This window comes from Eulemur rufifrons, chromosome 12, assembly GCF_041146395.1.
Source record: "Eulemur rufifrons isolate Redbay chromosome 12, OSU_ERuf_1, whole genome shotgun sequence".
NCBI lineage: Eukaryota > Metazoa > Chordata > Mammalia > Primates > Lemuridae > Eulemur > Eulemur rufifrons.
Window position 1 is genome coordinate 5,288,202 of NC_090994.1, and position 68,854 is coordinate 5,357,055.

General features: G+C 53.5%; 3 protein-coding genes across 6 annotated transcripts in view; 1 reads left to right on the forward strand and 2 right to left on the reverse strand.

Moving 5' to 3' along the window:
• Positions 1-216: 216 nt before the first annotated feature.
• On the reverse strand, positions 217-27,241 carry SCARA3 (scavenger receptor class A member 3). 2 transcript variants are annotated; one of them, XM_069485101.1, is made up of 6 exons: positions 27,029-27,241; positions 11,881-11,979; positions 10,574-10,693; positions 8,716-8,814; positions 6,744-7,787; positions 217-946 (listed from the first exon to the last, which is right to left on the reverse strand). In XM_069485101.1, exons 1-6 carry the CDS (start codon positions 27,033-27,035, stop codon positions 900-902), a joined length of 1,416 nt encoding a protein of 471 aa, XP_069341202.1. In that variant the 5' UTR covers positions 27,036-27,241; the 3' UTR covers positions 217-899. The 2 variants fall into 2 exon arrangements, with proteins under 2 accessions (XP_069341202.1, XP_069341201.1); XM_069485100.1 differs by having other exon boundaries at positions 217-2,085.
• Positions 27,242-39,276: 12,035 nt separating this feature from the next.
• CLU (clusterin) lies at positions 39,277-53,618 on the forward strand. 3 transcript variants are annotated; one of them, XM_069484825.1, is made up of 9 exons: positions 39,277-39,357; positions 43,388-43,523; positions 44,700-44,848; positions 46,505-46,675; positions 47,670-48,081; positions 49,100-49,207; positions 51,883-52,115; positions 52,967-53,142; positions 53,399-53,618. In XM_069484825.1, exons 2-9 carry the CDS (start codon positions 43,430-43,432, stop codon positions 53,406-53,408), a joined length of 1,353 nt encoding a protein of 450 aa, XP_069340926.1. In that variant the 5' UTR covers positions 39,277-39,357; positions 43,388-43,429; the 3' UTR covers positions 53,409-53,618. The 3 variants fall into 3 exon arrangements, with proteins under 3 accessions (XP_069340926.1, XP_069340927.1, XP_069340928.1); XM_069484826.1 differs by lacking the exon at positions 53,399-53,618 and having other exon boundaries at positions 39,314-39,353; positions 52,967-53,146; XM_069484827.1 differs by lacking the exons at positions 39,277-39,357; positions 53,399-53,618 and adding an exon at positions 42,255-42,398 and having other exon boundaries at positions 43,392-43,523; positions 52,967-53,146.
• Positions 53,619-57,916: 4,298 nt separating this feature from the next.
• The window catches only part of LOC138393592 (L-gulonolactone oxidase), a 19,621-nt gene continuing 8,683 nt past the window's right edge, over positions 57,917-68,854 (reverse strand). Inside the window, exons 8-12 of the mRNA XM_069484828.1 lie at positions 67,915-67,991; positions 64,054-64,203; positions 63,174-63,338; positions 61,733-61,823; positions 57,917-59,069 (exon numbers count right to left, since the gene is read on the reverse strand). Coding sequence (XP_069340929.1) covers positions 58,941-59,069; positions 61,733-61,823; positions 63,174-63,338; positions 64,054-64,203; positions 67,915-67,991 — 612 coding nt within the window. The 3' untranslated portion in view covers positions 57,917-58,940. The remainder of the gene's footprint in view (positions 59,070-61,732; positions 61,824-63,173; positions 63,339-64,053; positions 64,204-67,914; positions 67,992-68,854) is intronic.

Sequence of the window (68,854 nt, forward strand, 5' to 3'; positions counted from 1 at the left end):
GTGGTTCCTGCAGACACTCTTGGTCCCTGGCCCCGCAGGCCACTGTGAGCTTCCAGCGGAGCTCAGTGTTTCTGGAATGAGAGGCCAGGGTGTGAGACCCGACTCTACAGTGGGACTGAATTTCTAGGGGACCCTTGTCACTGGTTTCCCTTCAGAGGCCAACGTGAAGTGGAGCCCAGGTCAGACAGAAAGGACTAGAAGACACTCTGTCCTGGAAACAGCTCTTTACTGAGTCAGTAATACTATGTCGCGTGATATTATCGCATGTAGACAGGAGTTACACGGCCGTGGGGCGGGCGGGCAGTGCAAACCAGTTGCACATCCAGGACAGTAAGGAAGGGGACAGAAAGGCTCTGAGCGGGGAAGGGCTGAGTCTGTGTGGGGGAGGAGACAGCTCCAGGCCCCCAACCCAGGGCTGGTGTGAATCTGTTTGAACATAAAGGCAGGTGGGTGACAGCAAGTGTAGCCAGTGGGCGACCTCCAGCCTGCAGGGCAACTTCCCAGTGCCCCTTTCTGCCAGTGTGCACAGGAAGTTGGCCAGGGCCCAGGGGTGACGGCAGAGGGGCCTCTCGTGGGTGTCCAGGCCCTCCCACTCCTAGTCCAGCTGGCTGCTCACGCACAGACGGTTCGGGCCACTCTGGGTCCTGGTGGGACGAGGTCAGCATGTGGCCCTGGGCAGGAGGAGAGTCACCTTGTTCCGAGGGGTCAGCCCTCCTGCAGCCTGGTCTTCCTCGGCCACCCCAGAGGAGCCCCCTCGGGGAACGGGGCAGGCCAGCCTGGGGTAGGGCAGCAAGGGAGGCAGCTGTACAGAGAGAACCTTCTTGCCCGCCTCTGCGTCCCGCCTGGGGCTTCCTGCATGCTGGGGACCACAAGGCAGAATGTTCCGGGGCCTGCAAGGTCTACCCGTGCAGATGAAACTCCTGCATGGCTTCTGTCCAGGCCATTCCTGAGAGGCAGAGGCGAGGATGAAAAGAGGAAATTTCTGGACATGTGAAAAGAACACGTTGCCCTTCTCAGGCACACAGTGTGCAGAGCCTGAGGATGCCGGCCCTGGCGGCCCCCCGTCCTGTGGGAGGCGGGGGCAGCTCCCCGAGGACTCTGTCTCCACGGTTATGGGGAGGGTCATGAGGTCGCCAGATCCACCCTGTCTCTGGAGTTTTGACCACGACACCCTGCAAAGGTCTTCTTGGGTCTTTTCAACCACGGGAAGCCCCAGGACGCTGCTGGCCAGCATGGGTGTGACAATGCTGGAAGACCAGATTTGGTCACTGTTCAGAGACAGACCCACGACATTCCTCCCGAGGTAGCCACCTTCCCAGCAGGCTCAGTCACAGGAGAGGGGGGCCTTCTGCCTTCTCCTCCTGCTCAGCCAGGGGAGCCCAGTCCCCCCCAGCCAGCAAGGCAGTGTTCGTGTGCGTGTGCGTGTGCGTGTGTGCGTGTGGGTGGAGGGGGCTGCTTTCCTATGGTACAGTCACTACAGGGGAGCCCACAGCTGCAGGGTCAGCCCTGGGGGACCCCCCTCCTCAGAATCAAAGGATCACAACTGTCTGTAGGAGAGGCTTTCTGGGGGGCTCCAGCTGCTCTGAGCCCCCTTTGGCATTCTGTGTGGCAATGTCCGGGCCGGGAACCCTCCTCAGTAGGAGCTCTGGCTTCCTGGTGGGCCTGGGGGCCCAGGGAGGCCAGGGGGCCCCTGGATCCCTGGTTCACCCTTAGGGCCTGTGGCCCCCCGCTGGCCTGGAGACCCTGTCTTCCCTGCGATCCCTGGTTTTCCCTGAGGCCCTTCTGGCCCTGGAGACCCTGGGGGCCCCTCCGGCCCTGGGGGCCCCACATCCCCTTTGGGGCCTGGCTGTCCCTTTGGCCCTCCATTTCCAAAGCTGCCCTTTAAGCCTTTGAGGCCTGGGAACCCTCGAGGGCCAACCGGCCCCCTTTCTCCCACAGGTCCAGCCTCTCCGGGATGCCCCTGAGGACCCTGAGGTCCCGGGGGGCCCAAGCTGCCTGGGTCTCCTTTGGGTCCTCGGCTGCCAGCAGGCCCTTTCACGCCCACATCTCCTTTGACTCCTCTTGGTCCTGGAGGGCCGGGGACACCTGGGATTGGAGACAAGAGGGAAGAGGGGAGAGGTCAGTCTGGGAGGGGCTGGGCGCCCAAGGCTCACCCCCGGACAGAGGGTCAGGTGGAAGACAAGCCCAGGTGCATGCCTCTGGGCTAGGGGAGTGTAGGCGACCGCTGGGTTTCCTGAGTCTGCTTCACCATTTGGGGATAAGAGCAGCAGGCCTTGCGCGATACCACGTGTCCGCATCCAGCATGAGGCTTGTGCCTGGCAGACCCACATCATTCTGCCTTCGAGAATCGTCCATAGCTCCAGACATGCCCTCAAGTTGGGGACCGAGAGAGCCGGACCCTTCCAGGAAAAGGCCAAGGTTGTCCAGGATTGTCTGTCCTGCTCTGGAGGCCGGCCTCCTACACCTCCTCATGGCCTCTGACGGCTGTACTCATCCGCAGCCCACCCCTGTGACCTCCTGGGCATCTGGGAACAGGGGTGGAGTCAGGGGGCATGGAGGAGTAAGCCAAAAAGCAAGGCACGAGAAGCAGGCACCTCCCTGTGTGAGCAGTCGGCACAGTGACCCCCCAGAGAAAGGGGATCCCCCAGGAACCCTCCCCGACCACTCCAGCCTCTTCTCGGAGCTCTTAAGGCTACTATAATAATTTCTTAGTTGACACATAGAAAGAGAAGTCACAGCACAGTGAAAGCAAACAGTAGGTGCCTATCTAGCAGACAGGGGAGCCCCAGGAAGATGGTGAGGGCACAGAGCTGGCACACAGTTGGGGAGCTCAGCATGTGCTTGAAGAGGGTGATCACCAAGCAGTGTCACCCGCGATGGGCCCGGCTCCAGACAAGCACCTGGGGGAGATGCCGAGATGAAGATATGGCCCTTCCTTGAGGAGCCCTGTCCAGTGCCCATGCCAGAGGCAGATGCCCTCATGTCCTCTGGCTGCGTAGGTCTGAGGGTCTCCACCTCTCAGAGCTGTGCCAACCCCGAGGACACAGCGGAAAGTGGCCGTCGCTGCCCAGGCATGTCAGAACACCTCAGGACCACACAGGAAAGAGAATTGGCCGGCCCCATGGGGACAGCAGTGGTGGAAAACAACCGCTTTAGCCATCACGGGGACAAGGCACAGGGTGGACCTGGCTTTCTTCGGTGGCCTGGGCAAGGGATCTGTGGGTGGGGCGGGCAGGAGCCGAGCGTGCCAGGGCTGGCCTGGAAGATGAATTCTAGTGCCCAGGCCCAGGCCTCCCTGAGAACTCTGTTGTTTAATCAGCCCCTTTGCAATCGAATCCTAGAGTTTTTGAGCTCAGTGGGATCTAGTCCAATTCTTTCATTTCACAGAGGAGGTCGCTAAAGCTGAAGTGATAGCTTCATGCCTTCCTGGGCGGAAATCGGAACCCAGGTGGGCCCTGGGGTCAAGGGGTTCTGCGTGCTGGGAGCCAGGAGCCCTCTGAGCTGCCATAACTCAGTTCTGTGACACTGGGCCCCTTCACCCTGGCTGATGCAACCTGAGCCCTCCCTGCCCTGTGCCGCCCACCCTCTGCTGTCCTCTCTCTGTCTCCTCCTGGAGTGTTTCTAAGTGGAACAGTGTCAGCAAATACCGTCGTCTATTATGACCTAAACCGGAAAGCAGAGCCCAGACAGAGCCAGCCCCACCAGAGCCAATAAAAATCTTCCAGGCAGTTCCCAGCCACCGCTTGCCCATGCCCACCTCCCCCTCATGGGGCAGTGGCCCTGCATGGGCTCATGTGGTGTGCCAGCAGCAGGGGCTCAGATTCTGTCGGTGGGTTGGCTGTGGTGAGGGGTGGCCAGCGGCAATGGCCTCAGAGAGATCCGGGAAGCGGGAGCTGCCCTCTGGTCCGCAGCAAGCCCCAGAGCTCGGCAGGCAGAGCAACGCGGCGCAGGCTTATGCCCACGCAGGAGCCGCCTCCCCCGCCTGGCAAGACCTGCTGGAACTGGCAGAGCTGCAGCGTCTGCCTTCACCCTACCTCTGCTCCTGGCCCCTGGGCCAGCCGAGGTTTGGAAAAGCAGAGCGCAGAGGTGGAGAGGCCCCGCGAGGCTGTGTGGCACTGCTGGGCAAGCCCTTCTCCCCGTCCCAGAACTCAGTTCTCTCAGTAGGGAGAGCAGCACTTGGTTTCCAAGGGCCCCTGCAGCTCTGAGACCTTGGCTCCGTTTGTGTTTTTTAGCCAGATGTTCCTGGGGCACGCCCCCAGCTCCCTGGTCCTTCACTCTCCCCGCTCTCACCTCTGTGTGGAAGAGCACACAGTCCCCACCTCCAGCCTCCACTCAGGGAAAGCCTGGCAGGTCTCGTCTGGACAAAGATGCCGCCCTGCCTCCAGGCCCAGTTGAAGCCCCTTCACTTTCTCCCTGGGACCCCCAGGGTGACCTCTCTTCCCAGCCCTGAGGAGCACAGCAGCCGCTATGGGGATTTCTAAGGGTTTCTGTGCCAACAGCCAAGGAGAAAGGCAGAGATACAGGACCCCTCTTTTGGGGGAATCTCTGGGCATCTTTCTCTGGATGGGGAACCCAGTGCCCACATGTTCCTGGTGGACGCTGGTGCAGAAGCCTCGATCACAGCGTCCACTTCATTGCTTAGGGGCCGCAGCCCTGAGAGAGGAGGGGGAGGATGAAAGGAGAAGGGCTCCCTCCCTCTCCACGTCCACTCCCCCCTTCCGACTCCTGGCCATGGCTGCCACTGCTGATCCCATCTCTGAGAACCCAGCCGGGGGCAGCAGTGGTGGAGACGTGTGTCCCAGGCAGCAGCCATTAGATCAGGTGGGTGACGCCATCGGGCCTGTCTGCATTTCAGGGGCCTCCGTATGGGCTAGTGATGGGGGCTTGTGCTGCAGACAGACCCTCCACCACTGCCCATGTCACAGGCCAGCTGATGGAGCCCGCACCACGCTGGGTGTCTGGGTGGCCCACAGTAGACAGGTCTGGCCCACTCGCTAACTGCTGTGGCCTGCGTCCTCCAGTCTCCCATGGGGGTGGGGGAGGAAGGAGGGACCATGAGAGCATTTGTCAACATTTACCCACTGAGTGTCTGCTATGTCCCTGGCAGGAGGTTGTGCCTCACTTCACAGATGAGAATCGTGGTGCAGAGGGTGGCGACTTGCTTGGTCAGGGGTCAGGGTCCCAAACTAGGCCAAGAGGCTCTGAGACCCATGCTCCTGTCCCCACGCCACTGCCTCTGCTCCCAGTCACACCACGGTGGGGCTCCTGGGCCTCTCCCAGCGTCCCATGGTCAAGCCTCTGGTCCTGGTGCCTCCTGGAGGCGGGGAGGCCCCGGAGCCCTCTCTGAAGAGCACTGAGGCCCCCTCCGGAGCAGAAGGGGACTCGGGCAGACTGTCTTCCTCAGGTGAGCAAGGCCCCCTGCCCCTGGGGCCAGCCGTGAGTCATGAGGTCGGCAGGAGAACTGGGCATGGCCTGGTCTGGCCAGGGAGGACGTCAACAACCGTACTTTAGTGGTCAGCGTCGGGGGAAGGAATGTGGGTGGGGATGACCAAGGCTCTCTCCAGGACAGTGTGCCCCGACCTGGCCAGGAACATCAGCAGAAGTGAAGGGCAGAGGAGGGAGGGCTGGCGGCCACTCTGGGCAGAGCGGAGATGCCTCGGGCCAAGGAGGACTCGCGAGCGGCAGGGCTGGGAGAGGGCCCAGTGCACCCTGGAGTCCAGGGAACCCGTGATTACTCAGGAAGCCACAGGCTGTAATCAGGCTCTCCAGGCCCATTAGTGTCCAGCCACAGCTGACTACATGTCTGGGACCCGTGGGGTGGCCTCCTCTGTCGTCTGCACTCGGGCAGGGAGGGGACGTGGGGAGGGCAGAGTACCCAAGGTCTCAGGCACCAGCACCACCAACTCATGGGCTGGGTGGTGCGTGGTGGGAGAAGCCTGCACATCTCATGGCCAGCTTATAAGGCAGAAGGAAATAAACCAGAAGGGACACCTCTTGGGGGACTGGCCTGGTGCCACGGAAGGCATGCTGGCCTGGACATTGGGCACCGCAGGTTTGAGTCCAGACCTGGTAGTAGCAAATTGAGTGGCTGGGCCTCAGGCTCCCTCTGCTCAGTGAGAATACTGGCCTGGGACTAGTTTATAAAAGACCAAACCTCCCACCAAGAATAAACAGAAGTGTGGAAGAAAAGACCAAAACCTCTTTCTGGGCCAGATGTGGTGGCTCACGCCTGTAATCCTAGCACTCTGGGAGGCTGAGTGGGAGGATTGTTTGAGGCCAGGAGTTTGAGACCAGCCTGAGCAAGAGGGAGACCCCATCTCAACTAAAAAATATAGAAAAAAATTAGCCGGATAACTAAAAATAGAGAAAATTAGCCAGGCATGGTGGTGCACACCTGTAGTTCCAGCTACTTGGGAGGCTGAGGCAGAAGGATTGCTTGAGCCCGGGCAACAGAGTGAGACTCTGACTCAAAAAAAAAAAAAGGACCAGGCACGGTGGCTCACACCTATAATCCTAGCACTCTGGGAGGCTGAGGCAGGAGGATCGCTTGAGGTCAGGAGTTCAAGACAAAAAAGGTTTGCAAGGACATTTCTTAAAGCTACCTGTTGCTCTAGGCATTTGCTAGAGGATTGCATTGGCCCACTAGCATTTTGTCTAAAACCGGGTACTTCTGTGTCTGGGAAGATCGCCAAGGCCCACCCCATGGCAGCTCCGTGGCAGCCCTCCCTGAATCTGGCTCTTACCTCGGAGGATGGTGACATTGCGGAGAATTTCTCCGTGCTGTGTGTCCACAGCCTTCATCTCCTCCACGATCATGGAGAGGTTCCGGACGTTGAAGTCCAGCCGGGCGCTGAGCAGGCCGAAGCGCTCCCGGAGCAGGTCCGTGGTACCCAGCATGAGGGAGACTGACTTGTTCAGGTAATAGAGCTCCTCAGCGTGGCTGTGGAAGCCCAGTGTGCACGAGAGCCGCACGTCGTCCAGGTACTTGAGCATGCTGTGCACGTGGTTGTCAGTGGCATTGATGTTCGTGAAGATGGTGCCGATTTCGATCTCGTGAGACGCCATGCGTCCTTCCAGCGACTCGAACCTCTCCACGGTGCGGTTCTGGGCATAGCGGGTATGGTACTGGAGATCATGCATGTTCTCCTCGTGGTCATCCAGGAAGGATGAGATGTTATCTAGCTGCAGCTGCAAGCCCATGACCTGCAGCACCAGGTCGTGCATGCTCTCAGAATTCTGGCTGATGCGTTGCGACAAGGCCCCCAGGGTGGCTTGGATGTTCTTGACCACTTCCCCGGTCTTGGTGGAGGTGGTGCGCAGGCCGCTGAAGAGCCGGGTGTAGTTCTGCCAGTCGGTGACAATCTTCTGCAGGGTCAGGGTCTCCTCATCCGTCTTCCGCTGGATCCCGTGGATCCACTCAGAAGTCTGCCCCACGGTGAAGTTGATCTGGTGCACCGCAGCCTTGACATCGTAGCACTCCTGGGCGAGGTCCTTCAGAGAGAGGTCCAGGCCGGCGGTGGTGGCCTGCCAGCCTCTCACTTGGGCCAGGAAGAGTCCCAGAGACTGGTTGACCTGGTGGATGGAGAAGGAACAGCTGCCCATCTCCTGGGAGATTTGCCTGCTGGTGGTGGAGAGCAGTTCATGGGCCTGAGAGGTCTGGTCCAGCTGGACCTCCTGGGCCAGAAGCATCTTCTGAATTCCCTCCAGCTCTTCCTGTAGTTTTTGGATCTCCGGCCCCAGCTGCCTGGCTTCGTGGCAGAAAGAGCAGTTGTTCAGGGCTTTCGGATCTTCAGGAGAAAGAGACAACAGTCTGAGATGTTGAAAGGTCATGGTATTAATACAATGGTTCTTGTTTAAATTAACTATTTCAGAGCATAACGAATTGGCAAGTGGCTTCCCAACCCTGCTCCCTTCCCCAAGTCCTGCTAGGAAATCCTCAGAAAAGCCTCGCTGTCTCTTTGGGATCTCACTGTTTGCAGATGTCTTGACTATGATCTGAAATGGAGGATTTAGAACATTTTTTCCATTTCACCACCAAATTCTCAAGAATATATCTTCCTAACTTTTCGGAGGCAGCCAAGAACCTCCCATTTAAACTTCATTGTAAGATTTCTCCAAATAGTTTTATATCTTATCTTCTCACAATAAGCTTGCAGAGAAGGTGGCGCAGGGATTTTCACCCTGGGACATATGAGGAGCAAGGCACAGAGAAGTGGATTGCCAAACAGCACTCAGCTGGTGCCAGACCAGAACTTTCTGTTCGCATCAGAGCAGAGCCCCTCTAAACCCTTCTGTTACTGCTCCTCTGTCCCGTTCTCTCTTAGAATGTTCCCTGTCAAAGCAGGAGATAAGAACATCACGAATTGTGGCACGACTTAAGCAGTGATGAGGAAAGGGCTGACCTGTCAGGGGGTTTTGGAAGGTCTTGAAACTCATCATTTCAGATGCATGAGGATAATTTGGGAATAGACTATATTTAGCCTCCTTCTCTGCCTGTGGACTCTAGCTAGATCTGTGCCCCCCACAGAACCCCTCGTCCTGGGCACGTCCCAAGGTAGCAGCCCTCTTCGATGGAAGGTGTACCGGCCAGGGCTTCCTTCTCTTGTGTCTAAAAGTCTGGTGAAGGCTGCCCTGCTCTATGGCACCAGGAGAGCACACTTGCCCCACCCTGGTTAACACTGGCCTTACGCCACAGTCACTAGCACACCCACCTACCCAGTCCCTGGAGATTCTCCTGCATCAACACAAGCTTCTTTTCATACATGGACTGGGCCAAGGAGATGTCTTCCGAGAGAGCGTCCACCTTCCTGAAAACTGTAGGGGAGAAACAGATGAGAGACTGGGGCAGGTCTTAGTTCAGAGAAACAGCAGTCATTCACTGAGAAGGCATTTTTATCAGCCCCTCTGCAACACTGGTATATTTCCTTCTATCATCTAGGATAAAAGGATGTAAAGGATGCATTTTTATATCATCACATCCTTTACATCCACTGTCTTCAAATATTCTTTAAAAGCACACTTTTGTGGCTGTATAAGATTCTACTTTCTGGCCAGGCACAGTGGCTCACGCCTGTAGTCCTAGCACTCTCGGAGGCCAAGGCGGGGGAAGATCATGCTTGAGGTCAGGAGTTCGAGACCAGCCTGAGCAAGAGCGAGACCCTGTCTCTACTAAAATTAGAAAGAAATTAGCTGAACAACTAAAAATATATAGAAAAAATGAGCTGGGCATGGTGGCGCATGCCTGTAGTCCCAGCTACTTGGGAGGCTAAGGCAGAAGAATTGCTTGAGCCCAGGAGTTTGAGGTTGCTGTGAGCTCGGCTAATGCCACGGCACTCTAGCCCGGGGAACAGAGTGAGACTCTGTCTTAAAAAAAAAAAAAAAAAGGATTAAGGCCTGGGTCCTGCCTGGAGATTATGATTTAATTCATCTGCAGTGGGGTCTGGCACTGGGATTTTTAAATGCTCTCCAAGGGATTCTAATAACCACCCCAGCACGAGTGGGGAGAACCACTCCCTTTGATGGTGCAATGTTGTTCTTAGTGTTCCCACTACCAACAGCAGCCATGTGACTTGTGTTGGATTAATTAGTGCCTCCAGATTTACTGGAAGATGACTTGTGTCTATTTAAATCATTAATATGCTGGCCTCTGCCTTCCAGCCAAGAAGGCTGGTTACTGAACACCTCCCACTAGGGCCAGGGCCAGGTGCCCCTCTCAGGGTTGGCACCGACAGCCAGGGCCACCCCTGTGACTTGATTGCCCACCCTACTCCGGGTCTTGTCTCTAAAGTCTAGTAGATTGGCATGAACAAACCTACTGAAGCCTAGATTTTCAAAGTCTGAAGGCAAGGGTGGAATGGGATTGCAGGGAGACACCACCACATTTGTTTTAACCAGTTTGCCATAATCTGTTAGCATCCAGAAGGTGGAAGTTTCCAGAATCTGGCTGTGTGCTGTGTCGCCTGCAGCTACTACAGTTATACAAACTGTAGTACGTAGGAGAAGCAGCAAACCTAAGCTCCCTGGGCCTCTCCACTGGACTCCAACTTAGCAGGTCTGAGTGGGACCCAGGAATTTGCACGTAATAAATGAGGGAGGTGACATTGATGTGGGTGGCTGTCCAACCTCACTTTGAGAAACACAGACCATCTGAGGGGCTTAGAAGTCACTGTTCCAGTGATCCCAACCCTGGGTGTACAACAGAGTCATCTGGAGGCTGAAAGACAGGGAATCAGGGCCACTATCTGGGGTGGGGCCCAGGCATCAGTATTTTTTAAAGCTCCTGGTGACTCTAACACGGAACTGAAACACAGAGCCACTGATCTAGTCCTGTCTTCTCCTTTTACCAGTGGGAAAACAGGGGTCCTGAGGGGGTGCCTTGCTCAAGGACCTATGGCTAATTCGTAGCCAGTCTTTGCAGTCTGGACTGGGCATTAAGATTCCCCTGCCAGAAAGATGCCTCTTCTGGGCCCTGGGCTACAGATGTCCAGTGTCTGTCCTTGCAGGGGAGCTTTAGGTGCCTGAGCGCTGACCAGACAGTCCCCTGCAGCCCGGGGTGGGTGAGCCCTGGACTCACCCAGAGAGGCCAGCACGGCCACGGCCACCAGGAGCAGGGCCAGGAAGAGGTAAAGGATCCGCACCGATGTGTGCAAGGACAGGTTCCTCTGGCAGCGGCTGCAGCGGGGCCCTGGCCGGCCTGTGGGGGACAGAAGGAGGGCAGTGGCTCAGGCCAGTGGCCCAGGCTGGAGCTGAGGGGCAGTTCCCTGTTCCTGCTCCAGCCTATCCTATCATGTCTCAAACCAGGCTCAGAAGGGGCATCATTCTCAACCCTCATCCTCTACCTAACTCACCACCTTTCTCTGGGGGCTGGCACTTTCTGGAATGGAGGAGATCAAGCCAGGGGCTTCAAAGAACACCCCCGTCACTACTGTCCCCCTCTCTATGCCATCTCATTCATCCCATGGGCTGAGGCAGCCCCTCTTCCCTCCACACTGGCCCTACTGATCCCTGACACGGACAGCCAGCCTGTTGCACCCCTGGGTGACCAACATGTCCTGCTTGCCCAGGTCCCTCCAGGTTCCAGCACTGGGAGTCTCCAGGCATGGGAACGCCTTAGTATGGGGCCAAGCAGGGCCGTTTGTGGAGACTGTCTCAGTTCTTAAAACTGGAAGTCCTACGCCCTGGGAAACCCCTCAGTCCTGGGCAAACCGAAGGGTTGGTCACCGGTCGCCAATCTTAGCGATAACCAGCAGTTCTCCTGGAAACCGAACCCAGCCCACCAGCAGGGGTGCTGGTGTGGAGGAAGGAGGGTGCTGGGTGGGCCTGGGTGCTCTGGTGGGTGGCAGGTGCCCAGCGGGAATGCAGTGACAGCCAGCTGTGAAATTCCCAAGGAACCTGTAAGGACCAGGAGCACTTACAAACCCTGTGTCCATCCACACTCCAGACCAAATAAATTAGAATTTCCGAGGTGGGTCCCAGACATCCCTGGGTGATTACAACGCTCTAATCTATGCTGGGAGCCACCAGAGGCCCTACTCCAAATAGCAGTTCAGGTGTCAGGGGACACAAAGGAGGGGACAGTTCTGGGTCAGGCAGAAGACAGGCCCCGGGGATGGGGTGTTTGGCTGGGGGAGGTGGCAGAAGTCCCTGATAGGTCCCAGGAGGAGCCCCGGAGACAGATGGCGCTTGGGGCAAACTTTGACCTCACCCTGACTGCATAGCCCTGGGCTGTGAACTCTGCCCTTTCACCCTCCAGGAAGCAGTGAGGAAAGGACAGCCAGGATTTTGAAGTCAGAGAGAGAGACATATCTGTCACCAGCCTGGGGACAGAGACAGGAAGCTCTCAGCCCAGAGAGGAGATGGGGCAGCCCCCAGGGCCCTTACCCTCCTGGGCGCATGGGAAGGTCGGCATGTCCTCCTCTTCACCAGCCAGTTCCTCTTCTGTGACGTACAAGGCATCTCCGTCGCCGCCGGCTGACCTCACTGTGGTGGAGCCAGTGCCATCAGACCCTGGGCCATACCCCCCTTCTCCAGCTGCCCGTTCATCTACCAGTCCCCACAGCCTGTGCCCACCCCCACCGCTGGGTCTAAGCCAGGTGACCTGGTGTAAGCTGCAAAAAGGGGGACGGACATGAGAATCAGGTGGTGGAGGAGCGGGGATGTCCCACCGTCTGGGTAAGGAGAGCTCCCCATCTCCCGCAGGCTGAGAAAGGCCCACAGCCCAGCTCAGCAACCTACTCTCTCTGCGCTTGCTCAAGCCCCTGGGGTGGGGCAAGAAGGACTAAGAGCCGGTGGCTCCATCTGACTCCGCCCCCTTCCATTCCCTGACACCTGGTGACCAAAGCGGAATTCCTGTTGTCCAGGGACAAGGCTGGACCTGGCCCCAGCACATTGCCCACCAAGACTCAGCATCCAGCCCACCTAGGGGGCCGAGGACAGGAGGAGGCCAAAGCAGGAAGAGACACGATGGGCACAGACCTCTGCCTCAGGCTGTCTCACCCAGGATGCGTCAGGTGCGGAAGGAACAGGTCTCTTGTCTGAAGGCTGATTCTGTGCTTGTTCTCTGGGATCACATGGTCCCTAAATAAGACCTAAATGACCTCATTCAGAAGATGGCTCTAGTGCCCCGGACACCTCTCCCTCCTTGTAATTCGTGGTCTTTTATAAACAATGAGAAAGACACCTAAAATATGGCTGAATGAGCCGAATCCCTGAAGCAGGTGTTTAAGAAATGACAGGTGTTCTGAACTGAGCTAACCAGGGCTTTTGTTCTGGGAAGTGGAAGCTGCAGGCTGATGAGCAAACCTCAGTTGCTTGGGATATGTCTGCAGAGGGAACTATGCCTCCACATTTAGAAGCAATAAAAATATTTAACTACATGATAATAAAATAAAAACACTTTTGCATGGCAAAACAAAAATCTGCTAGAAGCAAAGGTAAAAGTCAAAACTCAAATGACAAACTGAGAGGAAATATTCACAACATACAAGACAGATAAAGAGATAATATACAAAACTTATAAAGAGCTTTTAAGAATTAAGAAAATAAAGGACCAAAGATCCTATAGAAAAATGGGCAAAAGACCTGAACAATTGATGAAAAGATATATAAAAATGACCATTAAACAAATGTCCTCGTACGATGTTCAACTTTACTCATGAGATAAACACAATTTAAAAGTACACCATAAGCCGGGCGTGGTGGTTCACACCTGTAATCTTAACACTCTGGGAGGCCGAGGTGGGAGGATTGCTTGAGGTCAGGAGTTGGAGAACAGCCTGAGCAAGATTGAGACCCTGTCTCTACTAAAAAATAGAAAAAAAAAAATTATCCAGGCAACTGAAAATAGAAAAAATTAGCTGGGTGTGATGGCACGCACCTGTAGTCCCAGGTACTTGGGAGGCTGAGGCACAAGGATCAGTTTAGCCCAGGAGTTTGAGGTTGCAGTGAGCTAGGCTGATGCCACGGCACTCTAGCCTGGGCAACAGAGTGAGACTCTTTCTCAAAATAAATAAATAAATAAATAAGCACATGAGAGGAGGAAAAAAGAAAGAAGAAAACTAACCTAAGTAACTTGTGACACAGTTTTGACCATGTGACCTTAGTCTGGGGCAGGTTGGGGTATGAGTCGTGGGGAAGTGCAAACAAATCCTGAACTCATAAAATGGGTTTATTTATTGTTGTAGCATGGCTGAAGCAATTCTGGAATCATTTTAGATGAATACAGGATTGAGCAAATGAGTAAATGTGTTGACCCTTTAAGGATGGATTGAAATTGAAGGAGTCAATATGAATTCATAATCGTTAAAATATCCATGTGTATGTGCATGTTTGCCTATCTATATTTGTAGGTATGTGTGTACATATAGCCTTGTTTGATGAATGGCCCAAGAGGCAAAGCCACCACAATAGTAATGAACACCCCTAGCAACCAAGATCCTGGCCTTTTAATACCATTCCCCTCTAGAAAACAAACAAAAAAAAGGGCCTCTTGGAGAAATAGATGATTCTAGGTGTGGGACAGGGTAGGTAGAAGATGAACCTGGAACATCTTGTTATTCCAGAAAGCAAGGACGTGCTCAAATAAATAAATAAATAAATAAAAGGGGCATGCCACAAGGACACAGAAGCCAGCTTGACAATGTCCCCACTGGTCAAATGTGGGACAATTTGAATACTAAACAAATAATGTGTAATGATGTGGTCACAGACAGTCCTCTACACACAATGGCTCGACTTAACATTTTTTCGACTTCACGATGGGGTTATGGTTTCTACTGAATGTGTACAGCTTTTGCACCATCATAAAGTTGCAAAACTGTGAGGTGGAACCCTGCTAATTTGGAGACCGTCTGTACTGTGTTGCTCACAGTGGGTTTGCCGAGATGAGGCCCCATCATTAAGTCAAGGAGTATCTGCATAAGCCATTGAAAAAGGAGGAATTCCCGAATCCATACCAACAGATACCTAGACACACAGGGAGAAGGGAGAAGGGAGGGCTCCCTCTTTCTTATAGTAACGCTGGAGTTGGAAAATCAGCGTTTTGCAACCATCATTGTAAGAACCATGGGCAGATGCTGTCTCTAGGGGGTATTTCCGTGAGAAGCAGGATATATGCGTGGTCTTAAAGTCTCCTCACAGACTTCTTTTTAGTTGCAAGGGAGGAGGGGGAAAAAGTTATCATACATTGGGGAAATCAGGTAAAACCTTGACCAGTTAGGTGATCAAAATTACCATCACCTGGTAGGGACAGGTGGGCATTGTGAGAAGCACCCCCCATCACCGAAGTAATCCTTTGACCAAGAATGCATCACCCCTAGGTATTCATGAGGAAACAGGAGAAAAACATAAAACAAGGCTTGTTCTATTAAAAAAAGGTGGAGGGGGGGCTTTGTTTTTTAAAAAATATCAGGGTCAGAAAAGACAAAAAAGGTGAAAGAGACACGACAACTAAATGCACTACTTAACCCCAGACTCGATCCTGTATGGGAGGGGAAAGAAAATCTATAGGGGATATTATTTGGTCAACTGACAAAACTGGAATATGAACAGTAGATTAGATCAAGTATTAAAGTAAACTCATGAAGTTCACAACTATACTCTGATTATATTCCTAGTCTCAGGAAATACAATGAAAATGTTTCAAGGTAAAGAACCATAATGTGCGTAACTTATGCTCAAGTGCTTTAGAAAAAACTATGTGCGTGTATACGTGTGCATAGGCGTATGTGTGTATGAGTAATATTGCACTGAAAATTCTTGTATGTAAAATGTTGTGCACACAGGATTTTCTTAAGGCAATTTCCTAAAAGTTAATTTACTGGATTACATTGTAAGAACATTTTAATGTTCGGCTTAATTAACAAGTTACCATCTAAAAAACGTATACAAATTACACTCCCACCCATGCAATACATGAATATACACCGATTTACTATTAATAGCATGCCCCATGAGTCTTCCTATAAAAATAAATGTATTTATGAGTTTAACTCAAAGGATCTCCATATTTTATTTTGCACATTTAAAGATTATTAGTGAGACTGAACATTTCGAGTGCCCCTTTCCGTGAACTGTCTCTATATAGCCTTGGCCCATTTTTCTTTTCAGGTGAGGTTTTATAAGAACATAACCTTTCATCATGTGTCTTGCAGATGAATCCTGAGGGGACTGTGTTTAAGACTCTTTCTTCCGGAGGGAATTGCCTTGTCTTTTCCCAGGCCCTAGGAGAGCTACCCATCTGGGACCACTGCAGTTTGATTTCTTAGCTTGGATCGCTCACGTGTGCACACAGTATATAAATTGGAACCCCAGACCCACACGAGGGCAAGCCCATGTTTAGCCAGCACAGCCCTTTTCTCCTCACCTGGAGTCCCTGAAGACATGAGATGTCCTCATGGCTCCTGGCAGATAGATTCCCCACCCCCACCCCCAGCCTCTTGCACCCCTCCTCCCCATTTTCTTCAATGAGCAGACCACCTAGGGGGAGAGTCACAATCTTTAGCAACAGGTATGTCATGGCACTGACCCACCATCAGTAGGAGGCTGTGACCAGTCAGAAAGGACTTTGGGCCCAAATGGCCAGAACGGCTGTCCCAGGCTGCGCAGTGTGACGGCGGCCTGGGAGGGGCACCTGCCAGGGGCGGGGAACCTGCAGCCTTCTGACTTTGAGCCTGTTCTTTTCTAAGCACCAAAGGAGGCAAGAAAAGCTTCATCTTTCTCTGCTGCACCCTTTTAATAAAAGGATTTGCTCTGTAAAATTTGGATTCGGTCAAAAGGCTGCATTCAAGGACCTAGAAGGCCACATGTCCTGCCAGACAGGTCTCTGGTCCAGCTGCCCCCCCCCCCCCCCCCCGTGCCACTCACAGCCTTGTCTCCCGTCCCTCCCCTCACAGCCTCATGCACCCAAGACTCGAGATTCCTGGTCCCCACTTCTGTACTGTTGACCTGTCTGGTTTCAGCTCTTAATGTGAATTTCTTATTTTTTCCTTCCTCCCTCTCTCCCTAAAATATCACCCTTCCCAGCTCGCCTCTGTGCCTTGGGCCACTGTCCCATCAGCCATCTGCCAGCAGTTTATAAGGACAGCTCGGCCTGGGCAGCTACCAGGATTACGATCTCTTTCCCCTGCCTCGGGCGAGGCAGGCCAGGATTCCTTGGTGCCTTCTGTGCCTGCCTGGCCACAAGCTCCCCCTGCTAGCTGTGGCCTCCCACCACCAGAGGATCCCGGCCAGAGCCACGCGTAGGCTGTGGGATTTATTTACCACGGCCCCCGGGGGCAGGTGTTCCTTCCATTGCTTAGGGCAGATGCCTCCTCTGCCCTGCTCCTCATCCTTCCCCATCCCTCGATGGTGCTCCTCCCTCAAGACGGCCTCCTCCCTGTTCCGGCTGCATGGCCAATTTCATCACTTTGCTGTTTACGGCCTTTGCAGGGAATCTGGGATGACTTAAATCAAGCAAGGCTGATATTGACCTTCAGCAAACACCCCTCAGAAAGCACATGGCTTTGTTACAATCTACCGTCCCATGAGAGCCCTCCAGACATGCAATCTGTAGCCAGTGGGGATTAATAACGACTGCTTTCTGGTACTGCAGGGAGCAGCCCATGGGAAGGGACGTGCCATCTGGTAGCACGGGTCTCAGATCTCTCTGGACTAGGGGCTCCTGAGCGTTTGGTCCTCTTCCCTTCGCTGACATCTCAGCCCCATCTCCTCTTCCTAATCCCTGGGACTTCCTGTTCTCCAGGGCTGCACCCAGATCGCGGGGACCCCCGACTTACCTATGTCTGGAATGCTGGAGCGACTCCCCACTTTAGCCTTGCTCCCTTAATGAGAACATAAGCCAAAGCACTCGTGAGGCTTTTGTAAACCAAACCCTTTGTAAGCACAAGCTCATTATATTCACATTACACCGAGATGGTTCTGGTCAGAGCATAAATGAAGACACAGACATAAAGAATGAAAACACCTTGTCTGCAGACACAGGGTGGTGACGGGTCAGAGGACCACGGATAGACAGGAATCTGCACCCCTAGCACTGGCCCAGCAGGATCCGTACAGATGGGAAAAGAATTTTCCTCCCCCCTCGCCAGTTCCCTGTTCTCCTGCCTCCTGGGACAAAACGACTTAGCACTGGGGGCACCAGCTTTCCAAAGTCTTAGCGGTAGAGAACCACAGACTGGGAGAGCGGGAAGGGAATTTATAAGTCCACCTCTGTCATGTCACAGAGGCTTAGAGAGGTTAAGTGACCTGCCAGCTAGTTGGTGGTTCCTGAAAGTCCAGGAATCTGCAGCAAGATCCAAATATGCATACAAATTTGTCTGCAGACTTGCACACACCTGGCTCAGAAAGGCCACGGAGCTGGGACAAGGCCTGACGTCTGTTCCCACATCATGCCTCCCAGCAGTGTGCCACCTCCTGGGGTCAGGAGGGCTCCCTCCCTCAGCCCGGTTCAGCACAGAGCTGATGGCACACTCAGTGCTCCACAAAGGAGCATTTCCGACCCTTTGCAAAGGCTGCATCCTCAGTTCACCATTCCCCTCTCTTGTTTCAAGCAGAAGCTCATTTTTATCAAAAAGTGCAGATTAATGACTTAAAATATGGTTTAAATCTGCTTTAGTCTCAGAGTTGTCCCTGGCTAGGGAGTGCTGGGGAGTATCGAGGTTGCAAAGGCTTAAAGCAGCAGAGACAATACTTACATACACACCAGACCTGATGTTCGAATGGCAAAGGAATGAACTTGTTGGGGGTGGGCAGCAAAATTTAGGCTGTGCTTGTCTGCCCCTTCTCAGAACTGGAACCAGGGGTATGCTATTCCTCTCTTAAAGCTAAAGAGGCTCTTGTTTGGGCGTGGAGTGGGGGGAAGTTCTATTTTTTCCCATTGTCCTGGCTTGTTGCCTTACAATACTGCCAGTATGTCCACGGTCCTCTACGATATGGCTGTGGTTCTTGTCTGTGTCAAGACCTCACTCTTCCCGATCGCTATACAAATCGCAGGCAGTGTGCTTAGAAAAAAATGTCAAACAGTCTTTTAAAGCCAGTACTGCAAGCCCAGATCCATAAAACAGTGGCACCACTGGAGATTTGAAAGGGCCTCTGTTCCTCTCATCCCTCAGGTCATAATATCCAACTCGAACACCACAAGCACAGCCACAAGAGGAGGAACTCCTTTTTTTTTAAGCCTCTGCTCCCACAGAGCCACATAGGCAAGTGTGATCGAAGGTGCGTGCCTTGCACACTGCTAAGCACGGCTGCTGACCCTGCTCGGGGCCAGTGTGGTTCATCTCTCCCTTTGGGGGTGGAAAAAAGCCCGGACCTGTTAACCAGCCTCGAACTCAACTGTGGTTACCGACACCGGCTTTCTTTTGGTTGCCCAAAAATGTGCAGTTGATTGACTCTTTCGCCTTTTGGAGACTGCATTCTTCCATCCAAGTTAACAAGGGGGAGAGGTTCGAGGAACTGAATAAAAGGTCTTTCTTTGGGCACTTCAAGGAACATATTTTGATGATTATCTTCTGCAGAGTTCACAGAGTGGGTTTTCTAAACAGCCAATTGGGTCAGTAAAAATAAAGATTTCAGAGTCTTCTCATGAGCCAATGCTATATTTAAAGTGCAGAATGGCTATAGTTGAAGGTTGGAGAATGCTATAATTAAGGTTGCAAAATTGTTTTCATTAGAACCCTCCCGCCACTACACCCCCACAGGCTTCCTTTGTGGCATTGTCCATAATCGGGTGGGAATCATCTGTCCCTCTCAACTCTAAAGAGTCTGGTCCTTTCTGTTCAGATCCTCCAGCTCTGCAGGTCGTCCTCATCTGCTCCCTCACCCCACAGTCTCTCTCTTCCAGCCCTCACCCCATTTTGGGATTCTTACACTCTCGCATCCCTAAATCCACATCTGCTCCTCTGGGACGGGCTCCTCTCCCCATTCCTGCCACCCCTGTCTGAATTCCCCACCCCCTTGTGTCTCCCACTGTGTTCTTAGTGACCACAGAGGTTGTGGGAAAATCCCCTCTTTAGCCTAAACCCTCTTTAGCCTCAATGACTTTCCTCCCTTTTTTTTGCCCTTGGCTTTTCTAATGGGGATGCTATTGACCTTCAGGGTGGCACAATTCTTCATTACATGGCATTTACCCACCCTGCACAGACATTTAGCATCCTGGACTTGCCCTCTACATGCCGGTAGCAATCCCTAGTCATGATGACAACCCTGAGTGTCCACCCCATTTCTAAATACTCCTTCAAGGGCTGGTGTCACCTCTGGTTGGGATGAGAACCCAGGCTGGTCACTCAACACAGCAGACCCCTGTCAAATACACACTGGCCTCCTGGGTAGACAGCACCTCCTCTGCTCCCCCGAACCACACAAATTCAGTAGCACAAGAAGGGTGGGCATCACCAGTTTTCGTGGTCCCTGTTGTCAACTCCAATCCCCCCAGCCCTTCCCTTCTCTGACTCTGATGCTTTTATGTGTAAACAGTGGAAAGACCATCTGCTTCACAGAGTGGCTGTGAAAATTCAGTGAGATGTATATGAAAAGTACCCAGCACACAATAAATGCCTGATAAAGAGTAGTGACAGTCGTTTTTGTTAGAATTATTTTTCTATACTACTCCAATTAACGCTGTCATTTATCACCATTTCCCAGCCCCCATCCCTCTCAGGACCAATTTCCACTTTCAAGAACTCTCCATCTTTCAAAATGTGTCCCACGGAACACTAGTTCCAAAACAGTCTTTGTGGAAAAGGGTTCTTTGGTGAAGTAAGTTTGGAACATGCTGCATGCTCTGTCATCATCTTAGAGCTTCACATAAACAGCAAACATTTTGAGAACTCCTGCCTGACCCCCCCCAAAAGAGTCCATTTAAATCTGTGTTTAATTCTATGTTTCTCAGGCTTATCTGACCATAGAACTTCCTGCTGATCTGGAAAGAATAGGGTCTCTATTAATCCTATGGAACTAGCTTTCAGAGGCACACTTGCTGTGGGAAACAGCGTTCTGGATAATGACACCACCTGGATTGGATCACTTCCTTGTCCTGTCTCCTGCCATCAACTTGAATGGAGGCAACATGCACACTGCAACTCAGGGCTCCTGGACCTGAAATGTACAGATCTCATCTCCACGAGCACCTTTCTTCCTTCTCCTTCATCTGGGCTGTCATCCACCCTGAGCTCCAAGACGCTTGTCCCCAGGGCTGGCTTCAACCCCTGGAGCCTGTAGCTCTCTCTGGGCCATGGTGTCATTCAGTCCTCAGCCTGCTTCCTCTGTGCTGTGCCAGGGGAGCCCAGCGCTGCCAGAGCTTGGCAGAGGGCAGTGTGTGCTCGGCTCCAACCAAGTCCTCCCATCTGGACCCTCACTTCCGGTTCCTGAGCTCCTCCTCCTGTCAGCCCACCTCATTCTCCAAAGAGGAGCTCTCATCCCCTCCTTTTCTGAAAAGATGGAGACCATGAGGTTCCAACTGCTTTTTTATCTTCCACTAACTCTCTCCAGATGCCTAAACCTCAAACCCAGCATGGGCGGAGGGATGTGGAAAGGGGCCCTCTCGTGCACTTGGAGCAGTCTAGTAACACTGCAAAGGAGCGTGTCCCTGACTCAGCGACCTCACTTCTAGGAACTTCTAGGAACAATAATGAGGGCAATTATACAACCCGGCAAAGACGTACACATCAAGGTGCTCACCGCATGCCATGATAAATGTGCATAGCTTCCATGCCCATCGGCAGGGGATTGGTTAAACGAATTCTCGTAGTTTTTCTATGGGTGTTATGCAACCAATTAAAAAAATAGTGCAGATCTATAGTTACTGCCAGGGGAAGATATCCATGTCCTCTTGCTGAATTTTAAAACTACATATGGGCCGGGCGCGGTGGCTCACGCCTGTAATCCTAGCACTCTGGGAGGCCGAGGTGGGCAGATCGTTTGAGCTCAGGAGTTCGAGACCAGCCTGAGCAAGAGCGAGACCCCATCTCTACTAAAAATAGAAAGAAATTATATGGACAGCTAAAAATACATATAGAAAAAATTAGCCGGGCATGGTGGTGCATGCCTGTAGTCCCAGCTACTCGGGAGGCTGAGACAGGAGGATCCCTTGAGCTCAGGAGTTTGAGGTTGCTGTGAGCTAGGCTGACGCCACGGCACTCACTCTAGCCTGGGCAACAGAGTGAGACTCTGTCTCAAAAAAAAAAAATAAAATAAAAAAAAATAAAAAATAAAACTACATATGACAAAATAACACAGATAGTATAATCTTATCTGTGTGGAAAAAAAATCTGTGTGCAAATATACACATACACACAAAGATCTCTGGAAGAATGTTCATTTGCATCTTGTCATTTATTATCTCTGTGGGGTAGGATTTCATTCGAGTGATATTTTCTTTCCTTTTCTGAATGTTTTGATGTTATAAAATAATGAGTATGTACCATAAAAGGATCGAATGCAGCTAGTAATGCACAGAGTCTATGGCTATACCCATCATTTCTCTTTCCCTCGGGGTCCCCATGGAGAAACCTTTTTCTTTCCAAGGTGAGTCTAATCCCACCCTCTCCGTTGCCAGGGTCCCCCATCCCCTCTCTTCTGTCCCTCTACCTTGAAAGCCCTTTGTGCCAGACCCTGCTTCTCTAACTGCCTCATTCCTACCCTCCTTGCCTCTGATGTCCCCGGTCCCCTCCTCGACTTGCAGCCCGGCTTTCTCATCAGTGCATCGGACACTAACTCTGCTGATTAACACTCAACATGATGGGTCACTTCCTCCCTCACAGAACTTTCTCCTCTTAATTTCCATGACATAACCATCACAGTTCTCTGCCCGTGTCCCTGACTGCTCCCCTTGGCTCCTTCCACAAGCTCACTTTCTTCCTCCCACTCCCTAAAAGCAGAGATTTCCCAACGAGGGCTAAAGCCACGAGAGAAAGTCTCCAGGGAGAAGCGGCAAACAGGCCTTCTGTTGACAACAGCCCCCCGCTCAGGGCTCTCCAATGTCAACAGGACACAGTCCAAAAGTCCTTTTTGGGGACACTCGAGGCTTCTCTAGGTAAACTCCAAACTCCAAGCAATCTCTACTCACCATCACTAACACAAGTCCCCGAGGACCTAACACCCAGCCGTTGCCAGCATGACTTCCTGCCGCTCCTGAATGACCCGATCCAAGTCTTCCCACCCTTCTGCTCCTCCCTGAAGCCTTTCTGAGCTGCTCCAACTTAAGTGCTCTCTTTCTCCCTGGGGACTCCCATGGAATCCACTGTATATGCCACTCATTTCTCTTTTGCATCACCTGCCTTGATTGTTCAGTTCCCATCTCGGGTGCGCATGTCCTGTCTCTGTCGGGAGGGTGGGAAGTATCCCTGCTTCCCTTCTGACTAGCATGCTTCCTCCCCAAAGTGCGGGGGAACATCCCAGAATAACCAGCTTTTTAGCTTGGGTTCAGGTGGAGGTGAAGCGGTCTCATCTGGAGCTTGAGGAAGGTGTCTGCCGTGTCCTCCTGCAGGTGTGGAGGACGCCTTTGGAAATGTAGGTGTGGCACCATAAGCCTGTTCCCATGTGTCAAATCTGTGAGACTGGGAGCAACTGTTCAGGGGACAGGTGTCCAGTAAGGACCAAGGAACCCACAGCTGAAACCATAGACTCATCCAGGAGCAAAGGAAGGAAAAGATTCAACACCACCCTAAACTCCCGCCTTGGGCCCTCCCTTAGGACATTTGCCACTTTTAGTCTTTTTTGAATGATTGGACACAAATCTTTGGCATCCTAGTAAAGGGTGAGCTCCTTGAGAAAGTGTCTGAGCTCTTCGTTGTGTCCTTCTTGCTCATTAGACACACGCAGACACACGCCCTAGCCTGGCAGCTGGTCTGCATCTTTAGGTTGCGAAGATGCCGTGGTACGAGTCCTGCCTTTGAGGATCTCGGCCCAACAGGCGCTCAGACGTACACACTGAACAGATGTAATAAACACCCGCAAGTGCCAGGGGGAAGGCAGAGTCCCCACGCTCATGAAACTCACACCCCGATACCACGCTGCGGGGTCATCCCGTCCACCTGGACAATGGGGCTGAGCTCAGGGACCCAGGGCATCCCCGGGACTTCGTCCCAGTGCTAAGGCTGGTCTGTGACAGGGCTGAGCCTGACCTCAGGCTTTGGTGCTCTACACACACACACGCACATACACACACACACACACACACACACACGCTAATCTAACCATAATCAACACAGGCAGCGTATGTGAGCAGCACAGCGGCCATGCTGCCCTGTGCGCCAATTCTAACACCCAGAGCCTGTCCTTCACTGAGTCTTTAGTTATTAAAATCATCCCAGCTGGGTGGCAGTGGTGACCCTTTTGTTGGGGGCGTATGTCTGAGGGTTTCGAGCCAATCTCCAACCTGATACCACATCAGCTCCTTTTCTTCCAGCAGTCAGGGTGTGGGATGGGTCCAGGCTTTCTGAAGGACCCAAGCTGGCCCCTCCTGAGTGGACATCATGTCCTCCCAGCCAGCCAAGCCATGTGGAACAGGCTCCTCCTGGGATCTCACTGCTGCATGTTCGCAGCTCCCCCTCTCCCTGCCCACCCTTGCCCACGTGGTGTGGGCACCACTCTCCGATTCTGCAGGGAGGGAGTTGTTCCGCCCACCCTTGGGGAACAGCGGGCTGTGGCTGTGTCCTGTCCACCGCAGCTGGGCACAAGCCTCTTAGGGGCAGAGGAGAGGCCACGTGGCAGGCCCACTTCCAGCCACCACTCCACTGAGTCACTTCGACTCCCCAAGTGGTGCTCAGAGACCACCCAGGAAGGGAACAGCTCGGAGAGGGCAGATGACAGGCCAGGACTAGAGCCCATGTCTTTGACTCTCAAATGTGTCATCTTCACAGCAAACCACGCTGTGTCTCAGGGATCCAGGATCCAGGAGGGCCCCCATGTCAAGATCCTCCTGCCAGAGGTGTGGGAACAATCACACAGGTGGCTGCTAATGGCTCAGACAAGTCAGAGGGAAGCTCCGAGGCGGGCCTGTCAGTAAGAGGCTGGTGGCAGCCAAGTGTCCCCTAGGAGCATGTGTGACAGGGACGAGGTGCCAACTTGCATGAAAGGATGTGGCAGCCTGGGAGGCCCAGCCAGCTAGCTGGGTGGAAGTGGCTGGGCTGGCAGAGTGGGCCCTGGCCCTCGGCCACTGGTGGGCTGAGCTGCCCAACAGGCGTGTTTTCTTAAATACCGTCCTCACCAACGCCCCTTCCCCCCATAACACATCACATGACCCTGTTTGCTTTGAGCGGGGGCGTGAGCCTTTGCCAACAGATGTAACTGGAAGATCAGCATGGCCTTTGGAGGAGCACAGGAGGGGCTTTTCTGGAATGGGCTGCCCGCCTGCTCTGCCAGGCACTTTATTTTTTCCACTTGGGTGAGAAAAATCCTGATTCTTCACACCCCACAGATCTCAAAGGCCAAATATTTGCTGTCTGCCCTGCTGTTTCCATCGCAGGTAGAGGTGGTGGCTCTTCCTGCCTGGGACTCAGCCTTGCCTCCCCCAGCTCTGCAGCCTGCAGGTCCCAGGGATGTTACGGGGGATCACAGAGGGTTTCCCAGAGACTGGAGGAAAAATACACAAGAGCTGCCCTCAAGGCCTCAGTGGACGGGATTCTACCCACACGTGGTGAGGCTGTGGGCTTTGAGCAGGAAAGGAGGTGAGAGGCAGGGCTCGGGCTTCTGCGTGGGAGCCCATGGCCTCCCACCACCAGCAAGGAGGCCCCAGAACCCGATGACATGAGTCCGCATGTCCTCCTCGGGCACTGCCTCCTAAATATTCACTCTTCATTTATTCACACCAGCTCTTTTCTCCCCACTGCACAGGATTTCAGCCCTTGCTGTCCACCCCTGACCGTAAGTCTCTTACAGTTTTTCTCTGTTATGGCGGCAGAGCCCAAACCACCCTAAGAACGTGCAGATCTTACCAGCACCGTCGAGGCCCGGGGCAGAGCAGCTGAAGCCCGTGGTAAGATGTGGTCCAAGACCTTGCTGGAGGCTCTGCCAACGGCCTGCCCTGGCCTGCTGACTGGGGAGCGTACAGCTCCAAGGATGTGGCAGCTCGGAGCAGGAGCTCAGTGGGTGAGGCTCCTCACTGCCACCAAGGGAACTCCCTGGAGTTGATTATAACTTGCCTGGCTTGTCCCAGACAGCCCAGGACGTGGTGAGGCCACCAGAAAGCACAGACAGAAAGTGCCAGAGGCCAGAGGGAAGGAAGCAGCAGAGAGTCAGGGGTACACTCTGGACTAGAAGCCAAGAGCCCTGGGCTCTCACCCCCCTGACTCGCTGTGACTCTGAAGCTGTCACTTCTCCTGTCCACAAGACCAGAGATGTAATTTGTGGGATCCAGTGTAAAATGAAAGGGGGTTCCCCTGTTTAAAAATTATCAAGAATTTTAAGACAGGATCAGCAGAGCATTATGCCAAGTGTGGGACCCTGTGGGATGGCACAGGTTGCATGCCCATGAAGCCAGCCCCACCTGCTTGGGCCTCAGTTTCCTCAGCTACACAATGTAGAGGCTGCATTGGGTCAGGGGTTTTTCTGGGGGGCCCTTTCTTCCAGCGAACCCTCAGCCTTGCATGTATAACAGACAAGCAGGCACTAGCTAAGGCGGGCTCCAGAGGTCTGGGCCCACTTCCTCTGCCCCCCAAACCTGCCAACAACACCTGAGAGTGTAGTTTAGCGCCCTGGGTTGCTCCCGAAGGCCCTTTTCAGTTTCAACTTTCAGGAAGTCCACGAGGTGGTGAGGTTCTCCTGCTGGCACACAAGCATCTGCCTGGCGTGTCGTAGGATTGCAGAAAGGCACCGGAGATGGCATTTAAAAAACCTCAAAGGTTCCCTGTCCCACAGGATGACTCCAAAGCCTGCTTCCCCTCTAGCCTCACAGTGAGCTTGACGACCAAGCATGCTCTCTCCTGGGCATCAAATCCAGGCCCTGGAAATGCCACTGGGGACCACTTCTGGCTTTCATTCCCATCTCAAGAACCAGCCGCAAGGCCCGTTGGAGATGGCGCCCACTCCCGGGCGCTGAACCACAGGGCTTCCCCAGCTGGTTGTCCCAAGAAGGTCAGAGGGCAGGTCAGGCAGAGTTCAAAGGTTGGGAGGGACAGGGCCTGGGCGCTGGGGGGCTCTGACACAGCAGGTCTCTTCTGGGGAAGGGCTGAAGTTCCTGGAGGACCCCAGGCCTGGCCCTCAGGGGAAGAAGGCAGGGCGGGGGACTGTCCTCAGGGCGGGGATTTACCCTGCTGGAAGGTCGGACTGATGATACCTTTCTGCACTGACTGGCTAAAGGGATCAGAAACTTCTCTGGACTTTAAAATTGTTTTTGAGGATAGAGCAAGGGCCGAGAGCAGGGCTGCGCGGGGCGTGCGTGCGAGCGACCCCCTCCTCCCTCCCCTCGACTGCAGGGCTCCGTCCTGTCCTCCCAGTGCCTTTCGCGGGGTGACAGAAAAGGCGGGGAGACGGCGCCGTCGCCCGCTCTCGCCCCGCCCGCAGCCCGGCGCCCCCGGCCCGCCGCGCCGCTTACCTTTCATCGTCCCTCCTGCCGGCCTCGGGCCGGCCCGCGCGGGCGCTCGAGCTGCGGTGGAGCCGGGCCGGCAGGTCCTGCGGGGGCGCCGGTCGCCGCCCTACGCGCCGCCCGCGGCCGGGGGGCTCGGGCGGGGAGTCATGCTCCGGCGGACCGAGGGGAGGGCCGCGGGGTCGCAGCCGGGGACGCCCCGCCGGGCGCCTAGCGCCGCGCCCCGCCGCCCAGAGCGCGCATCCCGCCGCCGCCCGCGCTTCCCGCTGCGGCCCCGCGAGGTCTGCCGCCGCCCGCGCCCCGCGCCCGCCCTCCCTCCGCCTCGGCCTCGGCCTCTCCCTCCCTCCCCTCGTCACTTCTTGGGCCCCGGCCCAGATCAACTTCCTTGGTATTTTCAAAACTGCCGCGGCCGGCCTCTTTGTGCCGCCGCCCGGGCCCCGCGGCCCGCCCGCCCGGCAGCCCCCCGCCCCCGGCCTCGAACCCGGCCCGCCGCGGCCTCCCCACCGGGCCGCCACGCACCCGGCCGCGGCTGCGATGGGGGACGCTCGGGAGGGGTCTTACACCCCAGTCGATTCCACTATTGCGACCGCCACGTGGCTAGGGCGGGGGGCGGGGACCCCAATTTTAGCCCTGCGCGTTTTTCTCCCCCATCTGTAGGGTGCAGGGACTAGGGGAAGGGAGGATTCCCGGGTTGCAGCCCAGCTCCAGCCGTCCGGGTTTGCCCCAGACCGTTCCCATTTTAGTGCCCGGAGTTCCACGTCCCGGGCAGATTGGGACGGTTGGTCACCCCCTGGACATCCTGTGACTTCGGGCATCCACTTCATGTTTCCAATCCTTAGTTTTCTGCATGAAAGAACTGGGCCTGGAACGCTCCCAAATTCTGTGATTTTGTTGGTGGAGGAGCCTCTGAGGTAAACAATGACATCTGAGGGGAAGTGACCTCAAGGAGGGAGTTGGGACTCTGGCCATAAGCCACCCTAAGTGCTCCTCCGGATCCTCCGGCGCGTCATTTTTCACTGATTGAACAAACATGTGCTGAGCACCTGCCAGGTACAGGCTCTGCCCCAAGTTTTGGGGAGAGTGGGGGACGCGGCACACGGCCAGTCCGGTGAGGAGAGCCAGTAATTAATCGAGCAAAAACACAGAGGTGGATTCGCGTTATGAGAACTTGCAGGGAGAATCGGGACCACACAGTGGGGATAGTCCAGTCTTGACTGCTACTGTCAGCCCTGTCTCCACATCCCCAGGCCTCCACGCCCACCCCGTTTAAGGCTGGTGAGGCCCAAGGGGAGAGAAAGTGTCTAAGTGGGAGCAGAGAAGGAGCCAAGGACAGCCACTGCTGTTCACCGATCCCAGCAGACCAGAACAGGCAACACTCCGGCATCTCTAACCCTGCCAGCTTGCCATGACAGGTTTGCAGTCTGCAAAGTGCCTTGCCTCCGTTACCTCTGCAGAAGCTCACAACGGCCCTGAGGAAGGCAGCCCAGGAACTATGCTGCCCATTTTATAGATGAGGAGACTGAGGTTTAGGGAGGACATTAGAGTGATAGTCATTATGTACACCTGTGACCTTGTATCTGGGGTCGGAGCCTGCTGCGTGAGCCGGAGTCTCCCAGGATTGTGTCTGGGTAAGGAGAGCTGCTTTGTAAACACCAGGGAGATAGTCACATCAAAGGAATTGTACCTCGGAGGTTACCTGCATGTTAACTTCTATAATCCTCACCTCAGCCCTATGAAGTAAGCACCATTATTGTCCTCATTTCTCAGAGGAGGAAACTGAGGCACGGAGGGGATAAATCATGTGCTTCTCATCAATGCAGCTGGTAAGTGGAGACCTTGGGATTTGAAGCCAGGCAGGCTAAATCCAGCCAGTGCACCACACTGCCTCATAGAAAGTGCTGGAATATTTGTAGACAGGACAATAAATGTGGGAATGTAGATTACAGCTGTTATGGAAAACAGTGTGGAGGTTCCTCAAAAAACTAAAAATGGAACTCCCATATGATCTAGCAATCCCACTGCTGGGTATAGACAGGAAATCGGGAGATGGCAGAGATGTCTGCACTCCCGTGCTTATGGCAGCACTATTGGCAATAGCCAAGATATGGAGTCAACCTAGGTGTCCCTCAGCAGGCGCACGGATAAAGAAAATGTGGCATAGATACACAGTGGAGTACTATGCAGCCATAAAAAATGAAATCTCGTCATTTGCAGCAACATGGATGGAGCTGGAGATATTTCACTTAGTGAAACAAGCCAATACAGAAAGACAAATACTGCATGATCTCACTCATATGTGGGAGCTAAAAAAGCGGATCATGGAAGTAGAACGTAGAATGATGGTTACCAGAGGCTGGGAATGGAAGGGGAGAAGGAGGAGGAAGAGAACTTGGTTAATGGCTACAAATATACAGTTAGACAGGAGGAATAGGTTCTAACATTCAGTTGTAGGGAAGTTGTAGTTAACAAAAATTTGTTGTGTATTTCAAAATAGTTAGAAGAGAAGAATTGGAATGTTCCCAACACAAAGAAAAGAAAAATGTTTGAGGTGATGGATATTCTTATTACCCTGATTTGATCATTACACATTGTATGCATGTATTAACATACCACAAGTACTCCCAAAATATATACAACTAGGACATATCAATAAGGAAAAAAAAGAAATAAAATTAGAGCCTACATCATAAAAAAAAGAAAGAACAAACAAATGACCCATGCCTTCTTTAGTTGGTGGGAAGAGGGTCTAACCCTGGTGTGAGCGGTGCTGACTTGCAGCCCCGCCCCTTTGGGATTGGGGGGTGTCTCGTGCAGGTGTATCCTGGGGTGTTGCCACAGTGATGCAGACACATCAGCAAAGAAATGCAGTGATGCTGGAGCCCAGTCTCAGATGGGCCCTGAGTGAGCAGAGCGGGGCCCCAGCCCTGAAGAGGTCCAGAGGAGGAACCCCAGTTCCAAAAGGACTCCAGGGAGAGAGGCCCAGCCTTGTGGGGTGGCAGAAAAGAGCAGAAGTGTTGGGGGACCACAGAGGTCCCAGTTAGAGTGAAGGCAGCGGTGAGAGGAGAGTGAAGAAGGAGCCAGCCCCAATCACGGATGAGCAGGGAGGAGACGGGATTCCCTAGAGGCCGCCGAAGCCTTTTGGGGGAAGCTTCCAGCTGCAATTTCAGGCGATTTCCACCAACAACCAGAGAGGTGGTCCCAGAGTTGACTCCAAGGACTCCCCCCGAGAGACCAGATTAGGGGTTTACTGGGGTGTGGCGCAAGCTGGGATTTCGGGTCAGAGGCACAGCTGGGGTGGGGAAGGCAGAACTGCTTAATGCTGTTTTCGACTCAGGCTGGGTGGGAGCAGCTGATTGCTGCACGGGAGCCATATCATGTTGAAAGTCAAAGGAAATAGCTAAAAAGCAGAGGCCACTTAGAGAGGGGGGTGGGAAACAGAATCTCCGATGCCAGAGCCCTCCCTGTATGAATGCGGGGAGAAAGTCCACCTCGGCGTTCTTGAAGCAGTGTTGTCATTTGCCCAGAATATTTCAGTTCGCCCCAGCCCCCTGCCTTAAAGCCTCCTTAAAGGGCTCCCCTTTCTCTTTTCTACTTTAGGCAAAAAACATCTCCCTTTCTCTAACCTCATCAACCATTTTGTAGCATTTTAACTCTGTACTAGTCAGGGTTCTCCAGAGAAACAGAACCAATAGCACGTGTGGATGTATGCATACATCTCTCTCTGTATTTATAGCTATAGGCATAGGTATAGAGGGGGAAAGTATACAGATAGAGACAGAAATAAAGATTTTAAGGAATTGGTCCATGCAATTGTGGAGGCCAGCACGTCCAAAATTTGCAGGGCAGGCTGGGCTGGCAGGCTAGAGACCCGGAGCAGAGTTAATGTTGCAGCTAAGTCCAGAGACCATCTGGAGGCAGAATTCTCTGTTCCTCAGGGGAGCTTAGTCTTTTGTCTCTTAAGGCCTTCAACTGATTGGCTGAGGCCCACCCACATTATGGAAGATCATCTCATTTACTCCAAGTTTGCTGACTTAAATGTTAATATTATCTAAAAAATATCTTCACAGAAACATCTAGACTAATGTTCGACCGATCATCTGGGAACTGTGGCCTATCCAAGTTGACACATAAAATTAACCATCACAAGCACCATTGACAGCTCCTTGTCGACTATCTCTTCTTCCCTGGTTTATCCGACTCTATGTACTTCTGGTTCTCCTTTTTATTTTTTTTTCTTGAGACAGAGTCTCACTCTGTTGCCCAGGCTAGAGTGCCGTGGCGTCAGCCTAGCTCACAGCAACCTCAAACTCCTGGGCTCAAGCACTCCTTCTGCCTCAGCCTCCCGAGTAGTTGGGACTACAGGCATGTGCCACCATGCCCGGCTAATTTTTTCTATTTTTAGTTGTTTGGCTAATTTCTTTCTATTTTTTTTTTTTTAGTAGAGGCAGGGTCTCGCTCTTGCTCAGGCTGGTCTTGAACTCCTGACCTCGAGCGATCCTCCCGCCTCAGCCTCCCAGAGTGCTAGGATTACAGGCATGAGCCACCACGCCCGGCCTGGTTCTCCTTCTGAATTTCTTTGAATTCTCCCTCTCTATTGGCTCCTCCTACTGGTATATTTTCTAAATACGAGCAGCATGGAGCTCGAGTTTCAGGCTCTCCGTGTGACATTCAGTCCTTTTCATCAGAGCTGAGCGTGGCTCGCATATAAACTGGAGGAGCAAGGATCAGATAATCGCAATAAAAATGCCCATTTAGAAAAGGAAAGGATGACGCAGAGCAGCTAGTTGTCTATGGAAATACTGAGATCCCTCTTACGCTGTAAAGACCCCTAACCCTGGGGTGCAGGAAATTCTTTGCTTACGTCTTGATTCAGCTCTCTGGAGGAACTCTCCTGCCCATTACATGACAGGCTGTGCCCTCTGGAAGGTGCGTCCTGCTCTACGACCCTCTTTGGACACATCTGAAGTGGCTGCGATGAGCTACTTACCATTCCTGAGGGCTGCTCACTTCTTCCCGGAGCAAGGTTGTTTCAGCTCCAACAGTCAAGGACGGTCGAGGTACAGGTAAAAGTCTGGGCATGTTGCTTTTGTGGGCAATGCAAGTCCTCAAAATTTTAGCAAAATCTCATCTATTTGCTTCCAGTCCATTCCATGGGCCAGTGATCACACCCAGAGTGTTTTCATAGCTGTACGTCCCACATCCGCTTCATTTCCTTGTTTCCTTGCCCGCATGCCTCTCTCTAAGGGCAGTTAGCTACCTTGATGCTACTCGACTTGACTGGGAAGGCCACACCCTTAATCCAGTCATCTCACCTGGCCAGGTCTAAATGGGCTTTGGCTGAGGAAAATCTTCCCAAATCTATTTCTGCTGCTTGGGATCTAGAAGCAGCTGGTGTTTTCTTCTCTCTCAGGCTTAAATTATCTGGAATCTGTTTATTTCCTCTCTTTTCTCTTTGCAAACCAGCCACTTCTCCCAAGCACATATCTTTCTTGCGTTGCTTTTGCCAAATACAGGCAATAGCAGAGAACACACACGACGGCTTAGATTCTTTCCAACAAATGCCCCCAAGCATGCCGACTCAGTAGTAGACAGCACAGGGTCTGCTAACTACCAAATCTTTTGGCACTGCATAGCACAAATTTTCATGGTTAACTTCCTAATATCAGGGTCCTCACCTCCTGGACACAATATTTACTTTTTGTTATTACAGTGGCATCTCATTTCAAGATACCAGTTTCCAGAGTCATTAGAGCACGTAGCTCTAGCTCTGAAAAGCAACTGTAAGATTTTAATGACAGAACAATAATCGTTTATTTCTCATACATATCAGAATCCATTGCAGGTTGGGTAGCTCTCTGATGGATATTGACTTAGGAATCCAGAGACTTTCATCTGTGATGCTACCATCTTCAATATGTAGCCTCCAAGGTCGTGGTAGAAGGAAAGCAAGATTGGAGGAATGTGTGATGGAGCTGATCATGGGACAGGCCTGGAGGAGGCATGTAGTCGCCATCAGCCATGTTCATCCCATTGGCCAGAGCTCAATCCCACGGCTCCAACCAATGGGCAAGGGGGCTAGGACATATCCTTTGGCCCAGTTACCATGAGGAAGGGGAGAAACAAGGGTGTTGGTGAGCCCTAAAGTTCATTAACAAACCCCTCCTCAATCCAGACCTTTGCAGGTCTCACCTTTTCTGCCTCAATGAACTCTCTAATGTTATGGATTTAAACTCCATGCAGTGTTGCTATCTTGGTTTCTCCCAAATAATCAACACTTTGAAAGCCAAAGAGCAAAATATTTTGGAGAGGACACAGAAGGCTAGTCAAGGGTATTTCATAATGATGTTTTAGCTAAGTTGGTTGTAAAGCAAAAACCTAAACCCCATTCTACTATTAACTTCAATTTAAAATACGAAATAAGCTGGGCATGGTGGCATGTGCCTGTAGTCCCAGCTATTCAGGAGGCTGAGGCAGGAAGATCATTTGAGCCCAGGACTTTGAGGCCATCCTGGGCAACATATCAAGGTCCTCATCTCTAAAAATTAAGAAATAAATAAAAAAGAAATAGAATGTCCTGGAAAAAAAGTCCATGAACATTCTCAATGGAAGATTTGTCCAGATAAGTGTTAAGTTGACTTTTTTAAGCCCATTCTTTGAACTACGTGATGTTTGCACAATTCTGAAGCCTCCCTTCTTTTGTTGCTTCCTTGCAGAAATTCCCCTATGATATCTACCACGTCTGGATCCTTGCCTTTCTTTCTATTTGCCAATACTGGAAATTTTTAGTATTATAATGGCCAAGTGGCGCCTTGCAATACTGCTCTTGACCAGAGAGTGATGCTATATAACATGACTTCCGGCCTGAGAAACCCTCAAAGGGGGCTTCATACGGTTAAATTCATACCTTGTTTTATCAACTCTGTAAGAGTGAAGTTCTGAGAAAAATAGTTTAATTACAAAGGATGTTTCATAGCTTAAACAAACCTCCCGTATTATGATAATAACATCTCAGTAAAGATAAACTACTAGATTGTTCTTCTAAGTCAGTTATAAATTCAGCAAGAAAGTGGCCGACTTCATTTGGGGCTGGGAGTAAATGGATAAAGAAGGAACCTTGACGATCTGTAGGAAGGAGGAGGCTCTTTTAACTGAATGATCCACTGGACAATGGAAAGGGATCCCTGCAGCAAGTCCCACAATTTAGACGACTGCAAATAGGACTAGGAAAATTCCGGTATCCTTTCATGTTAATATAAATGAATATTTAAATATTCACTTATAAATCTTCATGTATAACATTAATATGTAAAATGAAAGTATCAGAGCTGGAGGAGCAGCACTGCTTTGGGCTTTTTTTTTTTTTTTTTGAGACAGAGTCTCACTCTGTTGCCTGGGCTAGAGTGCCGTGCCATCAGCCTAGCTCACAGCAACCTCAAACTCCTGGGCTCAAGTGATCCTCCTGCCTCAGCCTCCCGAGTAGCTGGGACTACAGGCATGCGTCACCATGCCCCGCTAATTTTTTCTAAGGGAATGGTGGAATATAATATGTCTAGTCTCACCATGAAATGAGTATGGGTTAGGTACATTTGTGTGTTGACTTGGGGGGGTCCATAATATTTCACTAAGTGGAAAAGAGTAAATAGAACAATATATATGATTTTATAGTTATGCTTTAAAAAAAAAAGAGAGAAAATCCATTATTTTTATACACACACACATATTCTAAATATAAATGTATGTATTTAAATAGATATTCCACTGGGCACAGTGGCTCCCTCTTGTAATCCCAACACTTTGGGAGGCTGAGGTGGGAAGATCACTTGAAGCCAGGAGTTTGAGACCAGCCTGGGCAACACAGCAAGAACCTATCTCTATACAAAAATAAATAAAAATTAAAAAAATTAAATGGACACCCACTTTACTTTCAAAGCAGGAGATTTAGAGAGGAACTGAAAATAAGACAGAGAAATGAAGGGAGGAAGGGAGTGAGGGAAGAAAGAAGAGAAAAGGAAGATTGATTACTCAGTAAACATTAACTTTTCTCCCTGAATCTCAGAGTAAAACTGGAGCCAGTGGCTTCTGGGTCTGTGTCCACCACAGCCTGTCCCAGAGGTCAGCTGGAACCAACCTGAGAGGCACAGTGTGTTACAAGATAATAGTCAGGTATCTGAAACCTCCCTCTGTGCAAGGAGGTTAAAGGACCTTTTACTATAAGGAAATACAGTTAAGTTGAGACACAATATTGGTTTTCAAATGTTTGAAGGGCTGTCTTGTAGAGGAGGGGTCAACTTACCATATATTGCCTTAGAAATAAGATACAGGACAAAGCAAGAAGTTATAAGGAAGCAGACTTCAGCTCAGTGTCAACAAAAGCCTGCTAAGATTCCTTTGACCACCCCTAGCGTTTTCTATAAATTGAGAACGATACCAATACTCTAATAATGGCAAAGAGATGCAGTGAATATCAACTGGGCTAACGTGCAAGCCAGCAATTTGTAAATTCAGAAGTCGTGGTCCTCAACTTGGACGGCTCATGAAAACGACTTGGAGAGTTTTGAAAATCCTGATGCACCCCCGATGAGGTGAATCACAACCTCTGGAGGTGGGGCTCAGGCAGTGCTAATCTTCAAAGCTCCCGGGTGATTCCATTGTGGAGGTCCACTGAGAACCACTGATCTAAAATAATTGTTAGTTGGAGTCTAGATGGCTGTGGAAAAAGTAGGTTTGACTTGAGGCAGATCTGGCTCCAGATTTTTTTTTTAAGGCTCATTCACCTAAACAGTTGGAACTAAAGTTTAGAGCTAAGCAACTTTGCGGTGAAATGTAGACAGCATAGCCAGTCAACAGCATGAGCAACTGTGACAACAGTGTAAGTAACGTTTGTCTATTTATAAACTCATGATAGGCAATTTAGAATTGGCTGGCCTCAAACCTCTTCCCAACAAGAACCTAAATGGGAAGGTGAGGGGGGCCAACTGATGGAGTGGATGTTTCTGGACTTCAAGGAGGCCTGGAAAAACCAATCAGAAGACCTCTGCATCAACTGTGGCCTGATTTTACTGGATATGATTTTATTAGCCATGATTTTATCATGAGCCTGTAATTGACTGAACGTACACACCCATTAAAGAATTACAGCCTGGAGAGTGATTTTTTTTTTATTTTATTTTTAATTGACACATGATAATTGTGCATATTTATGGGGTACAATGTGATGCTGTGATACATGTACACATTGTGTAATGATCAAATTGGGGTAATTAGCAAATCCATCACCTCAAACATTTATCATTTCTTTGTGGTGAGAACATCCAAAACTCTCTCTTCTAGCTATTTGGAAATACACAACGCATTACTGTTAACTACAGTTGGCCTGCGGTGCCGCAGAGACCAGAATGGGTTCCTCCCATCTAACTGCAACTTTGTACCTGTGGACCAGCCTGTCCCCTCCCCCAAACCTTGGAGAGTGATCCTTAATTACAGGCTACGGGATAATGGTCTCGCTCATTTCTATTATAGCTTGTTCCAGCTGCATCAGTGGTGGCTGAGCCGTTGGGCTGGTGGCGCCAAGCTGGACAAAGGCAGGGGTGGGGGTGTGTAACAAGGACACTGCATAGCGAACCAGGCTGGGAGACATTTGGGCAGCTACAGAGGGTGGGCAAAGCCTAAAGAGATAAACAGATACATGGAAAGCTCTTTACTTGTCCCCTCTATGCCTCTCCCTGGGGGCCCTGCCACTCCAAGAAAAGAAATCAGACTAAAACCCCAAAGCCAGCTGTACAAGTCCACGGTGGGAGACAAAGGATCAAACAGCACCTGCCAACAAGATGACGCATTCTATGTGAATCAGCCTGCTGACTCAGCATCTGGACTGAGCGTGTTTGGAGGGTTTCGGGTGACAGAGGGGGTGGTCCTGCTCTGCCCTGTGTGCTCAGGCCCCCTGGCATTGGCAGGCCCAGTGCTGGGCCCAGGGTTCCAGGAGAGACAAGGTCCAGAAGGCCAAGGGGTTGGGGAAGAGTCTGCAAATGATAACTGAGTGAGGAGCTGCATCTCATTGGGAGATGCAGACTAAGTTGCCTTCAGATACCAGAAGGGCTTCCAGGGGAGAGATGGGGTGGATTTTCTCTGTGTGGTTCCAGAGCACCGGACCTGGGCTCCGGACCAGCTCGTACAGGAGCCAGACAGTGACTCAACAAAAGAAGGCCCTAACTCTATCAACAGCTTTATTAGAGAACTTGTGGCATGGAAGGTAGTGAGCTCCCCGTTACTGGTGGCATTCAAACACAGGCAGGATGACTGCCTAGTGTGGGGATCAAACAGTGTGTGAGGGCTTAACCAGTCAACCTCTGTGGCCTATTTAGAATATTAAAAATCCAGTGATGCATTTATGGTCCTTTCAAATTTCACACTTTTTTATTTTTGTAATTAGAGTTTAATCTTCTGAATCTTGTTTGCTTTGTAGCTGGAGTAATCAAGTAATCATTCCCAGGGGATCACGGTCATGGCCATGAATCGTGCTATTTTCTCCTAAATCCCTTCCTCTCCTCCCTTCCCCTCCTTCAGCTGACTAAAGCAGAATCTCCCTGCCTGACCTTCAAAATTCAATTTTTAAAAATGCAGCTCCGGTAGATTTATGGCTCCTGTACCGGATGCTGGGGGAGCTACAGAACAGAAGAGTTACAAGGAGTGAGCTCAGAAACAATTCTTCCGACCTCAGATGCTGATATTCTAAGGAGGAGGCACTTTCTCCAGAAAATGTAGCTGATCCTGATAATTAGACTTCTTTGAGGTTTTTTTTTTTTAAGGAAAATAAAATGAAACCTCTTCTTGGGGAAAAAGTATTGCTCCAAGGCCTTGCTGGATTTTTTTTTTCTTCTGGATTGGTGACCTTTTTATGCTTGGCATTGTGTCAGGTTAGGGTGAAGGGACCTAAGAGGTGACACATGCCACAGTCCTCATCGTCCAGATGAAGAAACTGAGCCCTGGGAGCAAAGTGACTTGTCCAAGGCCACCCAATGCCTCCAGGCACAGCTAAGACTGTAGTCAGACTTCCCTGCACCTTCCACTTCAGCAGGCCTAGAAGATTCTCCCAAGGTTGCCTCCTGAAAAGGGGTGGGTCCTAGTGGCCCCTGGACCTTGGGCAACTGGGGACTGTGCCCCCAGGCTGTGCCTCCAAAGGGGGAACAGGAAAACTCAGCCCTTAGCGTACAGTCAGCCACCTGAATTGGGCTGCCTGTATCTGCCCGGCACCCATCTCCCCCGTCAGCATGAGCGCCACTGTCAGCCCCTTGCCCTCCCTCTTAGAGCTCAGCTTCTTCCCCAAGAAGTAGCATCTGTCCCCTCCCCGGTTTCCAGATTGTTCCTTCCCTGTCAGAGGGTGGGGTGTTTGGGACAGGGGATGTTCCCTGCCCCCTGCAGAAGGAACGCATGGCAGTGTTGCAAGGGGCGAACCCCTCTAGACACAGATCTGGCTGCCTCATTGGCGAGGCCCCGTGAAAGATGAAAGTGCCGGACGCCGAGTCCAAAAACTATCAAGAATTTCCGGACTGCAAATGTAGCGCATTAAACCAAGTGTGCGTCTGCAGGGGTCCCACCCCATGCAGCCCACCCTGCTTGGCGGGGCCCCGAGTGGATGGGGACAATAATTGCTTTAAGCTCCTTGGATCAAGGAGCCAGGAGAGGACTTCCGGTTCCCCAGACACATGCTCTGGTCAATTCTGTGTCCTCCCGGCCCACCAGGTCAGTGGAGGACCCACCGCCAGGTCAGCGTGATGGGCACGGAGTCTGCACTTCAGTGCCTCTTGTGTTGTCTTCTGTAGCACAACCCAGGCTCACTGTGTCTGTCTGACACTTTCCTATTTAAATGTCCTAAGAGAAGTGGCGCCTGTGCAATGTGAAAGGTTACTGTTCAATAGGGCGGGGAACCATGGTACTGTATTTTGGATTGGGACCGGGCCAGGGGTGCAGGGGACCCTCCAATCGCAAGGCGAGGAGCGCTCAGCTGGGCCGTGAACCCAGGCTCTTCCCTGCTGGGGGCGCCACCCCCAGCTGGGGGGCGGTGAGGGGCCGCACCCCCGGGTCTCCCCTGAAGCCGTCGCGGGCACTAGCGGTGCTGATGCGCCCCCCGGCGCCCCACGCCCGGTGCCGCGCCGCCCCCAACCTCCCCGCTTCCAGAAAGCTCCCCGTGCATCGCGCAGCATTCTTTGGGCGTGAGTCACGAAGGTTTGCAGCCAGCCCCAAAGGGGGTGTGCGCCAGCCCAGCGCTATAAATACGGCGCCTCACCGTGCTCACCACGCGGCGTCGCCAGGAGCAGTGCGGGCGCCGGGGCTGCAGGCGGGTGAGATGTCCCTGTCTTCCTGCCCCTGCGCAGAGCCACAGCGGGACCGACGGGCAGGCGGGGGGTGGGGGTGGGGTGGCAGCGGGGTGGGAGAGATGACAGGTCGCCTCATTTACACGGAGCCCCGGGAAGCCTGGGAAGGGAGGTGGCTGGAGCCCCATCGCCGGGCAGCTGAGCCAGGGGCCGAATTGCAGAGGGCGGAGCGCAGCCTGGGACTCAGGGTCCCTGAGTGCACGGAGCTCCAGCCACCATTCGGTAGGGGGTAAACAGGACAGGTGGAATGACCCTCCTTTTGCAAAATTGGGGAAACTGAGACCGGAGACCTACCGTGCCTTGCGGGAGGCCCAGGCTAGCAGGTTGCGGACGGGGCTGGCCTGCGCGGAGCTCCTTCCTGCACCATCTCCCCGGGAGGATGCTGATCTCTCAGTTGCGGCTGCTGCAGGCTTGCATGAGTCATCTTGCTTTCTCCTGAGTTTTCTAGTCCTCTCATAGCGTGTGTTTCTAAGTACGACATTATGGATTTAAGTATATGCTGCAACCACTTAAATCCTACTTTTTCTGCTTCCTAATGCACCCAAGGTGCAACAGAGAAAAGTCACACGAGCTCCATCAGGCCTTAGATGTCTGATTCCGCCGTCTCATTTTACAGAAGATAATCTGAGGCCCCGCGAGGTTTAGGACTGTCTCCAGCTAATCAGCAAATAAGTGTCAGAACCGGGATTAGAGCCAAAGCCTCTTGACCTTCCAGAATTTCTGGACCTAGTAAAAAAATAAGCCATTATTATTATTATCTTAAAGGGAGAGGTTAGAAATTTAAGAGTGTAAAATAGATGCTATAAAAGGATGCTCGTGAGAATGTAACTTATAATAATATTGGGGAATTAGAGACTACTTAAATGCCCAACCTTGTGAGAATGGTAAAATAAATGGGGTACATCAGAAAGTAGAATCTTTTTTTTTTTTTTTTTATGAGACAAAGTCTCATTCCATTGCCCAGGCTGGAGTGCAGTGGCATCATCATGGCTCACTGAAACCTCAAACTCCTAGGCTCAAGTGATCCTCCTGCCTCAGCCTCCCAAGTAGCTGGGATTACAGGTGCGTACCACCACGCCTGGCTAACTTTTCCTATTTTTAGTTGCCCGGCTAATTTTTCTATTTTTAGTAGAGACGGGGGTCTCACTCTTGCTCAGGCTGGTCTCGAACTACTGACCTCAAGCGTGATCCTCCCACCTTGGCTTCCAAGAGTGCTAGGATTACAGGCGTGAGCCACTGTGCCTGGCCAGAAAGTAGAATCTTATACAGCCACAAAAGTGTGCTTTTAAAGAATATTTGAAGACAGTGGATGTAAAGGATGTGATGATATAAAAATGCATGGAAGATAGAAGGAAATATACCAGTGTTAATATTTGCCTTTGGGTGGTGTGATTACAGGTGACTCCTTTTCTCATTTTTCCTTTTGGTTTAGTTTTCTCCAACTGGGGAGGCAGTTGGGTAGCGGCCAGGGCTTTGGGTTCACAACTGTGCAGGCTTATGTCTCCGTGTCCTTCCCACAGCTCTCAATACACGGTTGTTGGCGTTCCTAAGCCCCCAGCCCTGCCCTGCTGGGACACCTCTGGCTTTGGAGGTGTGCTTGGGAGCTTTTGGGAAGCTGGTGAGTTTCAAGCTCCCAGGAGAGTGTGCCTGGAACAGAGCTCCTCTCCAAGTCCACCCGATCCTCCTCTGTCTCCTCCTCCTTGTCCCATACAGCCCCCTTGTTCACGGGGACAGCCTTTTCAGGTCAAAGCAGCCAGCCCTGGTGGTTTAAGCCTCCCTAGGGGAAAAGAAGCTGTGTGATAGTGGTGGGGACTAGAGGGCCTTGGCCGCAGTGTGGCTTGTCCACGGGGGAGGCTGACAGCCAGGTGCCCAGGAGGCGGAGGAGGTGGGAGGAGAACAGGGCAGTTGAGCTGTGCAGCTGCTGCTCTGCCGCTGTCCTTGGACTAGCAGCATCACCTCCCCTGTCAGCTCGCCAGCAAAGCAGATTCTCACTCGGAACCAGCATTAGAACAAGCCCGCCAGGTAATACATAAGCGCTTTAAAACGTAGCTGATCATTTCACCAAGGCAGAGCCACACGGTTGGGGGTGGGGAGACCGCAGGTGGCCTCTGTGGGCCTGCTTCGGTTTCTGCCCCTCTCCAGACATGCCCACTAGATATTGCCAATGCTCAGGATTGGTCCTGGGTCAAATTTTGAAGTAGTCGGAATTTAATGATTGTATAAGACCCTCATGTTTACAGAACCCAGTCATCTCAGAAGTCGGCATTAGGTCCATTTTACAGATGAAGAAACTGAGGCTCAGAGACTTAAGTGACTCTGTGTCAAGGGAAGAATACTGGCCTGGGTGTTGGGAGGGCTGGGTTCTCATCCTGGGGTTGCCACTAGCTTGCTGTGGGCCTTGGGGAGCCCCGTGCCAGCTCTGGGCTGTAGCCTCCCCTCTAAGGCAAAGGGGGTGAGTGAGAGAATGATCTCTTTCTCAGCTCTGAGCTTGGTGGCTTGCCAGGGCGACCCCAGGCTCCTGGTGGCATACCCTGTGCCCGCTGCTGAGTTGTGCACCTCCTCAGCTAGTGCCCTGCCTTGCTGCCTGGTTCTTCGGAGTGCAGCACCCGGTTTTCTGGGTGGAACCTCTTTCTGCAGGGATTTCTCAGGGGCCCCTGCAGAGAGGTGTTTCTGGATGGCTTTGTCTCTGGCGTGACAAAGGCTCTGTCCCTGCTGGAGACATTTCAGGCCTCAGTGGGCAGCTGGGGCGGAGCCTGTGTGACCCACTGCTGCAGCCGTCCCGGCGAACCCATCCAGCCACCCACCCTGTCTTTGGGGAAGGCACTGACCCCATCTCTTCTCCCACGCTGCTCCTTTGCTGTGCGTGTCTAATTACCTCGATGAGAAGCTTTCCTTATTAATGTTTTACCAGGTGTCCAGATGGGCCTGCTGGGCTGAGCAGGTTTTGGATGGGAAGCATTGCAGGCAGGGTGGCCCCACCTCCCAGTTCATTCTGTTATGGGAAATGGGTGAGCTCAGATAAGCAAGGGGGGAGGGGGAGGGGTTCTGTTTTATGCAACAACTTCAGCTTCTGGGAAAGGGTCCATTGTGTAAGACCGGGCTGTGGCCCGTGTCCCCTGGCTCAGGGCAGCCAGCCCAGCGGTGCCGGGAACACCGGCTGGGCACACTGCTGTGGGCTTAGAGGGGACGGGCAGTGTGAAGGGGCCCGGCAGAGCAAAGGGGCAGCCTCACCGTTAACCCTCCGACCCTGCCCTTCCTCTCTGCCCCCTGCAGAGAATCATCCTGCTTCCTGGCTCTACTCTATTCACAGCCCTGAATGCACAGCGGCCCAGCTCAGGGCTCACGCGCTCGCTGGCTTGGGATGTACATGGATTTAATCTCCATGCCAACCCAGGGGGCTGGCGCTTACTGCCTCAGACTCTCAAAAAGCGAGTTCAGGTGGTGCTGGGGCTCCGTGCGGGCATAGCGCTGGGATCCATCGATGGGAATGTCTGCTGGGGGGAGGGGGTTGGGGTGCACATTGCAGGGGACATGGCTGGGCCCGGGATGCAGTCCCACTGCAGGGGGGGCACGGGGAGGGACGGATGAGTGACCCCAGGGAGGTATTTTCGGTGTTTGACATGATAGACGCCCTTTCTGGACAAGGCACAGGAAAGCCCGGGTGCCTGGCGGAGGCGCATGCAGCCACTGCGGGGGCGGAGGCGGCTGGGATGGGAGCCCGGCTCCCCTGCACGGATGTCCTTGTTCCTTCTGCCTGATGCTGCTGTCTGTAGTTCCTCCCTCCCTCTACCTCCCGCCTTCACTTTCTTTTGAAGGTGTCAGTGGCAAGTCTGGTCTCTGCCCCCAATTTCCTCAGGGATAAAAACGCAGCAATGCCAGCGGAGGGGACAGCCGAGGGCACCGAGTCCTGGTCTCTGGGAAGCTGCCGCAGGGCAGGCTGGGCAGGAAACCAGCAGGCTGTCTAGCTGTTACCATGACGGTCTCCTGTTCCCCACAGACAGAGGCGTGCTAGGATTCCAGAATTGCAGAGGGAGGCGAGATGAAGACCCTGCTACTGTTTGCGGGGCTGCTGCTGGCCTGGGAGAGTGGGCAGGTCCTGGGAGACCCGGCGGTCTCCAGCAAGGAGCTCCAGGGTAAGTAGACCAAGCGAGATGCCTGCAGGCTACAGGGCCAGAGGGCGCGGCTGCTGCCTTCGCCCAGTGTCAAAGACCGTGCTCACCTTGTGCACTGGGTCTGGGTTCCTGGGCCCGGGCCCCCTCCAAACCCTTGCCTCTAGGGCCCCAAGTCCTGGCTCCTCCACGAAGCTGTGCCTGGACTGTAGGAGGCTCTGTCCATCTCCCCTGTGGAGTGTCCCCAGCTCTTGCCACTGTGTGTTTCTCTTCTCCACTCGGAAAAGCAGGCTCCATAGTCTCTGCTCACGAGGCAGGGAATGTTGTAATGTGATGTTTTGCGAGACATATATGTTGTGAAATGATTATCACTGTCAAGCTAATTGGCATATCCATCACCTCACATGGTTACCTTTTTGTGTGTGTGGCGAGAACACTTATGATCCAGTCTCTTGGCGAATTTCAGGTTACAACGCAGTGTTGCTAACTGCAGGTGCCAGCGTCCGGTAGACCTGCAGAACCTCATCCTGCCTCCCTGGCACTCTGTGTCCCTGGACACCTCCTCCCTCTGCTGCTTCCCCCATCTGTGACGTGGGCGTGGTGACGATGCTGGAGTGTTCAGTGAGATGCACATGAAGTGTCTGGCACCGCACTCACCATGGGACAAGCACCAGATGAGTGGCACTTGGGTGACATGGTGTTCCATAGCATTTGGCACCAGTACTGTGCCCTGATCACTCACTCATCTTCCTGTCCCCATCGCCTGGCACCGTGCATTGGAACAACGAAGTACAAATGTTTGGTTAAACTGAGTACCAGAAAGATTTGTGTCCAAAATAATAATATATTATATTTTGATGCTTCAGAGTTTACATTTCTAGGTTTAGTTTTTTTTTCCCCCTTGAAAATTTTCTTTTGCTCCTGGCTTGTGCTCCAGGGCGGAAGGGCAGTGGTCAGGCAGGGCTCCTCCTGTGTCTGCCTTTCTGAGCAGCAGAGTGTGGTGGACAAGGAGTCTGTGACGGGAACCTGTGTCAGGGAAAGGCTGGGGCCGTGATGCTGCCGGCCGGGGAGAGGGGGTCCCAGCCTTGACAGCCCCTGGACTGAACGTCCCTATCTAATCATTCCAGCTGGTTCCAGGGTGACATCCCCAACGCCATCTCTTCCTCTCGCCTCACTCTGCTTCCTGCCCTTCTCTTGCAGAAATGTCCACCCAGGGGAGTAAGTACATTAATAAGGAAATTCAAAATGCTGTCAATGGGGTGAAAGAGATAAAGTCCCTAATAGTAAAAACCAACGAAGAGCGCAAGTCACTGCTCCACGTCCTAGAGGAAGCCAAGAAGCAGAAGGAGGTAAGGAGGAGCCTGTTGACCACGGCCTGGAGGGGAGGGAGGGGGCGTTGTGGGGCCTCCCTGGGTTGCCATGGTGACCCGCAGTCCTCCCAGGGCTGTGTCAGCTGATGCTGAGGCTGCTGTTAGGAAATAGGGGAGGTTTATTCGCTTTTGAAAGCTTCACAGGGTCTGATCTTGAATCTGGTTTTGTTCCAAGCCTGGCCCAGGGCCTGACGCCCAGATACCCTTCAATAGATGTCTCTAAACCCCGGCCCTGTGCAAGCTCTGAGTTAGGCTCTGGTTAGGGCGGTGGCAGGGGTGGGGTGGGGGATGGTGCGCACCCTTCTGGAAGCTTATCTAGTGCGGGTGATATGGTTCGAGTTAGGGCAAGCACCCTGTCTTTCTAGAGTTCTGGACTATTTCATAAAGAGATACCTTAAGTCCAATAGTGGACATAGCTGGTCTAGCCTGTGCTTAATGAGTCAACAAACTAAAACACTATAATTCAATGAGCAACTTATTTAAAAAATCAATAATCTCTTTAAGAGTACCCTAAGAACATGCTCCCACGCCACCCCCAATGAAGGAGCCACCTGCCACCTTCATGATCCATCATGCATGCAAAAAGCCTTTTAAAGGCTCTGAGAACTTCTGCAATAAAGAAACTCTTGGAACTTCATTTAACCCAGAATTTTCCAAATCAAATTGACCAGGGAATTCATTTTGTTTTTCCTAACAGCTTTTAGCACAATTCCATGGAAGCCACTTAAGGGAATGCCTGCCTGGATGCAGCTTTAACTTGCTATGAAACTTTATGCCATTTCTTGCCATCACTTTTTTTTTTTTTTTTTGAAGAGCAACACACTCATTTATAGAGATTTTCAGATAGCAAAGTAGAAGAGGAAAAGTTTTTCCATAATCCTTTTGCCCAAACACAATTCACTGTTCACACTTGATCTATTTCTTACTACTCTGTTTCTCTGTACTTTTTTTTGACAGTGGCTATATTAAAATTATGAATTAACATAATGCATATAATTTTAAAACTTATTATAGACATCCCTGTAAAGCTGTACTGTCTGCGCTTTATGTGTACTGCAATTTGTTCAACTTGTCTTCTATTTTTAAATATCTGGGTTGACTCTGATTTTCTTTGTCATAAACTAATACTATAACAAATATCTTTAGGCATACAGATTTTTTTATTAGGGGAATTCTTTGGTATAGATTCTTACTGAATTTTTGGGTCAAGTGGCACGGGCACTTTAGAGAGTGTTGGTAGTTGGTGCGGCTTTGGTTTTGAAAGCCTGAGACTCCCTTTGCATGCCAGGGGCTGAGGTCGCAACAGAAAAATAAGATTCAGGGAGCCTCCAGCCTGCTCTGGAAGGTGACATTGAAACACCAGAGCAGCTGAGAGTAGGAACTGAGGCATCAGTGGGAGGTCACTCCTGGGGCAGAGTGTCAGCGCACGTGGGTTCCAGGAGTCGGGAAGGACTTCAGATGACAGTGGCTTCCCGTCACCAGAGGCTGCTGAGAGCCCAGTGGGGAGAGCCTTCGGGGAGGGGGGGCGAACAAAGGAAAGGCTGAGCCGGAGCAGGGGTGGGGACCCCCAGGCTGCAGGGCATGAAGCCTGTGATCCCTGTGGGGCTCACCTGGCCTCGTCGTGCCTTCCCGTAGGATGCCCTAAATGAGACCAGGGACTCGGAAACGAAGCTGAAGGCGTTCTCGGGAGTGTGCAACGAGACCATGATGGCCCTCTGGGAAGAGTGTAAACCCTGCCTGAAACAGACCTGCATGAAGTTCTACGCACGTGTCTGCAGAAGCGGCTCGGGCCTGGTGGGCCGTCAGGTGAAAAGGGGACACGCGTGTGGCCAAGACTCTGAGTGGGGAATGAGGGGAACCCAGTGAAATATGCTACATTCCACATGCCAGATGCAATTGATTAGTACTGGCTGGCTGCACTGGGGCCTGGAGTGCTATGCTCAACTGGTAATGTCTGGCACAGGTGGAGCCATAAGGATGTTAGTCAGGTATTTGCCATCTCTTAAAACAGCAGTCCCCAACCTTTTTGGCACCAAAGACCAGTTTCATGGAAGACAATTTTTCCACAGATGGCGGGGGAAGGTTTTGGGATGATTCAAGCACATTACATTTATTGTGCAATCTAACCTCTCTGCTAATGATAACCTGTATTTGCAGCTGCTTCCCAGCGCTAGCATCACCCGCTCAGCTCCACCTCAGATCATCAGGCATTAGGTTCTCATAAGGAGACGCAATCTAGATCCCTTCCTGCGCAGTTTACAGTAGTGGTCTCGGATGGGGAGTGGCCAGGGGTTGGGGACTGCAGTCTCAGAAGACTGTTATCCAGCTAATCACTGCTAATCATTTGCTAATTACTAATGGCTTCATGGCCTGGCAGAGCCCTGTGTCCCCTTTAGGGGAGGGAATTAAAAATTTTTAGTACATTAACCTTGATCTTGTCTTCAGCTGTGGGCCTCTCTTGGTCAGGACTCAATGAGTTTCACTGATCCCCGAGGGTGGCCCTCCGCTGAGCAGGGGTGGGCGTCATCACCCAAAGACAATAGCAGACTGATCCGAAGTGACAGGCCTGTGAACCTCTTGGCCTCACAGTGTCTCTAAACTCTCCCCAAAGAGGGAGGCAGAAAGGGCACCGTCCTGACAGCGGGGATACCTGGGGGCCAGTCCCAGCGGGGCCTTTGGTCATTTGCTGTGTGACCATTGCAGCAAGGGGCAGGGCCCGGCCCGTGTGGCCCAGAGGGAGGCTCGGGAGGCTGTGGCCGTCGCAAGCTTCTCCTGACTGTGCCCGTCCCGGCCGTCCCAGCTTGAGGAGTTCCTGAACCAGAGCTCGCCCTTCTACTTCTGGATGAACGGCGACCGCGTCGACTCGCTGCTGGAGAGCGACCGGCAGCAGAGCCACATGCTGGACATCATGCAGGACCACTTCGGCCAGGCGTCCAGCATCATGGACGAGCTCTTCCGCGACAAATTCTTCACCCGCGAGTTCCCGGACTTCTCCCCCTACCAGCCCTTCAGCCTGCTGCACCGGCGGCCTCACATGTTGTTCCCCAAGTCCCGCTTCGCCCGCAGCCTCCTGCCTTACGCCCCGTTCGAGCCCCTCAACTTCCAGGACATGTTCCAGCCCTTCTTTGACATGATTCACCAAGCCCAGCAGGCCATCGATGTCAACTTCCACAGCTCCGCCTTCCAGCACCCGCAGATGGACTTCATAAAAGGTTAGACAGGTGTCTCCTTCGTCCCGAGAAGGGGGACCCGTTAGATATTAAGCACTACGCTGGGGGCTTGGCAGGTGCCATCTTGATTTTTCTCCAGCAACCCCTCGAGGGTGTTCTTAGCCCCATTTAAAGAGGACAAAAACTAAGAGAAGGAAAGGTCTGTGTCCAGAGTTGCACAGCTGACAAAGTGGGATCCAGAGTCTGACCCTGCAGGGCTCTGCATCTGTCCTCTCCAGACAGCTATGTCCCTTCCTGCAACTGCTGGGTGTGATGGTGACTCCTCGTCCTGCAGAACCAGAGCCCTTTCCCTTGGGAACGCGGGGCTTTGTGTAGAAGGTGTGCACCTGTTGGTGACAAATGACATAATCAGCCCATATTACAGATAAGGAAGTTGTTTGGGGCTGTAACATCAGGGCTGGGTATAGAAAGGGCGCTCCATGCATATTTTTTGAATGAATGAAGTCTACTGTGGACATGAAAAGTCGAAACTTTAAGGAGTGGTTTCCTTCATTGACACAATAGACATTTGTTGGCCGATACGTCTTCCGTGGGCTGCCATTTGACTGGCACCGGGGTTTGGCTTGAAATGGATAAAGTTGCATAAGCACTTACTGTGCCGCTATAGCGGCGGACCCTGCGGTGTCAGGCGCCTCACACCTGCCCCGGGGGTGTGCTCCCTGCCCGGCACAGCCCTAGGAGCAGCAAGCCAGACAGATGCAGAGCAGAAGGGGTTATGGTGCTGCAGAGAAGCCCGATGAGGGCTGTGGCAGTGGAGAGGGCGCCTCTGATGGAGATGGGGGGAGGGGAGGCCACACCCAGCCCAGGGGCACAGGGACATCTGCAGGGAGCCAGAGCACAGGGCCTGTGTCTGCAGAAAAAAACTCCAACCTGCTCTGGCCACAGAACCGTCTCAAAGGGCCACGCGGGGGTGAGGAAGGGCTCAGAGGAGTCAGTGGGGCCCGTCTCTGTGTGTGGCTGAACGCCTCGGCCTGACACTTTCTCCCGTGCCTGTTTCTAGAAGGCGACGAAGACAACCGCGCGGTGTGCCGAGAGATCCGCCACAACTCCACAGGCTGCCTGAAGATGAAGGACCAGTGCGAAAAGTGCCAGGAGATCTTGTCCGTGGGTGAGTCGGGGGCCAGACCACAAACCAACCCCTACCATCGCTGGTCTGCGTCCTTGGGTCACGGCTGCCTCCCTGGGGCAGCCCTGACGGGGCCAGACAGACGGGAGCTCAGATTCCAGCTGTGTGGCCCTCAGGCTGTGGCCCAGGGTGGGTCCTGAGCCTCGCACAGTGGGGTTCCTCCTCTGTAGAACAGGATCACAGTGCAGGGTGTTCCTGGAGTCCCTGAGGCACGTGGAAAGTGCCCACCGCCTCGTCCGGCCCGGGGTACACCCGCTGTCCGCAATGCACAAGCTACTGTGCTTGCTGGAGAAAGCCATTCGCCTTTGATTCCCCGGTTATTCTGACCCAAGGGCCAAGCATGGTGGACATCCTCATTTCTTTGCTGCAGGTTATGAAATTGTAGACAGTGTGTATTTTGTTTAACAAAACGTACCATGTACCAGGCACTGTTCTAAACACTTCACAAACTACTCATTTCCTCAGAGTGACTCTACCAGGAAATCAGTCCTAGAAGCGCTGGTAACTTATCCAGTGGATCCATGGCCCCCACGTGGGCGAGCTGGGATTCGGGCCTAGACGTTTGGGATGTGTTTGCAGCCAGTGCGCTGTGTTCTCTCCCTGGGGGCCTCTGGCGGCCTCGGGCCACTGGTCGCGGCACTTTGGCATCCTGGCAACATTTACTTTGGTTGGCTGGTCCCGTAGGCAAAGGGAATATTTCCTTCCAACTGTTCCTCTGTTTGATTGGATTTGGTAATTGATTAACTTGTTCCCGCTTTGAGGTAACAGCTGCAAAACTGTTTAGAATAGTTCCTGGTACACAGGAGTGCATGATCGGAAACGGTTAATTGTTTCTGCTTCTAAATCGCTTATCACTCTTGAGGCTTTGTTGTTACTTAATACGAGTGAGTCTGCCATGGCTCACATAGTCCCAGCTTCACTCCTGTAATTCTAGAAGCCACCACAAAATAAATACCAGTGCTTTACGAGGGTGACGTATGACACTGTAGATGAGTTCACAACCAAGCCTTTGGGCTATTCCCATAAGAATAGCCTAGATTAGCATAAATGACACAGTGTCTCGCCACAAGAAAGTTAGTCACGTTAGGGCCCAAAGAAACGAGGTATGGATGCCTGGGCTCAGACGGGACCTCTTGTGCCCATCTCTATGGTCGCTGGTCGTAGCTTAGCTGAACGGTCCGCCCCGAGGGGGACTTGCTACCTCTCATATAAGGTGCTTGCAGCACCTGAGCATGGCCTGCCCGGGAACTCTGGATGAGCATTTCTCAAATTTCAACACTGTTGACATTTTGGGCCAGGATGTTCTTGGTCATGGGGGTGTCCTGTGCACCGTGGGGTGCTTAGCATCCCTGGCCTCTACCCACCACATGCCAGTAGCACCCCAACAATTGCAACAACCTAAATGTCTTCAGAACTCGCCACATGTCCCTAGAGGACGCCATTGCCCCAGCTGAGAACTTCTAGACTGAGCCTCTGTTCCCAACGACTTTTCTTATTTTTCAATCATTTCCCAGTAAAAGAGTTAAGATTATTTATTATATATTTCTTTCCAGCCTGGCTTCTTGTAAGTAACCCTATTTCTTGCCCCACCTAACATTTTGTTTTATTTTGATATAAATGATCGCAGTCACCATTCTAAAGTGTGCAAAGATCTCCTTTCCTCTGAGGTTTGATACACCCTCCTCTGCATATTTTTGAAATAACTCAAGGGGAGAAAAACAGTAGTTTTTACAGAGATAGTGGGTAGTTTGCAGCTCTTATAAATCTGACAACCTGCAGTAGGCACTCAAGGACCAAAAGGTGTGAATTCTCTCTTCCCTGCTGTCCTGGTGCGGTTGGTGACCAGCGGTGGGTGGCAGGCGGGCAGGCAAGGTCTCCTCGTGTCCAGGCTACAGTGCTTTGTGGCCTGAGGGTCCTGGCCGGCTCTTCTACTATATGGGCTCTTGGGGCCAGAATTGCTAACTCTGCAGATGTGCTCAAAAGTCAAGCTTGGAGAACTTTCCAGAACCATAGACCCAGAGTAGGAAGAGCCCAAGCTTAGGAGTGAAAGACCTGGGTTCAATCTTGGCCTCACAAACTGTGTCTTCTATGATTTTAGGTAAGTTCTTTACTTCTGTGGGCCTCCATTTCATTATTGGCAAAATCAGAGTGTTAGTACTGATGTCCAGACAGGGCCGACTGTGAGAGGAAAGGGACACCACGGAGGACTTTACGTGGGGTCTGGTACACAGTCGGTGCCACACACATGTAGCTACGAGTCACGTCTCCCCCACTCCGGAAATCATTCCTGGGAGGGACGAGGACAGCAAAAACAGCTCCAGGTCTGAGAACACGGAGCACCTGACATCGATGCCTCTGAGAGTGTGGTCCCCACTGTGTGTCACCAGTCACCACGGAGACAAGGGTCTGGCACCCAAAGAGAAATCAATGACGTCACCAAGTACACTGTTTCCTTCAGCTGAGCAAGCCTTTCTCCACGAAGGAAGCAGTGTCTTGATTCACACTCTGGGGCGAACTGTTTATGAAATGCTTTGTCGCCGATGGTAACAGACGGTCTGTGGATGCCACTGAGGATGGTGCTGCCGGAGGCCCCGGCCGCGTGAGCTGTTACCTCTCCCTTCACGGTCCTGCCTTGTGTTCCTCCCGTCTCCCGGCAGACTGTTCGGCCAACAGCCCCTCTCAGGAGCAGCTGCGACAGGAGCTTAACGACTCCCTGCGGATCGCAGAGAAGCTGACCAAGAAGTACAACGACCTGCTCCAGTCCTACCAGTGGAAGATGCTGAACACGTCCTCCCTGCTGGAGCAGCTGAACGAGCAGTTCAACTGGGTGTCCCGACTGGCTAACCTCACCCAAGGCGAAGGAGACCAGTACTATTTCCAGGTCATCACGGTGAGTCGTGTCCTGGCCGCACGCTGACACCGGGGGCAGGGGGGGGGGGCTCCGGGTGTGACCGGGAGCTGATATGAACCCCGCAGAGTTGAAATGAGATAAAGATATTAAAGTGGGGGGGGCATGCATCCTTTTCATTGAGCATGTATCACCTGGCAGGAAATATAAACACTTGACGTACCTTGCCGAATGGCAGCCTCCTCACCCAGTGGAGTAAAATGGCATGACCCCATTTTACAGATGGGGAAATCAAGAGGTTCCACAACCTGCCCAGGGTTGGGTAACTGATCCCCGACTCACCTGGGTACTTGAACCTGTTTGCCTGGCTTGCAAAGCCTGTACTCTTTTTTTTTTTTTTTTTTTTTAATTTTTAAATTTTTGGTGCCAAAGCCAGGAACAAACCAGAAGCCTGTGTTCTTTTCTCAAAGCCGCACGGCTGCCCTGTGCCATGTGGACCGGCTCATGAATTGGTGCCTTGTTCTCTGCCAGTGATAAAAACTTCTCTCTAGTGCTAGGAATGCCTTTTTTCCCTCCTCTTTTCTATTCTTTTTTTCCCTACCACAGTCTGTCTGGCCAGTGATTGCCCAAAGGAAATATTTGGAAACCACTTTTATTCTCTGGGGTGCCCCCTGGGCTGGTCATTTGCCCCTACAAGTGCGTGTCTGTGAACTAGGACATTTCTGCCCACTGAGTTGTACAGATGTCTAGATTAGTAGGAAGCGACGGGGTCAGCTGTCCAGATTTTCTGGAAGGAACAGGAGGACTTCCCTACCGAAAGCCTGACTTCTGTTGCAGAAGACGTGCATTTTAACCGTCATGTTTAAGCTCTTCCGTTCTTGTTTCCCTTCGAGGTGACGTCCCGAACTTCTGACTCAGACGCTCCTTCCGGTGTCACTGAGGTGGCTGTGAAGCTGTTTGACTCTGACCCCATCACTGTGTCGGTCCCAGAAGAAGTCTCCAGGAGCAACCCTCAATTTATCGAGACGGTGGCAGAGAAGGCGCTGCAGGAATACCGCAAAAAGAACCGGTGAGTGGCCCTTTCCTGCGGGGCCTGCGGGGCCCGGCGGCTCTCCGGGAGCCGAGGAAAGGGGCAGAGGACACAGCCTGGTGGGAATGGCGGCTCCTGGCACCAGAGCCCAAGGCCAAAGCCAGGAAATCACTGGGAATTGTATTTATCCTTTGAGAACGTTCTTCCGTGGTAGATGAGAATTTGAGCGTTGGTCGCTGCTCTCACTGAATATGAAGCCCGCCCCTTCCCCACCCGGACTTCTTTTGTATTTCAGAGAGGAGTGAGATGTGACCGTCGCTTTTCCATGTACGGGGCGCCTGAGTGCAGCTCCCCGAGATGAGCCAGCCCCCCACCACCGAGAGAGCACTGCGTGTCACTAGGCCCCACCCAGCCCGTCCCCTCTGGACCCCGCACTCTAACACCTGCACCTGCCGCCCGGGGGGAAGAGCTGCTCCTGCATGCGACTAATTCAATAAACCTGCCTTGTGATCCGGGTGCCCCCAGCCTCCTCTTTCCTGTGGGGTTTCTGCCTCCCGCGTGCCTTTGTTGTGGGGTGGGAGGTAAAAAAAAAAAAAAAAGAAGCAGAGACCAAGGAAAAAAAAAAAAAAAAAAAAAAAAAAAAAGCAGTGGCCGAGAGGCTCTAGGGGCTGTCGGTCAGCGGGGAATGAAAGGGGTGTGGAGACGAAATCGATCCAATTCAAGAATGTCTTCCTTCCAGGAAGAGAGGTGCGTTCCAACAAGGCAGCTAAAACACCTTCCTGAGAAATGAATTTTCCATTTCATTATAAATCCGTCAGAGTATGCTGGGCAGGGTGAGGGCAGTCTGAAGGAATACGCTGAAAATTAAGGCGAAGAACGGGTGATGGTGAGGCACGCCGGGTATTTTAATACATAATTAATATTTTCCTTATGGAAACCATAGTCCCCAAAAACCAAATGAGGCAGTTTTCTGTTTAGTTGTGACAGCTCAGCATTCCTGGGGCGCTTTCTTGACAGTGGCATTGTCTGTCCACTGCCAGGTCATACGAGCTTCACTTCTTTGCCTGGACCACCGGAATGGCTCTGCTTAGGGGTTCTGGATGCTCATTCGGGGCTCAGTCTGGAAATATAGCTGCGCTGCAGTACCCAGTGCTGCCAGCAGGTGGCCCTGATCACCCAACGGTACAAATCCCAACTTCAGCGCAACAAACCTCTCACTCATCAATAGGCTCTCATTATAGAATTCTGTTCATCAAATAGGCTGCAAATGGGAAAAAAGTCATCTGGCTGCATCCAGGTCCTTAGCAAAGTCCACGTGTAAATTCATAGCTTAGAACGTTCTTAGGCCACTGTCCCTTTTCTGTCTTTTAGGTTATAAGCACCTCAGCTACACAAGCCACAAACTTGTGAGGCCTAGCTTGTGTCCAAAGTAAGTATTTTAGTACTGCTGACAAGGAAATTTGGAATAAAGTTGGTATCATTCACTTAATGGTACACATTACCTAGGATTATGGGGTCAGCGGGATTTATTTAAATGACCATAATTGCAAAGTACATGTCACATTAATGTCACACGGCATGTTTCAAAAATTACTTTCTCTTTTCTATTATGTTGCTAGATTCTGGCAGTCACTATATCCAGTATTTTTTAAAAAATTTTCTCATGCACCTACTTTAAACTCCCATATATTATTAGCACCATAAAAGGCCGATCTGAAAGCTGCCTCTGAGGCTCCCTGGGACCCCTTCTCCGCACCCTCTTTCACCCTTGGCACAGTGGCCTGGGTTTGAGGGTCCCTGGATGTAATAAAATACAATCTCTGATAACTACAAGGTAAATGACACCGAAGTTGTGCAGTGTACAGCTTGCACAACTGTAAACAGCCGCCCTGGGCTAACCAAAATGCTCCGATACTTGGGCCAACGGCCTTATGTAATCCCACTCGGTCCCCACAATTACCCCTAAGGCAGAGGTTATTTCCTCCACATTACAAAGGCTTCCTGGGGTAGCCTTCGTCAGAGGAGTGTCGTGTAGCCAGGAAGGCCAGAATGTGGGAACACTCACCCCAATTCTTCATGGCACACGGTGGCTGTTGAAATGACCTCAGGTTGCCCGGCTGCCACGGTAAAGTAGCCAGGAGTAGGGGACGGGTGGGAGCAGGGACGCCACCCAGGTACGTGCAGAGCAGAGCTCTGTGTAGGGCTGGGGCTGGCAGGAAGGCCGTTGTTTGATGAGGGAACGAGACTGATGTTCTCAAACTGTTCTATTAACTGCGGAGTCTCAGGAAGTAAAAGAATCTGCCTGAGATGTTACCGAGTGAGGGGACCCTGGTTAGAATGAGTAAAACGGCCCCACGTTTGTGCGTCCAAGTGAGTCTCGACTCTGCAATCAGCTGGTTCCTGGAGCTGTTGGCCACAGCTGAGCACGAGGCTGGACCATGCAGGACACCTGGGTGAGGGCAGGCGGGACGCTGGGACTGACAGGGGCACCTGCAGTCACGCAGCCGGTGCGTGCCAGAGCTGGACTGAACCCAGGCCTGCCTCCGGGGGTCACGGGGCCTCACTGCCACCTTTTAGCTGCCCAGGGCTTCCCGCCTCAGCGTCCCACCCTGACACAGCATTAACTGGCACGTCCCAGCTGTGAGAGAATAGCTTGGCAAACCCCGGAAGTATAAAGTGGTTGTAGAGACAATGCAGAAAGCTCCGCGCTCTCAGGGTTTGTTAATAGAACCGATGATTACACTCAGCCAACGTGACAGCGTGAAGGCCGGACCACGGCACACATGGACAGGGTCAACAATGAACTCTCTGTGTGCCCGAGCCATTCCCACACGCTCATCCGGTTAATCTCTGACCCCCAACCCCTCGGCCATGATCCCAGATTATGACATTGCCCAGTGTCGGCTGGGTGACATCGGGGAGTGCATGACTCCCCCAGCCCGCTGAGGGCTCACTTGCCGGAGGTCCAACAGCTGCCTCCAGCCGGCCCGGCCCACCCAGGGCGAGGCCGGGGCTTACTCAGGCTACGGAAGGGGACGGCAGAGGCGCAGCACCTTTACCTGCCTGTCCTCATTTGTTGTCACCCAGGGGAACAAAGTCGGTGACCTTGAGCTGTGACAGACGTTACACACGACTGGCCCCTCTTGGGTGTCCCAGGCCAACAGAGATGAGCCCCCAGCGCTAAGGCTCACCCTGGGGATGGGGTGACAGGTGGACACTCACCCCAGTCCCGCATCCATGGGCAGACCTTGGACATCCGTGCCAATGACTGTGCGGGTATGAAGCCACCGAGACGCAGTGACGCCGTCAAAGGAAGCTGTTCACTCTCCGCATTGCAGTCTGTGTCTCACCACCCCACGTGCCCAGACAGTAGCTTTTGACACTGCGTCCTGCATTACTGGCCTTGAGGACAGCACAGTATCATCTCACTCTCTGTGTAAAAGTGTGTCAAAAATTGAAAACAGACCAAAATTTCGATAACTCTGTTTTAGAATTTTCTGGAAATGTCTGGACCTCCCTTGATCTCTGAAAAACCCTGCCCCATGGGGAAGAAAACCAGATAAAAGCTAAGCGAGGCCAGCCTCAAGCGATCCTCCCACCTTGGCCTCTCAGAGCTCTGGGATTACAGGTGTGAGCCACCGCGCCGGGCCCACGGGTCATTGCTTCTACGTGAAGCCCACTGATTGTAGGTGTGAACCGCACCTACCAAATGCCTTCACGGCAACGCGCAGACGTGTGTTTGATCCAACAGCTTGGTACTGTAGTCTGGAAAGGTGACTCGTACACACTGCCGAGCGGCGCTGGCCTCAGGGGGGGTGACCTGAAGGACCCTGTGCCTGGTTTGGTGCTCTGCTGTCACTCTCTTGGAATTCTGAAAAATTTTTGAACAAGGGCCCCTGCATTTTCATTTTGCTCTGGGGGACCCTGCAAATGACACAGCTGGTCCTGCTGAAGACGTAGTCCTTGTGCTCATGGCTGTGGGCTCAGTCCCTCTCTGAGGAGGGGCCGTCCAGGTAGGCCTTCATGGCCACGCCTCCGCCCTGACCCGCATAATATTCTCCCTTTGCGTTACTTGATGTTCTTAGTCTTGTGTCCCTGAACTAGAATATATAGTTCTTTACTTTCACTGGGGTAAAAAAAGCCAGAGCATAAAAATTACCATTTTAAGTATTTTAAAGTGCATGATCCAGCAGCATTAAGTACATTCAGATGGTCACACAAACCTCACCCCCGTCCATCCCTGAACTCGCTCATCTTCCCCCGCTGAAGCTTTGCGCCATCAGACGATTCCCTCCCCCGAGCCGTGGGAACCACTATTCTACTCTGCCTCTGAATGTGCTTACGCTGGGGCCCCCAAATAAGTGGAATCACACAGGATCTGTCCTTTTGTGTCTGGCTTATGTCACTTAGCATGATGCTCTCAAGGTTCATATTGTAGCATGTGTCAGAATTTCCTTCCTTTTTAAGACTCAGCACCATTCCGTTGTATGAATAGACCATATTTTTGTTTATCCATTCATTTGCTGATGAACATTTTGGGGTTGCTCCCACCTCGTGGCGATTATAGATAATGCTGCTTTGAACACGGGTGTACAAGCATCCCCTTGGCATCCTGCTTTGGTTATTTTGGGTCTATCCCCAGAATTGGAATTTCTGGGTCATATGGAAATTCTGTTCAATTTTTTGAGGAACCACCATACCATTTTACATTCTTCCACCAGCAAAGCACAAGGGTTCCAATTTCTTCAAATCCTCACCAATACTGGTTATTTTCTGGGGTGGTTTTTTTTTTTTTTTCCGTATAATACTGATTCAAACGGGTATGAAGTGGTATCTCCTTGTGGTTTTATTTTCATTTCCCTAATGAGTAGTGATGTCGAGCATCTTTTCAGGTGCTTATTGGCCGTTTGTATCTCTTCTTTAGAGGAATGTGTATTCAAATCTGTTGCCCGCTCTTTTGATTGGGGTGTTTGTATTTTTGTCAGTGAGTTGTCAGAGTTCTCTATGTATTCTGGGTATTAACCCCGCAAGAGAGAAATGATTAGGAGGCAAATTTCTCGAGGGCAGGAATCTATCTTAAGGTTCTTCTAATTCCCGTACAGCACTTGGTACATAGTAGAGGATCAAGAAACGGGCTCTGTGAAGCCCACAAAGTGTGGCAGGTCAGAGGCAGATTGAAACTAAGCTCGGAAAAAAGGAACACGAGAAGCATTTTCTAGGCAAGACCAAGACCTGTTACCCTAGGAGGGAGGCCTCCTGCTCCCAAAGCGTTGCCTGGGACGTGAAGAGCAGGGAACAGGGAGGCACTGATTCTTAGTCTTTATTAGGAAGAAGCCACAGAGGGTCCCAATCCCCAGACACCCGTGAGACAGACATGCTGCAGGTCAGGCTAGGGAGGGCACACAGCCAGGCCCACCTGGAAGGGGTGGTCCCAGGGCAGGTGGGCACTCACCTGAGCATCTGAAAGACCCTCACGAGTGAGAGAAAGCAGAGCCCAGGGCACACGACCTCTGGGCCCAAACACGTGCCGAGGGGCCCCCTTCCAATGAGGGCTGGAGAGGGGACCCCTGAAGCTACAGAGCCTGGGAATTTCACTTCCACACCCAGGCAGAACCCGCGAATGACCAAATCCCTGCTCTCCTGACAACGTACCAAGTCAGGGCTCCCCTTTCTCCTGGGAAAACAGGATATAGTGATCGCAGGCTTGGGGTTTGGGGTCTACCTCCAGCTGGGGGTGCTGTGAGGACAGAGGATGCGGGAGGAGGGGGCTGCGGGGGTCGGGAGGGGAGATCTGCTCCCCTGAGCGGGGGTGGGGGCGGCTGGCTTCCCGCCCGTGTTCAGTAGAACACCTTCTCCAGATACGAGTTCAGGAACATCCCGGTGGGGTCCAGCTTTTCTCGGATGGCGCAGAACTTCGGAAAGGCGGGATACATTTTCTCAAAGTCACCCCGGGTGCAGTTGTGCGCCTGTGGAAGCAACCAGACACCACGGGCCTCGTCCCCAGAGCTGGCGAGTCCGCAGGGCTGCACGCCGGGCACCACCGTGTGCAGGAGCCCGTGTGCGGGCGACACCCTTGCCTTGGGACACACACGCGCCATGTACAGACCCAGATAAAAAGGAGGGGCTTCCCAGACGGTGAAGAAGGCAGGTGGGAGCAGGCAGCACTGCACTCCCCAAGGCCACTGCCACCGGCTGCGTGACGCAGTGGAGGTGGCCCTGGCCCCGTGCCACTGCTCATCAGTAAGTCAGTCCTGCCACCCTGAGCGACCTTCACTTTCCTATCTGTTAAATGGGCTCAGGATGCCTGCCTTATCCTGCTCAGAGGGTTTCTATGGGAATCAAATAGAGTGAAAGATGAGGAATTTCTTTGAAAACTCCGAAGACATCGCAGTCCCTGGGCTGTTGGAACAAGAGCTCGGGCAGGGGAGGTGGTCTGGGAAGCAGGAGGTGGTCTGGGCTCAGCCTCTCCTGATCTGCAGGCCTGGAGGCCCAGGGGCAGGGAGCAGTGGCGCCCTCTGCTGGGGGCTGCATCACACAGCAGCTGTCAGCCTCTCCTGATCTGCAGGCCTGGAGGCCCAGGGGCAGGGAGCAGTGGCGCCCTCCGGTGGGGGCTGCGTCACACAGCAGCTGTCAGCCTCTCCTGATCTGCAGGCTTGGAGGCCGAGGGGCAGGGAGCAGTGGCACCCTCCAGTGGGGGCTGCGTCACACAGCAGCTGTCAGCCTCTCCTCATCTGCAGGCCTGGAGGCCCAGGGGCAGCGAGCAGTGGCGCCCTCGGGTGGGGGCTGCGTCACACAGCAGCTGTCAGCCTCTCCTGATCTGCAGGCCTGGAGGCCCAGGGGCAGGGAGCAGTGGCGCCCTCCGGTGGGGGCTGCGTCACACAGCAGCTGTCAGCCTCTCCTGATCTGCAGGCCTGGAGGCCCAGGGGCAGGGAGCAGTGGCGCCCTCGGGTGGGGGCTGCGTCACACAGCAGCTGTCAGCCTCTCCTGATCTGCAGGCCTGGAGGCCCAGGGGCAGGGAGCAGTGGCGCCCTCGGGTGGGGGCTGCGTCACACAGCAGCTGTCAGCCTCTCCTGATCTGCAGGCCTGGAGGCCAAGGGGCAGGGAGCAGTGGCACTCTCTGGTGGAGGCTGCGTCACACAGCAGCCTTCAGCCTCTCCTGATCTGCAGGCCTGGAGGCCCAGGGGCAGGGAGCAGTGGCGCCCTCGGGTGGGGGCTGCGTCACAGCAGCTGTCAGCCTCTCCTGATCTACAGGCCTGGAGGCCAAGGGGCAGGGAGCAGTGGCGCCCTCCGGTGGGGGCTGCGTCACACAGCAGCTGTCAGCCTCTCCTGATCTGCAGGCCTGGAGGCCCAGGGGCAGGGAGCAGTGGCGCCCTCCGGTGGGGGCTGCGTCACACAGCAGCTGTCAGCCTCTCCTGATCTGCAGGCCTGGAGGCCCAGGGGCAGGGAGCAGTGGCGCCCTCCGGTGGGGGCTGCGTCACACAGCAGCTGTCAGCCTCTCCTGATCTGCAGGCCTGGAGGCCCAGGGGCAGGGAGCAGTGGCGCCCTCCGGTGGGGGCTGCGTCACACAGCAGCTGTCAGCCTCTCCTGATCTGCAGGCCTGGAGGCCCAGGGGCAGGGAGCAGTGGCGCCCTCCGGTGGGGGCTGCGTCACACAGCAGCTGTCAGACTCTCCTCATCTGCAGGCCTGGAGGCCCAGGGGCAGGGAGCAGTGGCGCCCGCCGGTGGGGGCTGCGTCACACAGCAGCTGTCAGCCTCTCCTGATCTGCAGGCCTGGAGGCCCAGGGGCAGGGAGCAGTGGCGCCCTCGAGTGGGGGCTGCGTCACACAGCAGCTGTCAGACTCTCCTGATCTGCAGGCCTGGAGGCCGAGGGGCAGGGAGCAGTGGCGCCCTCCGGTGGGGGCTGCGTCACACAGCAGCTGTCAGCCTCTCCTGATCTGCAGGCTTGGAGGCCGAGGGGCAGGGAGCAGTGGCGCCCTCCGGTGGGGGCTGCGTCACACAGCAGCTGTCAGCCTCTCCTGATCTGCAGGCCTGGAGGCCCAGGGGCAGGGAGCAGTGGCGCCCTCTGGTGGGGGCTGCGTCACACAGCAGCTGTCAGCCTCTCCTGATCTACAGGCCTGGAGACCGAGGGGCAGGGAGCAGTGGCACCCTCTGGTGGGGGCTGCGTCACACAGCAGCTGTCAGCCTCTCCTGATTTGCAGGGCTGGAGGCCCAGGGGCAGGGAGCAGTGGCGCCCTCTGGTGGGGGCTGCATCACAGCAGCTGTCAGCCTCTCCTGATCTGCAGGCCTGGAGGCCGAGGGGCAGGGAGCAGTGGCGCCCTCTGGTGGGGGCTGCATCACAGCAGCTGTCAGCCTCTCCTGATCTGCAGGCCTGGAGGCCCAGGGGCAGGGAGCAGTGGCGCCCTCGGGTGGGGGCTGCGTCACACAGCAGCTGTCAGCCTCTCCTGATCTGCAGGCCTGGAGGCCCAGGGGCAGGGAGCAGTGGCGCCCTCCGGTGGGGGCTGCGTCACACAGCAGCTATCAGCCTCTCCTGATCTACAGGCCTGGAGACCGAGGGGCAGGGAGCAGTGGCGCCCTCGGGTGGGGGCTGCGTCACACAGCAGCTGTCAGACAGGGGTGGGGGCAAGTCCTACCTTGGCCCAGTGGGGCCTGCCGCCAACCTTCTTCATGATGGTCTCGTAGGCCACCCAGTAGTCCAGCCGCGGCACGTCCTTGCCGTAGGGCCTGGTTAGTGGGGAGAAGGAGGTGAGCCCTGCCCTGCCTGCGTCGCCCCTCCCATGGTCACGGGGCGCCTTCTCCAAGCAGCACCCAGCACTTGGCTGGGGACATGGGTGGGCCTTGCGTGGCTCTGTCCCCCAAGTTGACACAAAGGGCTTGTGCTCACTGCTCATCCTCAAAGGATTCTGAAAAAGTGTGTGAAAGTTACTGTGAGTTTTAATAATCTCAAAGAATCACATGCTACTTTAGATGTCTTTTTGACGAAGCCTTGGAATCTTATTCGATGCATAAAAGATGTGGCCGTGTGACCCACCTGGCAACCCCAGACAGACGCCAGGTCAGACCGACTGATGGAACAAGTCTGATTTCATTTTTAAAAATTCAAATAAACATATTAAGGTGCATCCCCACGGCAGCTGTCTCACTTCTGAATATGAATTCAGGGGTAGGGGAGGAGACAGACAGACGTGCAGATGTCTGTCTGGACAGACGAGTTCTGAGCCACACCGCAGCCGCCCCGCTGTGAAATGACTGCAGCCCCGTCAACGTGTCTTTCAGAAACTCCCGTCTGGCTCTGTTGGATTCCCCTCAGGAACGGGGCATCCTTCCATCGTCCTTTGGACCTCTTAGAAGTTTGGAGAAATGCAACGTGGCAAGACTCAGGATGCTGGGGAGGGGGGGTCTGTTTTCCTTGTGCAAAGTCAGGGAAGGGCTGTTAAGAATGGAAGGTGGGAAAGGCGAGGCGGGAGGAAGACACACCTTAGGCAAGAAGTTTTAGGAAAGAGCAACTTCTTAAACCACCCGTGTCTAGAAGCATCATCCCGGAGACCACTGCCGAACCGACTAGGAAAGAATACCACAGTCACGGACGTGGGTGACAGCACAGTGCCCCGCAGGGCTGGTTGGATGGGAAACGCGTCCACGTAGCACCTGGTGTCAGGTATGATCCTCCCTTCCACTGACCTTCAACCTGGCCCCGAGTCCTTCTCAACCCAGCACTCCAGGCCGTCAGAACCACCGACTCGGGTAGGCGCATGAGATAGACTGTATTTGCCATCTCATCATATCAGCTTCATACACGGTAGCTGTTCCTATTAATACTACCTATGAAGTCATACTGATTACTCCATTGACATGATACAGACTAGAAATGGTGCGTGCAGTAAGAGTCTACAGAGAGGAAGAGCTGTAGCAACTCAAAGGAGAGAGACACTGTCCCCTGCTGCCAGGATCAGCGAAGTCCCCCCAGAGAAGGTGACATTAGAACGGACATCAAAAGACTAGAGAAGGAGAGGGGTCCTTTTAAATTGGAGGGGATGCTCCCCGCCCCACGCCCGCCCCTCCATGGGCCGTCACCTGTACATGATGATGTTCATGTAGCAGCTGTCCCGCTGGAAGCAGGGGCTCAGCAGGATGTCGTCCCCCCGGGTGAAGCGCACCTCCACGGGGAAGTGGGCCACCACCTTGGGGTGGGCTTCCAGCATGGTCTTCAGCTCCAGCAGGGCCTCCTTGGTCTTCTCTCTGCACCCAGCCCCGGGGACAGAATCCAGACCTCAGGGCGGGGAGGGACCGCCAGGAGCCCTCCCCCAGGCTCTGCATGGCTCCCAGCCTCCTGCTGTCTGTCTGAGCCTGCCTTGGGTACACCAGGGACACCCCCAGATCTCTGGCCACAGTTGTCTCAGGTCCCTTGGTGTCCTCCTCTTCAGACAGAGTGAAGTCCCTCTGACTCTAATACTCTGAACTGTCTAATATTCCCACGTGGGGGGTCAGTGGGCCAAGCCCTTGAACCCAGTAACAGAGGCTTCCCCTGAGCCCCAGGCACCCCTCCTTCCCTGGAGAAAGGGACGAGGGAGAAGTTAGAAAGCCTCAGAGGTTGGCAGCTCCCAGCACACGGGGTGGGCTCTGCTAGCTGAGGGACAGGAAGCAGGGGTGGCCTTTCAGACAGACAAGCTGGCCAGGGAGCCCTGCGCTCCAAACCCGAACCTGCCACCGCCCTGCCTCACGGCTGGACGGGGCAGGAGGGAGAGGGAGGGACTGTGTGGCTGGTTCTCCCCACGGGGCAGAGAGTTGGGGTCCCAGGGGCACTGGGAGAGGACGCAGAGCCAGTGTCCACCCACAGACAGGGGACGGGACTCCGGGCCTGGCGCTGTGCCCGCTAGGGCCGTGGTGAGGACGGCGTCCCAGGGAGGGAGGGCCCTAGGAAACCCACCGCCGCCGGCCGCGGGGCAAAGCCTACCTAGGGATGGCCCAGTCCTGCACGTGCTGCTTGAAGCGGCACTCGTAGGTGAACACCTTGTGGCTTAGGTCGCTGTGCTCCCTCTTGCCGTTGAACAGCAGCCAGAAGAAAAAGCGATTGATCCAGCCCACGAGGCACGGCAGGAAGGTGCTGCAGGGGACAGGGCGGAGGAGGGTGTCAGGGCTGGGAGGGGCGCTGCATGATAACCCTGATACCCGGCATTTATGGAGCACCGGCTGCATGACAGGTGCTGAGCTGAACTCTTTACAAACCAGGGCCTTGTTCTCAATACACTCTGCCGCTTGGCTGCCCTTGGTCGCTTCGCTACAGCTGGAAATGCCTCCCGGCCATGTGAACATTGCTCTATGGCAGCGGTCCCCAACCTTTTTGTCACCAGGGACCAGTTTCAAGGAAGACAGTTTTTCTATGGACTGGGGTGGGGGGAGGATGGTTTCGGACCGATTCTCATAAGGCCCGCGCAGCCCGAGTGCTGCTGTGGACACTCACTCGTCGTCATGGTTATCAAAATTTACATACACGTGCACACACACACACACACGTTCTTTTTTTCTCTCTCTATAAAAGGACTAACTGTTCACTGTAGACGTGTTAAAAGCCGAGAAAGCAGCCAGCACTGTCACTGCGGTGCAGCGCCAGACCCGGCACCTACGTCTGCATTCGATGGACGGCGTCACTACGGCATCGATTCTGGCTGGGTCTGCCCCACGCCCCGAAGCCCCGACTCCCCGTCAAGCTCAGGGACGCAGAACCAGTCAGGGAGGTGAGCGACGCAAGATTGTGTCCTTGAGCCCTTGAGCGTGCGGGAGCGTGCGGGGTCCTCTGCGTATTAAGGGCGGAGAGCCTCGTGAGCAGAGGGGCCAAAGGCAGCCTCGGGGAAGGCGGGCTCAGATCAGCAGCCACGAACTCCCTGGGGCAGGGGACAGAGGGGCAAGGCCCGGGGACGGCTGAGAGGGGGCCCGTCCAGCCATCCCGTCCGTGAACTCGGCTCCTGCCAGCTCTGGGCTCCGAGACAGTGAGCTGCCCACGAGGCCAGAGGGCCAAACGCTTCCCAGGGTCCCGCTGAGCCGAGCTGGCGCCAATCACTCTCGGGTCTTCTGGAGCCACTGACAACTCTCCTGACGTGGCTCCGTCTGGCTCTGGGGCGCTCTGGGCTTGGTTCAAGTGCGAATGGGCCGGCTGCTTCACCCGTGGGCCCCTTGCTGCGGACTCACTGGCAAGGCCGTTCTCCCCTCTCCCTGCCCACAGGTCTGTCTGCTGCCCCATCCCCGCCACCTCACTGTCTGCCATACATCCGTCCCAGCTGCTCAGAGCACCTCGCACCGGCTTACAGATGACTCCAGACGGTCAGGGCCTTGCACAGGGCGTGATGAGCCTTAGTTTGCTGTAGCTCGAAGGGAGGGAAGTGACGTCTAGTGAACCCCCTTTTTGAGGCCCTGACATTGAGTCCTTCCCACAGCCCAGTAGTTGCTACAAGCTCTACTTTATATATATGTATATGGGTAAACCACAGCTCAGAGAGGCTGAGCTATTTACCCAGAGTCACACAGCAGGCGAGTGAAGGGGCAAGGATCAGAGTCCAGGTCCACTTGGATCCGCAGCCTGGGCACAGTCCACTGTCCCAAGCTGCCCGGGTTTCCTGGCACTCAGGGCTGGGCACATGCCAGGTGCATGTAGACAGGGGGTACTTGTCCCTCTGAAGGCAGATGCCTCTGGTGTCCCAGGCCAGGCTGGACACGGTGGGGCTTCCACGGGCTCCAGGGCACAGGGTGGTTCCAACCACAGGCATGAGCACCGACCTGGCCCTGGGTCACCCTTCCGAGACCCGTGCCCGACAGAGAGCTGGCCCTCCCTCCTGGCCACCCCAGGCCGCCCTCAGCACTGTCACTACCGGCCGGCCACTGCGAGCTCCGCAAGGATAGGGACTGAGTATTTTGTTTGGCATTTCTTCCACAAGTACCTCCCAGCCTCCTCTAGGTGCAGGGACCCTTAGGGGCGCTGGGATGGAGTGTAAGGGGACAGACAGGTCCCCGCCCTCAGCGGTACAGTCTTGGGGCAAGCAGCCAGCACCCCGCCAATCACCAGATCCACGCTTAACGTGTTCACTCCCGCGCCCTCGGGGACACAGCTCAGTGGCCGTCTGGAGCTGCAGGGACAGGGCCGGGTGGACAGAGCTCCCTGATGCTCCTGAGCCAGAGCCACATAAGCTCAGCTCAGAGGCCCTGGACCTCGCTCGGGGCTTCCGGCCGCAGGCGGCAGCTGTGATTTAGAGTCCAGTTCATCTGGACGCTGCCGGGGCTCGGGCTGGGCAGACACTCGCACATAAAGCTGTCAGCTGCTGTGACGGAAGCCGAGCCCCGGGGAGAAAGCCGACGGGGCACTTTCCACTCGCACCAAATCCATCACCGGATGGAGCGACGGCCTCAGGCTGGGCTCCCTCCGGCTCCTTGGCCCTCGCCTGCCCCGATCCAACAAGTCGCTTCCTGCGTTTCACTTTCTAGCACCTTCCAGGCAGTTTGTCCTCTTTGTGGGTCCAAACACACACGGAGCAGCCGGTGCAGCACCTGCACTGCAAGAGGCACTCGGCACACCCAACCCTTTGCTGCTAACGGGGGCTGCTGCCACGCACAGGGGCGTGACGGTCAGGGGATGTGGCCTGAGCTGACATCAGAAAAGAAATTACAAAGTGTGTGATCTGGCCGGAGCTGCAGCAAGCACCTCCCCCAGCCTTCCCCACGGAACACACTGTGGCGCTCAGAGAATTCCAGGGACGCCCAGGGTGGGGCCAGGCTGGGGTGTGAGCTAACGTTCCCGCGGCAGGTCAAGAGCAGCCAAGGCACTTCCGGAAAAGAACAGGGTAGGTGGCCGGGCGCGGTGGCTCACGCCTGTAATCCTAGCACTCTGGGAGGCCGAGGCGGGAGGATCGCTTGAGCTCAGGAGTTTGAGATCAGCCTGAGCAAGAGTGAGACTCCCATCTCTACTAAAAATAGAAAAAATTAGCTGGACAACTAAAAATAGAAATCATTAGCCAGGCATGGTGGCGCATGCCTGTAGTCCCAGCTACTCAGGAGGCTGAGGCAGGAGGATCGCTTGAGCCCAGGAGTTTGAGGTTGCTGTGAGCTAGGCTGACGCCACGGCACTCTAGCCTGGGCAACAGAGTGAGACTCTGTCTCAAAAAAAAAAAAAAAATAAGACAGAGAACACGTCCCGCAGTCCTCAGGAACCTTCACAGCAACATTGTTTGTAATAGCAAAAAAAAAAAAAGAAAGCAAAACCCTGAAATATCCCAAACTTCCACCAAGAAGAATATGCATAAATACACTGTGTTAAATATATACAGTGAAAAATAAATAGAGCTACACATATCAACATGAATAAATCTCACTAACAAAGCTGAACAAAAAAATCTGTTATTTCAGGACTCATAAAACTACACTGTGAAGTCCAGGGTGGTGGTTCCCCTGCGGGGCAGACACTGTGATCTCAGAGTTCCACGAAGGCGCCGCTTGTGCTATGAATGGTATTGTTTTGTTTCTTAAGCAGGTGGTGAGCACACAGGTGCCCGTTATATTACTCTTTATAACTTAAATATATATTGCTTGTATTATCTTACACGGATGAAATTCTTAGAAGCTGCCATTCTACGTCTTGGCTAGAAACAAAGTCACCACTCAAGGTCCCAAAACACCTTCTCCATCACTCAAAGTCACCTGTCTAGGGTCAAAACCACAGTCCTGGAGCCAGGAGACAGACTCCGTGTGCGGCACAGGCGTGATTATCCCCACGGGCCGCATCCTCAGCCGCACGGGGCAGACGCCTGGAGCGGTACCTTGGCTTTCCTACCTGATCCACAGCAGGAACTCCAGCAAATAGAATCCCACGGCGTAGTCCCAAAACCAGTTGGCCGAAGAAGACGGGGGCTGGGAAGCAGAATTTGTCATCAGTTGGGGGCCAGAGCTGAGCTGCCTTCCCACCATGCATCGGCGTGTCCCATGTGTGTCCCGTGTGTGTCCCGTGAGTGTCCCGTGAGCGGGAGCTGTGTCCCAGCTCTGTGGCCGGGCGGGGGAAGGTGGGTGACCCACCCAGCAGGACAATTGAAAGCCTCACGTCTTGGTGGCAGAGCTGATTCCCACCCCCACCCCCTTTCATTTCATGCTTTTACATTTATTTATGTATTTTTTTATTTTGCACAAGAAAAAGGCGTGCCCCTGTTCCTCCCCTCGAGAGCCCACAAGCCAGGTGTCCCGCGATCACCCTTTGCGAACCCCACACCGGCCCCCTCTGTGCAGCAGGTGTCGCGGCCTTTGTCTGACTCGCCCCGGCAACATTCGCTCCACGTGCCGCTCTGCCTGCTCCTGCTGGGAGGCAGCCTGTTTGCTAAGGACGCGCGGGAGACAAAACTATCCGTCTCTTCCACTGTGCAGTTGGAGGAGGGAAGTGGGGTGTTGGGGAGGTGGGGTGTGGGGCGGTTTCTGGGGTCTGGGCCAGGCATCCGGGACTCTAATCTACGCTCCTGTCCTGCCTGCCCTTCTGTCCTCTGCTTCCCTCCCCCATATCCAGGCTGTCCCTTGGCCACACCCCGGCTTGTCCCCACTGCAGACACACTGGACCCCACTCTGCCCACCTTCCTTCCTTCTCCCACCCTGGGGCCTTGCTGCGTCCCCCTGCACTCAGTGACGCTCCCCTTGTGTCTTGCTGCCACCCCGCTGACCATCACGATGACCACAAGTGCCAGCCACTCTGGGAGTGGACGGCTGTGTGGCCTGCAGGCTGTGGGTGAGGA

Excerpts from the sequence above, each read along its gene's own strand:
- SCARA3 (XM_069485100.1), bottom strand. Across the intron at positions 10,694-11,880 it reads CTTCCCATGCGCCCAGGAGG|GCCGGCCAGGGCCCCGCTGC; the intron begins GTAAGGGCCCTG and ends TGTCCCCCACAG. Across the intron at positions 2,086-6,743 it reads CAATGTCACCATCCTCCGAG|GTGTCCCCGGCCCTCCAGGA; the intron begins GTAAGAGCCAGA and ends CTCCAATCCCAG.
- CLU (XM_069484825.1), top strand. The coding sequence starts at position 43,430 with ATGAAGACCCTGCTACTGTTTGCGGGGCTGCTGCTGGCCTGGGAGAGT. Across the intron at positions 46,676-47,669 it reads CGGGCCTGGTGGGCCGTCAG|CTTGAGGAGTTCCTGAACCA; the intron begins GTGAAAAGGGGA and ends CGGCCGTCCCAG. Across the intron at positions 52,116-52,966 it reads ACTATTTCCAGGTCATCACG|GTGACGTCCCGAACTTCTGA; the intron begins GTGAGTCGTGTC and ends TTTCCCTTCGAG.